The sequence below is a fragment of the Megalobrama amblycephala genome, linkage group LG3, assembly GCF_018812025.1.
Source record: "Megalobrama amblycephala isolate DHTTF-2021 linkage group LG3, ASM1881202v1, whole genome shotgun sequence".
In the NCBI taxonomy this organism is placed as follows: domain Eukaryota; kingdom Metazoa; phylum Chordata; class Actinopteri; order Cypriniformes; family Xenocyprididae; genus Megalobrama; species Megalobrama amblycephala.
Window position 1 is genome coordinate 49217795 of NC_063046.1, and position 72089 is coordinate 49289883.

The 72089-nt window shown below is 38.4% G+C and overlaps 3 protein-coding genes across 5 annotated transcripts in view; 2 read left to right on the forward strand and 1 right to left on the reverse strand.

Annotated features, from left to right (window-relative positions):
* Positions 1–3373, reverse strand: part of nlgn2a (neuroligin 2a) — a 239911-nt gene extending 236538 nt beyond the window's left edge. For 2 of the 3 annotated variants that reach the window (XM_048185894.1, XM_048185890.1), the window contains exon 1: positions 2486–3373. The gene's annotated coding sequence lies outside the window, so the exon portion shown is untranslated. The remainder of the gene's footprint in view (positions 1–2485) is intronic. The other variant, XM_048185892.1, reaches the window with a different exon arrangement.
* Positions 3374–35190: 31817 nt separating this feature from the next.
* Positions 35191–37629, forward strand: tmem256 (transmembrane protein 256). Its single transcript, XM_048185895.1, has 4 exons — positions 35191–35351; positions 35528–35565; positions 36089–36169; positions 37099–37629. Exons 1-4 carry the CDS (start codon positions 35270–35272, stop codon positions 37240–37242), a joined length of 345 nt encoding a protein of 114 aa, XP_048041852.1. The 5' UTR covers positions 35191–35269; the 3' UTR covers positions 37243–37629.
* Positions 37630–40435: 2806 nt separating this feature from the next.
* Positions 40436–52299, forward strand: tmem102 (transmembrane protein 102). Its single transcript, XM_048185896.1, has 3 exons — positions 40436–40886; positions 41506–41717; positions 48476–52299. The coding sequence occupies exons 2-3, from the start codon at positions 41516–41518 to the stop codon at positions 49837–49839; spliced, it is 1566 nt and encodes a 521-aa protein (XP_048041853.1). The 5' UTR covers positions 40436–40886; positions 41506–41515; the 3' UTR covers positions 49840–52299.
* The last annotated feature ends 19790 nt before the right edge of the window (positions 52300–72089 follow it).

Genomic DNA, 72089 nt, shown 5'->3' on the forward strand with positions numbered 1-72089 from the left:
CATATCAAACAATTTACAAGTGTCATTTACAGACAAAGCATTATGAAATCATTCTTGGTTTGTGATGCAGCTGCTGTCAGTTCCAATACTTCATCTTTCAACAAAAGTTTTTTGCTCTTTTGTTGTTTGTTTCCATTACACTGTGCCTCTCTTACAAAACAAAATGCTCCGAACAAACATATAATTCTCAGACACAATCTGGGACACCATTAAAATAAACCACCCACTTGTTTCTGACACTGGGATCCTTCTGAAGTCTGTAGAGCAACGCAAGTGAACTGTTTAAACTGGATGTGTCAATGCGAACGTTCTTTCACTCTTCCATTTGTCCTGTTGTCGACAGAATCGAGTGTTGAAACTGTCAGAAACTGACTTGGCGCATCTGTATAGTGTATGCAGTGTAGACAGCATCAGTGATTAGAATGAGTTCTATATTTGGTTTTGATGTGAAGCTCACATCCAGTGTTGGCAAATGTCAGCTGTTATACTGAACGCCACTGGTTATGGTGCGATATAATTATTCGTGAGCCACTTTGTGAAAATACTGTTTCCATAACAACTCTCTAAAAACAAGTTTTAACATGTTGGTTTTGTTAAATGTTGATATGTTTACATTAATATATAATGTTTAAATATTTGGTTCAATTGGTTGGCACCACAAAAAGTATAACACCGCTAAAAATATTTGCTTAAATTTTGGTGAACTAAAATGTTATATTTGTAGACTAAAAATTAGATGCCATTTGGGTGCATAAAATTAGTAAAACTGACTGAAAATAATGATTACGAATACAACAAAATTTTGACTAAAGTTAAAGGACATTTTGGTTAAAATGAACACCGCTGGCCTGCGTGAAGCCCAAACTTAAACCCCTATTGAAGACCTTTAGGATGAATCGGAATCCTTGCCCAATATCAGTGCTTCACTGAGGCTAAGAATGGGAGCAAATCTTCAGATGCATTTTCCAACATCTAGAGGAAAAATCTTACAAAAAAGTTATAGCAACAATGTAATAGTTATGACATTATATCAATGAACACAAATAGGTGGTGTTCAGTGTAAGCTACACACTACGGTTTTGCAGCAAGTGGAAAAATGAACATCTACAGTAACCAATCAGCCCAACACAAGGACAGTCACACAGTTGCTTCCATCTATTACGCTGCTCCCAAATGACACAGTGAGCTCCATATCTGCTATTTGGGCCAGAGAGAGAGAGAGCTCAGCATTCCCTGCTCACAGAACAGAGCGCTTCTGTCTCTTCTCAATTCTGCTATCCACTAGGTTTGGAATGGCTATACTAGGTTAGCATATAAATGTGGCCCATTCTTTCAGACTATGTGTGTGTGGTAACTGCTGCTCTTGCTTCGACCTCTCCTCCCATCAGATGTTCGGCACATCAGTGAACCCCCGATTACTTGTCTTTGATATACGGTGATAGGTTTATGTTCCTTTGTGTGTGTGTGTGTGTGTGTAAGTGTGCTTGTTTCAAGAGGACAGAGAAGGATGCTGGGGGCCAGAGCGATTCTTTGATAATCTCATTTTCATGCTTTTTGACGTCAAAGCACTTTCATATATAAGAAATGAGACAATACATTGATATTTCAAATATGTGTTGGGGAGAAGGGGCATGGGATGACATCACTATACATGATCACACCTTCCCTATAGGGAAAATATATATATGTATAAAAATATATATATGTATATATAAAAGAATTGTAACACTTCTAATGTACTTTACTGGACCCATAAAGATGATACTGTCTGGTATGTTTTTAGATTCATCTTATATGTTTTATACTTTTCTGAATTTGTTTCTAATTACAGCTTGCTCTTTTGAATCTGATGATGGCATACAAATTAATAGGCTATATATGTACATAAACGGTATATCTGACCACAATAAATTCATGGCCAAAATTTAAAAGTCCATGTTTTCTATTGGTGTTGCAACTCAGTGGGATTGGTACCCTTTGCAGATGACATTCGCTTCTAAGCTAGTTTAAGTTTAGCAATATTAGCCTATCAAAGTTTGAGACAAAAAAAAGGGAAAAAAAGAAATGTGTGACAACAGAACTGGGGGTTTGGGGGTTGGGTCATATAAATGAATCTGAATTGGCCATTAAGGAAAGAAAACATTAAACCGTGTTTAATGCGTAGTATTAAAATGGGTCAATATGCACATTTATATCCAGACACACACAATCATGCACGCGACAGCACCATCCGCGCGTGCCCGTTATGCCCCAATTGAAACGCGCGGGGATGAAGCGCCTGTCGCTCTGCATTTCGGAAAAGGATTCAGAACAGGTTGCAGCACCACACAGTTTAAACAGCAAAAAGTGGTCATATAATTTCCCTTTATACCAACAACATTTTATGTACTTTCCAACTGACCCTACTGACTATAAAACAGCCTTACAAATAGTCAGAGACTATTTGGGTTGAATTTTTAATCTATTATCCAAAGAAATAGCCTACCTTTACCTGGGAATGCGCCGCAGGCAGAAATCCGAGGTCTGTGTATATTGGAGATCTATGGGTATTTCCCTGTTTTCTCAGTCGTTGTTCAGCGCAATTCCATCAGCCTGAGCTCGGAATAAACCACAAGATTCTCCGTTGTCCGAGAACAGCAGCAAATGTTTCACGGTTTCTCCCGACAACACCCCGCCATAAGACACATTCAGAGAAAACGATTTCAAAAGTGAAGAATTGTGTTCGCGCGTCGCTCGCTCGATGTAAATGGAGTCTAGTTGGATTTGTCCGTTGAAAAGCTTGTTTGGAAACGTCAGTCAGCTTCTCCCATCATAGCGGATATGGAGGAAAAAAATTAATAAACACGAATTCACTTCTATGACCTGTTTTCCCCTCTATGTGTCTAATTAAGATTCTCTTTCCGTTTAGACGTGATATTTGACGGTTTTCCGGCAACAAACGCCGATTTAACGCGCTGACTTTGGCAGCGAAGTCTCGAGTTTAATCTATCAGCATCTTGAGCGTTTGATTCCAGCTACTTACTGAAGGCGGTCATGGTGCTCACCGGCTCCTCTGTCGTTTTCCCGTGATTCCGGGAGCTAGAGCAATGGGAGAGATGCTATGAGGTTTTTGATTGCCCGGCTCTCTCGCACTCTCTCTCTCTCTTGTGCGCGTTCACGCTTTCTGTGACGCTCTGTATCCAAGCTGCTCTGTCGCTGTGACAACGCGCGCATTCCACACATCGGCCTCTCAGCATCCCCGCATTCCTATGTGATACAGATCTGCTGGACACACCATTAACAGACCCTGGCGTATGATGACGGCCGTGGTGCTGCCAAAAACCAAGGCTGAATATTATATATTATATGATACGTTTGATTCCTCTCCCTCCTCGCGCACGAGGTCATCCTCAGCTCTGCATCAGAATGACGTCAGGTCATATTAAAGTGGCAGAACCCCCTCTTGTTCAGCATCACCCGATGTCAACCGCTGGATGATGGGGGATCTTCTATTATATCCTTGTTGGGCTATAAGCCTTATTGGTTTGTCATTAGTATGGAGACGTGCATCTTTGGTAAACGGATTTTTTTTATATTTTTAATATTATATAATTAGAAAAAAAAAAAATAGGGTTTGAAATAATGGTAAAATGTTATATCACAACACATAGGGTGAATTCAGGTTGATTGGGACACCATTTCCAAGTCATCCCAATGGCAAAAAGTGTCCCAATTGCTCTGAATTCATCCTATATTTGCTGTGATATTCTATTTTATTTTATACTTTAAACAATATTTTTTAGTTAAATATATTAAAAAACAAAACAAAAGGAAATTCATTTAGATAAAAACAAAACAGGGAAGAATTTATTCTAATAATCCATTAAAAATGCAATAGTGACGAATGGGGACATGCAAAGTGGCTGATATTATGGTTAAGAGCAAATTCAAATTATAATTAGAATAAGAAAGCAGCAATTTGATATTATTGATTTAATAACTATAAATCACTGATATTGCTCCAGTTGCACAAAATGCAGTACTATAATCTCTACCCTCATAAGCAAAAGCCAGAAATAAGCAAAAATCACAGCACCCTTGTGGGAATAACCATTTCTGCTCTACAGAATGATGTGATTGGACCATGGGCTTCAGTGAGACGCAGCTGAAACATCCAGTTAGTTATACAGAAATAGATCTCATTCTAACCAGTCTCCAGACAAAACTGAGGAGCTTCAGGAGATCTTAAACTGATGCAGACTGGTCTCTCCTTAATTTGAACTGAAGCTGAAAGCAGCAGGTGTGTCTAAATCTGTTAAAGCAGCGGAAACATCTGCTCTGGACAGAGGAAGGATTCATTCCTACTGCCTCTCACAGTAGGAGGGAGACACTTTACTGGCCTGGCTTGCCACAGTATCCCACCTTACAAGGCCATACACACTAGAAAACAACAGAGGCAGATCCCCAAATGTTCCACAGACAATTATTTATCTACAGTCTCAGAGCCAGAGTCAGCATGGCTTTACTGTATAAAACTATAACACTGGCAAATTATTTAAAGGGTTATTTCACCCAAAAACAAAATTTCTGTCAGTAAATACTCATCCTCATGTCGTTCCAAAACCCGCAAGACCTTCATTCAACTTCAGAACATAAATTGAGTTTTTTTTTTTATCTCCCATAGAAAGCAATGAAATGACCACATTCAAGGTCCAGAAAAGTAGTAAAGACATTGTTAAAATAGTCGTTAATAATAATAACGTGACTACAGTGGTTTAACCTTAACATCTTGAAGCGATGAGAATACTTTTTGTGCACAAAAACAAAACAAAAATAACAACTTTATTGAACAATTTTTCATCTTCCCTGTTGACGCTCTCCTGTTCACGTGAGCAGCACAATGTATGTGTGTGATGCTGACGCAGGAACTGGCCAATACTGAGCCGGCGCTCTGGAAGCTCTGCACTGTGTTCACTGCGTCAACTGTGTAGGAGACTGACAGGGAAGAGGAAAAATTGTTGAATAAAGTCGTTATTTTTGTTTTGTTTTTGTGCACAAAAAGCATTCTTGTCACTTGTTGAACCACTGTAGTCACATGGACTATTTTAATGTCTTAAAGTGCATATTGCAGGTTTAACATTGTTTTCGAGATGAATATATAACCTTGTACAAAAATACCATATAAAAAGGTACTGCAGGGTTTAAAAATGTTTTGCGAGACATAAGGGCATTAATTTAGTAGATAAAGTGACGGTCTCTGTAAAAACCGCTTTTTTTTCAGCGTCGCATCATTTTACGTCACTACAGGGAGATGTTCGCAGAGCTCTGTGTTGATTCAGTGCAGAATATATTGGTATTTAGCAACAGCGGCCGTGAATCAGTGTGTTTTCGGTAGTTTTTGTATTCTATTTATCGTCGTAATGGTAAATTATTGTGTTTGTGGAGGTTGCACAAACTTCAGCCTGTCAGGACATCGAGTACAGAGGTTTACTAACAAGAAAAACTACGCTGCTATCTTCTGTGCCGGGGTTTGTTTTGTGCAGGTGAAGAGACGGGACTTCACTTCTGCATCTGCGTCGAAAAACGCGTTCATTTTAGACTGGAGGACTATCATCCTGGCGATATGATGGAGTTCAACATTGTAATACTTCTGTAAATGATTATATTAAATGAATAAACGTACACATGCTATGCTTCTTCACCGTTTTTACTTGAATCAATTTCAACACTGATGAATACAAATTATGTACACATGCATACAGTCTCACACTCACACAAAACAGTTTTGAATGATGTGCTGGTAATGTAAATACTCCAATTTCATGCATGCCATGTATGTAAACTTATATATACATTCAAGTTCACACAACTACATAATCACGGCGTCATACATCCTCACACAATCAGTGAATGGGCACGGAATAAACTCATAACACAGAATTAATGAATAAAGGATAACATGAAATACATACAGTAACACTATATGTTTGGCCGCCGGCGGGAGACATGATCACGGATCCGTCAGAGATGCAGCTCGATGAAGACTAACGGTGCACATTTTAAGTTGTGTGTTTGATTATTACATTTGCTAACTACCAAATCAGTCGTGATGAGAAACGTATATCACGTAACGTTAGTGTGGACGGATATTAACGCGTGTGACATACGCTTGATCAAAGTTTATTAGTTTCTGTTATTAGTAATCAGTTAGGCCTACTCCTAGATGACCAATAGCTTTGCTATTGCCTGATTCATGATAATAATCTGTACAATATTGTGATCTGAGCACATGTCGTTAACGTTATATCTATAAGCTAACACCGGTCTCTGTCCTGTTCTCCACTGCTTCTCCTCACACAACAGCTCAATTTGTCTCTTTTGACCGTTATTCTGTCTAATTCTGGCCTGTCCCTGGTCTCTTGACCACATAGCAGGCTAATTGTATGGCTGTGATTAGTTATACGAGTATAAATAAGCATTTACAATTTCCTCAGCATCCGAACTGTCATTGCGATCCATTGTTTTCCTATAGTTTATATTGATCGCGTTCCCTTCAGTGACGTCACGTCCGATTTGGCATTTTTCAGATGCGGAAGTAAAATTCTCTCACAAAAAACAACTCCAGAAGCCTATGTAGCGTATTTATGCGTGTTTTTTCAAGAAAATCTATTTCATACATTATTTTTCTACACATTGAATCACTAAAGCTCTAACCTGCAATATGCCCTTTAACTACTCTGGACCTTGAATGGTAATTTCATTGCTTTCTATGGGAGATTAAAAAAAAAACCTCTCAAATTTCATCAAAATATCTTAATTTGTGTTCTGAAGATGAACGAAGGTCTTGCGGGTGTGGAACCACATGAGAGTGAGTTACGAATGACTGATATCATGTTTACTGGCGTGAGGGTTGGACAACCTTGTCATTCACATGAGATCCACCAATAGCAAACCACAACCATCCAAACATCCAATCAATTCCAAAAATGGACAAAATCAAGTCCTGACCTACATTTTTCTTATTAGAGAAGCCACACTGGGGAACAAAAGGCTACTTTTATTCCATGCCCATTTTAAAGGAACAACAGCATTTTTGGCACAATGCTAATTAGAACAAAAACATTATTACCACTTATCCCTCATTTTGGAACTGAATGGGGCCAATCCATAAACTTCAAAATACCAACTGTTTCATACTATAACCACAAGACGTAAACAATATTCTTTAACATGATTTCAGTTTGAAAAAATACCTGCTTACTACCCTGCGTAAAGTTATATTCTGCGTACAACTTTGTCTATATGACAACTTAACACCATAATCCCAAAAACAACTGCAATATTATTTAAACAGCTTTACAGCTTAAATAATACATGTTTTAACAGATAAATTAATGTAAGTGTTTCTACAAAATTACAAGTTTACATTTCTGCTAAATCCTCCAAATTCATCCTCATTTCCCTTTATGTAAGCGCCTAAATTTTTCCTTTTTTTAAAGAAAACAGATGAGCAAAAAAAAAAAAAAAAAAAAAAAAACAGTGATATGAACATTTACTCCCAAAGCTCTTTCTCCCAACAACAGCTATACTTTGAGAGTTTTTTTTTCCTCAGAAGCTTGAATAACTTGGAGAAATGGTGTTTTAACAGTTCTAAAAACCATCAGTCTCATATGGTCCTTTTTTTGGTCGCATTTCTGTAATGACTGATATGGCATTTTGCCAAAGTGTCTTTTAACAGTCATGCTGGCAGATTATCAATGATGAAGACAAGGGAAAACATGGAAGACAAGGGAAAAAAAAAAGAGGACGGTGTTACATGGATGTAAGGGGGTGAATAGAAAAGAGCAATTAAGTTGGGGAGGGGGAGGTGGACTATGATTGACGATACTACTCAAGATGGTGACAAGGAAGATACTGTCCGAGACAGAAAGACATCCCTGAGACATATTACATTTATTTCACATGTCCACTGCACTAAACCAAAGACTGAGAGTTCAGAGCTGGGGATGCTTGGCAATTCTCAGTGGATAAGAATCAGCCATCAAAGGTAATGGTCCACACCAGAGAAGACTGACATCTGTGCAGAGCCAGAGTTAATGTAGCCACACAACCTCTTTGATGCACACGTCGCGCACACGTACACACTGTTTGCCCGTTGGGGGTCATCTGCAACAGAAGAGGAAACCCTGGGGAGTTGCACATTCCATAAAGTAATCTTCTGCAATGCTCTCTCTCTCTCTCTCTCTCTCTCTCTCTCTCTCATTTCTGAGTGACGTTTGATCTGTCTTATTCTCAGTAAGTGACCAGTGAGAAGAATCTTTGAAGTGTCTTATAAGATGCTCTCCTGCTGTCAAACCCCCAGAGGCTGAGGGCGCTTTGTTTCACAAAGATGCTTCAAACATACATGCACACATTCTTACAGATTGCACACCTTCAACAGTTCATCCACACTCACGCTCACACTGTAATCTAATAGTATAGTTCTTATAACAATCATCATTGCTCAATGGTAATGTACTGTAATAAGCTACATTTAATTTATAGACAAATAGGGCAGGATCTTTTGGATGCTTCAAGTCATCATGATCTTTCAGGCTCCATATTTGTCAAAATATCATTTGCAACACAACCCGATGAGGCTGTTAACAAACTTTCTGATTGCTAAATAACTAAATTGTATATACATTGTTTACAACATTCAGGAAATCTCCACAATACAAAATATTTTCTAAATGTGTGAATCTTTCAAGAACGTTCTGTCATATTTTACCCCTAAACCAAAAGACCATTAGAATCGGCATGAAACAGAAGCGATAGTCATACCATTGAAGTCTAATTTTCACGGATTTTCATGACATCATGTCGCACTTCAGTTTCTCATCAAATCTTCTGTCCAATCAAATGCTCTCTAGAATCTGAAGTCCTACTCCTACACTATAAACAGACGCTGAAGCTACAGCTGAAATCGGTCACTTGTTCACACATTTACTAGTTTCTACGTGGTGAATGGCACATAGTGCACTATATAGAGAATAGGAAACGATTCAGACAGTGTATATATGCTTTCCATTGATGCAAATGAAGTCCGTTTTCGCGTTAGTGTCACGTGAACTGTGCAGCGCGAGCACAGTCTGCTCTGGCCCAGGGACACGAGAACACAAAGCAGTTCATATCCGCAAATCGGCTCAGACCATGAAAGGTATCGGACCCATTTAAATTCTGCACAGAACGCTATTTTAAAGTAATATATAGGAGATTAGGAGGATAAATGGTTAGAGATTAGAAGGAAACAGCGGTTTTACTTAGTTTAACGGCTCTGGTCGAGCTATGATTTAAACGAAACACTATTGGCTATTTTAAGAAAGGGGCGGGGCTGTTTGATATATATATCGCCCTGTCTTCCTGTTTCAGTTGAAATTACGTCAACACATTGAATAATGCTGCGCATTCCAAGACACTTCAGTGGGCCTTTAAAAGATAAATGCAGACATTTAGGCCGCATGTCCACCAAAGCATTTTTAGCCAGCTGAAAATACTAGGCTCTGCTGTGAGCGCTTGAGAGTGTTTTGGCAGCGAAACATTTTTTTTCAGTTGAGGTGCTTTGCTTGCTATGATACGGAATAGCCGCGGAAGTGTAACTAGTATCTCATTTCACAGATAGTTTGTTTCTGTATTGTTTCTGTATAAAAATGTCAATACAATGTAAAGTATTTGCTCTGGATCGCTTTCTGTACTGCTTGTTGTTGCCATCTGTTGACGTTGTACAAGCAGAATGTGGCAGTTGGTCAGTGTTATTTGTCCCACCCCTCCTCCACTCTGATTGGACAGCTGGGTAAAAAATGACAGTGATGAGCGTTGCGTTTTACCCAAAGTTGAACATTCTTCTATTCTCGGCGGCCGGTAAAAAACAGCGAAGCTCGGCACCTCGTTACGCTCCTTGCGTTTTAAAAACACGGCGCTCCCATTGAAAACAATTGAAAAATTTAAGCTATCAGTGGGGAAAAAAACACTTTGGTGGACACATGGCCTTATGGCTGCAGGCCATTAAAGGTTTAGTCCACTTTCAAATAAAATTTTCCTGATAATTTACTCATCCCCATGTCATCCAAGATGTCCATGTCTTTCTTTCTTCAGTCGAAAAGAAATTAAGGTTTTTGATGAAAACATTCCAGGATTATTCTCCTTATAGTGGACTTCAATGGCCTCCAAACGGTTGAAGGTCAAAATTATAGTTTCAGTGCAGCTTCAAAGGGCTTTAAATGATACCAGACGAGGAATAAGGGTCTTATCTAGAGAAACAAATGGTCATTTTCGAAAAAAATGTAAATGTATATGCTTTATATAAACAAATGATCGCCTTCTAAGTTCGACTTCAAATGTTCGACTTCTAATGTTCGCCAAAACCGCACTTTCGTATTCTTCAAAAAGCTTACGCTGTATGTCCTACGCCTTCTCTATTCTACTTACGGAAAAAATGGAACTGGCGCTGAATTAATTCCGTAAGTAGAATATGGAAGGCGTAGGACATACAGCGTAAGCTTTTTGAATAATGCACGTGCAAGGCGATATTTTGTGTTTATAAAGCATATACAGTTGTATTTTCTTCCGAAAATGACAGATCGTTTCACTAGATAAGACCCTTATTCCTCGTCTGGTATCATTTAAAGCCCTTTGAAGCTGCACTGAAACTGTAATTTTGCCCTTCAACCGTCTGGAGGCCATTGAAGTCCACTATAAGGAGAATAATCCTGGAATGTTTTCATCAAAAACCTTAATTTCTTTTCGACTGACGAAAGAAAGACATGAACATCTTGGATGACATGGGGGTGAGTAAATTATCAGGAAAATTTTATTTAAAAGTGGACTAATCCTTTAATATTCACACATGCAGCTCATAGAGGACATGATGTTAGCCCTTCAGTATGAAATAATATTTAAACCTGTACTATTTTACATGGGTAACATTTAAACCTATAACATTTTTATATCACAATTTTGATAGTTTATATCTCCCAAGTCAGACTTTATAACTCGCAATTGCGAGTTTATATCAGTCAGAATTGTGTGTTAATTGTGTTAATTATGAGGTAAAAAAGACAGAATAATAAGAGTAAGAGTTAATAATAAGAGTTTATATCTCACAATTTTGAATTTTCTTCTCAGAATTGTGAAATATAAACTGACCTTTTTTATCCTTTTATTTCGTGGCTTCCATAGACTGCTTAATACAGAAATGTCATTTTCTGCCACCAGGTAGGCTCCGCCCAAAAAAAACGTCATCACTGTTTGCAAACACCTGAATGGTCTATTGCTGTGATCTCATGTGAGTGACAGGTTGTCCCGCCCTCAAGTCATTAAACACATAATCAGAGGAGAGTTGTCATTGCAAGAGGGAAGTTATTTTGATAAAACCTTATGAGGGCACATTATTATTATTATTATTATTATTATTATTATTATTATTATTTTAAATAAACACTGCAATATTCCATAAAAAATAAGAATTGTCCATTTTGATTTCATGGTGACTTTTGTGGTGTTGTTGGCATTATTATTTTTATTATTACTGATTTTTCCCTGCAATGCAAATAAAATGACATTAAATGTCATTACAATAAAAATATAATAAATAATAACAATAATAATAACAACAACAACATAAAACAGGCTTAATTTTCCTAACGCAAAATATTATAATGCATTTTTTTGTTGTGTGAAATTCACCCATACTGTATACATAATATTTTCAATAATTTAGACTGACATTTTGAATGTTGTATTGGTAATGAAATCACTGATGCAATTATCATGCTGCTGGGAGAGAGAGAGAGAGAGAGAGAGAGAGGGGTCAGAGTACAGGGTCAGCTACAGTTCACAACCCCTGGAGATGAGGTCAAGAAGCATCAATTGCACAATGAGTTCAGGGTTTAAGAGAGATTAAATGCCAGGCCCATTCGGGTGTCTGGGGCCAGGATTTCTAACCACTTAGTCACTGTCATCCGCATTATCTGCCATCCAATATGTTTACCAAATACAAAATGTGTGTACTGTTGCAGCAGTGAGATCCTGTGAAAGCAGTCAGCTCTCCTACACACGGGGGAATTGTTTTTCTTTCTTTCAGTTTTAACAAGCAATGGCTCCCTGAAACAACACTCTCACCCCCGTGTCTATGTTCACCAGTCACGCTTCAAATGCCTCACAAATGTAACTAAGTCAAAACGTATGCGAGGAGGTGCTGCCGTATCACACATACGCACACATAAAGATCACACACCCAGACTTGCATGTGTTCAAAATGTGTGAGCATCACACTTTCCCATCAACACGTGGGACTAAATTCTTCTTTACACCCCGGTGGTGGTGACACATCACAGAACGGTGGCGGTGGAAAATGTAATCTATCTTTAAACATTAACTTCATGAGGCTTTCATTACCTTGCTGATGGCAAATTTGTTTTAGACAGACAATCTGACAGGTGTACGGTGGGGTGACACCTGTCAAAACTCAGAGCGTCTGATAAGTATAGCAGCATCTGTCAAGACGCATTCGAGGCTGCGTGTGATGTGCTCAATGGAATTGCATGTTTAATGAATGTAAATTGTCCAGCGACTGATAAAATTATGAAGATGGCATGACATTAATATGACATAAATACAGTAGCTTATGTCATAGCATTTGAGACACAAGTTAATGAAGACTGGATTCGTACTGAGAGTAAGACCGATGCTATAATTAACCAGAATGTTTAAAAAATGTAACACCTTTGTCAATGTTTACTAATTACATTACATGTACATTTATATTACTTGAGCTAGATTTTACATGGTGCTTGCCTGTGCAAACCTCATTGTCAAAGCTAGAGTGTACAACCATCAATAGCCCTGCTATGTGATTGTGATGGTTTTCCGAGCGGTTGTTTAAGGGAAACCAAAGTGATCCTATTGGCAGAAAGAACATTACTTTACTCTATTCAGTGCCTGAATAAAAATCCTACAAAATAACTTTATGATGCATGTCAAGAGTCATTAATGTCTTTTAAAATGTTAATCATTAATGTCTTAATGACTAATGTTACATATAATAATAAATGCATGGTTATAGTCGAATTAAACTCAAAGGTCAAACTGACTTATTCATGACACTGGATTGCGCATTGGCAGAATGTAAATGGTATGTATCTCTGCTTAAGTATGTGAAACAGAGATAAATGAAAGTTTGTAGTTAAGAGTTTTTGTGATCATTGTTTTGTGAGAGTGAGTTAGAAATTCTGAGTAAGAAACTCTTTGGTATTTTGACTTCATTGCCTGTTTACCGACACTGATTTAGGTTTGCCCTCTTAAAGGTTTAGTTCACTTTCAAATGAAAATTATCCCAAGCTTTACTCACCATCCTAGGTGTATATGACTTTCTTCTTTCTGATGAACACAATCGGAGATATATTAATAAATATCCTGACACATCCGAGATTTATAATGGCTGTGAGCGAGTATGACGAGTATGAGCTGAAGAAAGTGCTTTCATCCACATCCATCCATCATTAACATATTCCACACAGCTCCAGGGGTTTAATAAAGGCCTTCTAAAGCGAAACAATCCGTTTGTGTAAAAAAAAAAAAAATCCATATTTAACAATGTTATGAAGTAAAATATCTAGCTTCCGCCAGACCGCTTTACGTATTCAAGTTACAAAGAAAGTTTAAACTGGTATCGCGTCAGTTACACTTTTTCCGTAGGTTGAATATGAACTGCTAATATTCTTCGTATGTAGAATACAGAAGGCGGCTTGTGCGGAAGCTATTAAACTTGTTAAATATGGATATTTTTCAAACACTTTATTCTTTATTAACCTCCCGGAGCTTTGTGGAATATGTTTATGATGGATGGATGTGGATGGAGGCACTTTCTTCAGCTTATATTCGTTTAGCAACGCTGACTGCCATTATAAAGCTTAGATGCGTCAGTATATTTTTTTTAATTTCTCCGATTGTTTTTTAATCAGAAAAAAGAAAGTCATATACACCTAGGATGGCTTGAGGGTGAGTAAAGTTTTCATTTGAACATAATTTTCATTTGAAAGTGAAATAATCCTTTAAATGGATACATTTTGTGCCCAGTGTTTTACTTAATCTTTCCAAACTGGAAACCATGTGCACACACTCTGAAAACACAATTATGATCTGAAAAGACCAACAAAAATGTAAATTAGAGTTTAGCGATCTGCATTGCCATATTCTGCTCAAATGAAAATGTAATACAGCCAATCTGTGTTTCTTACGAGGCCATTTGTGCTGTTTGCTGCAATTTTTGTTATTGTGGTTGATGAATAAATGCACTTAGGTGACTCTTTGCTACAGTGAACGTCTTTTCTGTTGTTGTGGTTTTAATGGAAAAAAAATATAACAATTTGGAATTAATACTTGGAATCACTGCTTTAGCTTTTGAGAGAAGTTTCTTGTTTTACCAGTTTTCATAATGTAGAGAGTGTGTTTATTTAAATAAGTATAATGAAACAGGAAACTAGATGAGGTAAAATAAACCATGCATATGAATTTACATTCTCTTGATTTGTGCTTAAAGCTGCAGTTCGTAACTTTTTCTGGTTAAAAATGATCCAAAATAAATTTTTGAGCAAGTACATAACCAGCCAGTGTTCAAAACTATCTCATTATCTTAGCTCGATTCACAACAGTAAGCTTGTAATAATGTTTTATAATAAGAGATACATGGTGGATTTCCGCGGGAAATTCGAGCATGCAGCCATTCGTCTGTGCGTCATTATGTCACGTCCGTAAACAGAAAGGAAGGAGTCCAGGCTAGTCGGTTTTATCACGTGAGGATGCTGATAGCGGATCATGTATAGCCTTTTCTCACAGCAGCTGAAATGATTAAACTTGCGGATGGCGGATTGTAATCCAGAAAGGTCCAAATGACAATCATCAGTGACAACTGGAGATTCACCCGTAGTCAAAAAGCAAAAGACTTTGGACTGTGGAGTGGATACAGAAATTGAAATCTACAGGTAACGCTAATACACACTAAATACACAGTCACGCAATGCTGATGTTGTTAACATTAACAATTTGAGACCAAAGTATAACAGTAATAATAATTTGCACGGTTTAGCATGATCCGAGCTAAGCGATCGTTTTCGATTTAATCATCATTGGCAGCGCAATTTATTGTAGGCTTAATGCTTTTTTCCTCAGTTGGTCAGAACAAAAGTGGCAGACATGTTACTTACTTGTTCAGATGATATTTTCCAGTCAAAATTCTTATATTGGTCATACTGTCAAGACGTAGAATCTGTGATTCTGAAGTACAGTATCCACACCGGTGCGGTGACTGACAGCAAACATTAGATTGATCCGCGCTGACGAGCTGTGCCGATGCACAACGCACGTACAGATAACTGTTCCGCATATGACTGCAATTGCAGGTTTCAAACAAGAGATGGCGACAAAGAGGAGAAATTGCGGACTGCAGCTTTAAGTGAACAAAAATTCTGATGAAAAGTAAAAATGAATTTCTCAAATGACAACAATGGCTGCGATTATAATTTTGAGCAAAATAATCTTTATCATCAAATGAACCACTATGCAATATGACTATGCTTTCATTGACTAAAACTAGACTAAAATTCCCAGACGCTTAGTCGACTAAAACTTGACTAAAAACAACAACAACAACAAGATAAGGTTGACTAAATATGTTAAAAACTAACAAGTATATGACACAGGACTAAAAGACTAAATTAAAACATAGCTGACGAAATGAACACTATTTCCCACCCTTATGCCATCCCACTATATATCCTTCTTTCTTTCGTGGAACACAAATATAGAATTTTTTGAAAAATTTTCTCTGTGAGTAAAGTGGGTCACAGAGCCACACAAAACAAACATGACGGTAATCCATACGTGAATCAATGTCTTCTGAAGCAAAATAATAGGTGTGTGTGAGAGACAATCACTAATATTTTAAAATTTTTAAACAATAAACCATCGCTTCTGTCTGACTTTCACATAAGCGTTTGCTCGAAACCTGTGTGCAAACTAATGTGGAACCACAGAGCACCGCCACTTCACGCACGAGATTCACAACATGCTTACATCGCACTTCACAATGTGCTGATGTTTATCCCTTTAAGAAAAAAGTTAGTTTCTTTGCTGCAATGTTGTTCCTGGACCAACAAAAAGTCCAGGAACACTTCGTACTTGGCAACGTTGCGGTCATCAATCTCTAGCCGGGTGAACACATGTCTCCTCTCTGTCCTTCCTAAATCTTAGCTACATATCTCTGAGGGCTGTCAGTCTGAGGCCAGTTCCACTAGCTTCAAACAAGCAGCCATCAGGTGTCCGTGAGTCAGTACCACCTGGCAGGGTCACAGGGCAGTCACCACAGGCAAGAAAACTGGCATCCCACTGTCCCCGTCTCTCTCCTGCCAATCTCTTTTTGTTCCTCTTTCTCAGCTTGCATGACAAGAAACAGATTAATATAGCAGCACTAACAGGAAAAGGTGGGACACGGTTCTGCAGTGCATGTGTGCAAGCGTCTTGCACTTTCCTGGCATCTGTTCATAACTGAAGCCCATATGAGATCTGGCATGTGGAAAATAGACAGAGTTAAAAAGGGAGAAATGGATACCGGATACATCCACCTGCCCTCAATATACACTCATGGGGGGAAAAGAAAAGGATGGAAGGGGAAAGAGAGAAGGGGATAGAGAGAAAATGAAGAAATGTAGAGACGCACAGAGGAAATGAAAGAACAGGAGCAGGCAGAGAGATGCGGTAAATAGGGAGAAAGACAGGAAAGCAAGAGAGGAAAAACAAATAGAAGAAAATCCTTTTTCATGGTCATTTTTCATACTGAATATGCATATTTGTGAGACAGCGGGGTGTACGGCAGTTGTGATTTGTGAGTACTGGCGTTCTACATATGAGCGATGTTTTGGTTTCTCAGAGTTCTTCCTGCACAAATGGCTTTAAGAAAATTAGAATCTTAAAATAAGTCTCTGAAATATGGGAGTCATTTCCACCTCAAAGTAAATAAATAAAGCAGATAATTATAAGATAAACAACAAAAAAGTCACGTTGAGATATAAAATCACAAATATTACAAGAAATAAAGTTGCAATTGTGAGACACAAGGTCACAATCTCAAAAAATAAAGTGCAATTATGAGAAATATTGATACAATTGTTAGATATATATTCGAAAATGTGAGAAACAAAGTTGCAAAGTCTGTGAAGTATTTAAGCTGCAGTCTGTAAGTTTTGCCTCTTTGTCGCCATCTCTGTGTGACACCTGCAATTGCAGTTATTTGCGGTATTATCATCTTTACGTGGGTTGTGCATTGGCACGGCTCCTCAGCGTGGATGAATCTAATGTTTTGAGAGGAATGTGTGACTGTCGGTCACCGCACCGGTGGATACTGTACTGTACTTCAGAATTACAGATTGTAGTCTTGGAAGTATAACCAAAATAAGAATTTTCACTGGAAAATGTCATCTGAACAAGCAAGTAACAAATCTGCCGCTTTTGTTCTGACCAACTGAGAAAAAAAAAAGCATTACAATAAATCGCGCTGCCAAGGGTGATTAAATCTAACGATCGGTTAGCTCATATCACATCAAACCGTACAAAATAATAATTATTATTATTATACTTTGTTCTCAAATTGTTAATGTTAACAACATCAGCATTGCATGACTATGTGTATAGTGTGTATTAGCATTACCTGTAGATTTCAATTTCTGCACAGTCTAATCCCTAGTGTTAATTTGTCATACCATACAATCTGCCATCAAAATGATAAGTTTAATTATAGCAGCTGTGAGAAAAGGCTATAAATGATGAGTCACCTGTAGTAGGACTGTATACAACAGATCCTCACATGCCGTATAGCCTACTAGCTGGGACTCGTTCTATATGTAAACAGACGTCACACAATGACGCAAAGACGAACGGCTGTGGAAAGCTACCCGTACCACTCAAATTAGAAAACATTATTACAAGCTTACTGTTGTAAATCGGGCTAAGGTAAGGAGATAATTTTTAACACTGGCTGGTTATGTACTTGCTCAGAAATTGATTTTGAATATTTGTTAACCAAAAAGTTACAGACTGCAGCTTTAAGTTGCAATTGTGAGAAATAAAGTTGCACTTGTGAGTCAAAATTGTGAGATATAAAGTTGCAATTATGAGAAATTAAATCATAATAATCAATGTAAGATATAGTGTCAAATTTATGATTCAGTGGGTACGGAAAGTATTCAGACCCCCTTAAGTTTTTCACTCTTTGTTATATTGCAGCCATTTGCTAAAATCATTTAAGTTCATTTTTTTCCTCATTAATGTACACACAGCAACCCATATTGACAGAAAAACACAGAATTGTTGACATTTTTGCAGATTTATTAAAAAAGAAAAACTGAAATATCACATAGTCCTAAGTATTCAGACCCTTTGCTGTGACACTCATATATTTAACTCAGGTGCTGTCCATTTCTTCTGATTATCCTTGAGATGGTTCTACACCTTCATTTGAGTCCAGCTGTGTTTGATTATACTGATTGGACTTGATCAGAAAAGCCACACACCTGTCTATATAAGACCTTACAGCTCACAGTGCATGTCAGAGCAAATGAGAATCATGAGGTCAAAGTAACTGCCTGAAGAGCTCAGAGACAGAATTGTGGCAAGGCACAGATCTGGCCAAGGTTACAAAAAAAATTCTGCTGCACTTAAGGTTCCTAAGAGCACAGTGGCCTCCATAATCCTTAAATGGAAGATGTTTGGGACGACCAGAACCCTTCCTAGAGCTGGCCATCCGGCCAAACTGAGCTATCGGGGGGGAAGAGCCTTGGTGAGAGAGGTAAAGAAGAACCCAAAGATCACTGTGGCTGAGCTCCAAAGATGCAGTCGGGAGATCGGAGAAAGTTGTAGAAAGTCAACCATCACTGCAGCCCTCCACCAGTCGGGGATTTATGGCAGAGTGGCCTGACGGAAGCCTCTCCTCAGTGCAAGATGTTATAACAGAGACACCGGAGGCAGAGATAAAAGCAGTAATGGTGGTTTATTGTTGAAATCAGCAGAGCAACAGGTAAGTGAATGATGAGAAGAGGAAGAGAGGTAATACTGTCCTTTTTGTTGTGTTGCAGGTGAAGATGGAAGTAGATGCTGGAGACGGATGACAGGGACACTCACACACACAGGCAGGTAGGAACACGAGGAACACGAGGAACACTGGAGACGATGGAGACGAAGGAGACGATGGAGACGATGGAGACGATGGAGACGATGGAGACGATGGAGACGATGGAGACGATGGAGACGATGGAGACGATGGAGACGATGGAGACGATGGAGACGATGGAGACGATGGAGACGATGGAGACAGGTAAGTATAGCATTTGGAGTCCTTGAGGTAAGCATACAATAGGCTGTAGTGCAAACGAGACCGGACAGTGAGTGTGTGTGAGTGTGGAGCTTAAGTGCTGGTGGTAATGATGGTGCTGATGATCTTCAGGTGGCGGTGATTAGTAAGCTGGTGATTGAGTGCGTGGGTAAGGGAGTGAGGTGGAACCTGACGTGTCTGTGACACAAGACACACGAAAGCCTGTATGGAGTTTGCTAAAAAACACCTGAAGGACTTCAAGATGGTGAGAAATAAGATTCTCTGGTCTGATGAGACCAAGATAGAACTTTTTGGCCTTAATTCTAAGCGGTATGTGTGGAGAAAACCAGGCACTGCTCATCACCTGTCCAATACAGTCCCAACAGTGAAGCATGGTGGTGGCAGCATCATGCTGTTGGGGGTGTTTTTCAGCTTATATTTTGAATAAATCCTGTTCTTTTTAACCTTTTATGCATCAGTCCTGAAAAAGTATCACAGGTTCCAAAAAATATTAAGCAGCACAACTGTTTTCAACATTGATAAAAACTGAGTATCAAATCAGCATATTACAATGATTTCTGAAGGATCATGTGACACTGAAGACTGGAGTAATGATGCTGAAAATTCAGCTTTGCATCACAGGAATAAATTACATTTTAGAATATATTAAAATAGAAAACCATAATTTTAAATTGTAATAATATTTCACAATATTATTGTTTTTTCTGTATTTATTATGAAATAAATGCAGCCTTAATGAGCATAAGAGACTTCATTCAAAAACATTAAAAATGGTAATGTTTCCAAACTTTTGACCTTACGAGATATAAAATTGTAATTTATAAAAAAAAGTTACAATTACCTTTTAATTCTTTTACTCTGAGGGAGATATGGGCTTCCATACTTAATTTTTAAAATTTTGTTTCTCATCTTCCATCTTCTTCTATATTGTTTTGGGATTGGTTAGATATGTTTCCTGAAATACAAAACAAAGAGATACTAATAAAGAATCAGATTTATTGCAGTGTGTAAGCACACACAGAGTGTGAGTGTGCATTCCCAAATGCACTTAACCTTCTGCGTGAACAAGTGTGTGTGGTGTGTGTGCACGTATGTGTGTCCATGCACCTATGTTCCGCATGTTCACACCCTTACGCGTACATTCCCCTGCTGGGGAAGAATCCCTGGGTCAATGAATTATTCATCATACATATCTTGTTAAAGGAAAAAAAATCAAGGCAGGACGAATATATGGTTGTTTGATATTGCCATGAAGGGAATTCTCTCCATATTAGTTCTCCGAAGAAACAGGAAGCAAGAGTTTGAACACACCAGCAGTTTGAATGTAGGCCACCATGATGTTCCTACATACTGATTGATGCTAATCATCGTGACTGGTCTTGTCTACTGCTTTCGTTTCAGTAAATGGATGCTGTACATTGTATTAGTGTTTCTGTCTTTGGTGTGTGTGCGGATGTTCACACAGCTCCTCTTTAAATAGTGCACAATTTCACAGGTTATTAAGTCAGCTCATCCTGCTCTTTACATAGAGCTGATTCCCGTAATTATCCATAATCATTTATTTATTTGTTTATATAGTTAGTTATTTCAGCCAGTGCATTTGTAAGTCAGATGCATTCGCAGAATATTAAAGAGGCAAATGAGAATCCAGAGTAGGCTAAATAATGAAGCAACGGCCTAAAATAAATCATGACATGATTTCAACGCGGCGTTCATTTAAATAGACAAAAAAGCAAAGGGATCCTTGCATAGAGGGATGAAAGGAAATGTGGATGATCTGAAGGGAAGGGAGACAAAAAAATATACAGGACAAACTAAAAGACAGATGAGGTAAGATTAGTTCAAACCGAGATATCATTGGGCACCATAAACAATCATCTCCTATAAGCACTGAGACAACTCTTAACCCTCACACTTATCGCTGTGTCCTCTAAGATGTCAATATTTCTTTAGACAGAGACCCAATCCCACTGACTTTGCTCACCAGTTTCAGATATTTATCAAGTAACAGATATTACGGTTATCTTCAAGGGTACTCTGCTGTGAATGCCAAATAGGATAACCTGCATGTTGCACGACGGGATAATGTTATCACACGCTGCAATATGTAATGTTATTTAAAGATACACACTTTAAGCTGATTTAGGAGAAGTGTGTAATGCATGTAATAATAATGACTGTCCAACCAGGTAGTCCCACCTACCAATCTCATGCCATTGGTTGAGCCAGAAGTGTAAAATCACTAAAAAGTTGTGGCACTTTTTTATGTTAAATGTCCAATTAATTTACCGGCTAATCCAGACAAAATAGGTGTTATCTGTGGTGGTATAGCACAGTGACATGCTTATTTAAATTGAGGCATTGTCATTCTTTTCAGCTCATATAATTTCTATTTAAATTAGAATCATTATGGATTGTGTCTTCTTCACAAATGTCAGCGCCATTTGTCTGCCGCAATTAACAATATTAGTGTTTGCATAAAGGTAATGGAATTTCTTTAAAAGAGATGCATCTGTACATTTTCTATTGATCATGGCAGCATTAATTCATCAAATATATGATTAAATCACAATCTAACCTTGTAAATTCAAATTTATTTGGCTTATAATTTGACTAATAAACTAGAATTGTGATACTGATTCTTTAATTAAAAATGGTCATTTTTAAATGATTTCTTTTGTTTTAAATTACACCCTTCTCCATTAAAGATCTTTATCAGAGCTTCAACATTTTGAATCTACCTAGCTGTACTTTTACAATGATGTTTAATTGGCTAAAATTATTACAATTAAAGTAAAAGAAGAATGCTTATGCTTTAAAGGGTTAGTTCACCCCAAAATGAAAGTTCTGTCATTTATTACTCACCCTCATGTCGTTCCACACTAGTAAGACCTTCGTTCATCTTCAGAACACAAATTAAGATATTTTTGATAAAATCCAATGGCTCAGTGAGACCTCCATTGACAGCAACACTTTCAAACACCCAGAAAGCTACTAAAAACATATTTAAAACAGTTCATGTGACTACAGTGGTTCAACCTTAATATTATGAAGCGCCAAAAAACAAACAATAACGACTTTATTCAACAATATCTAGTGATGGGCGATTTCAAAACACTGCTTCATGAAGCTTCGCAGCTTTACAAATCTTTTGTTTCGAATCAGTGGTTCAGAGCGTGTATCAAACTGCCAAAGTCACGTGAACCATTGAAATTTCGAAACACTGTTTTTTTTTGCCGCACAAAAAGTATTCTCGTCGCTTCATAACATTAAGGTGGAACCACTGTAGTCACATGATCTGTTTTAAATACAGCTTTAGTAGCTTTCTGGGCATTGAAAGTGTAAATTAACTTGCTGGCAATGCAGGCCTCACTGAGCCATCGTATTTCATCAAAAATATCTTCATTTGTGTTCTGAAGATGAACAAAGATCTTACGGGTGAGGAACGACATGAGGGTGAGTAATTAATGATAGAAATTTCATTTTTGGGAGAACTAATCCTTTAAGGGTGTGGAAGTGTTAAAGCACCCCATTATGGTTTTTCAAATGCTACCTTTTATACAGTGTATAACCCTCTACTGCACACATGTTGATGGCACATGAAAAAATAAATATTCCACATCATTTTTTGGCTCATTTGGGAACATTTTATTGATAAAAAAAAAAAAAATTGGCGACAATGGTACAGAGTCATAGAGAACATTATCATCAAAATCAAAAAAAAAAAAAAATTCAAGAAATCATTAAGTAAAAAGGGGAAAACACTTGGAAGACACTGATATATTGAATTTGATACATGCATAGGTCTGTATCATGTAGTGTGCTATGCAATATAATGTACTTCATGTAATAAGATTTCATTCCGTACGAAACTTCAAAAAGCAGTTGTTCTCTGCTGTGACATAGTGGTGTATGTTAAAATTTTTGCACATCACTTTGGGTGTTCCTGCACACCCAGGAACCCTGCATCTTCCCTTCTTATAATACATTGTTGCCAATGTGAGGTATTGTCCAAAACATCCTCGAAAAGTACCCCTTATTGCACCATGTTGCCCTGAGGCAACAAAAAGAGAAACTGAATTTCTTAACATGCAAAATAAAAATAAAAACTTCATAAGACCTGACAAAAGGCTTCTCTACACCTTCTTACACACACACATATTTTGTATGTACAGTTCATGTAGTTTGAAATAAGATTACTAAAGCAAATAATCTTGCCTTCTTCTCACACCATGTGCTCCTGTGACCATGTGTCAGAACAGGATGTCCCACATTTAAATGGTGCTTGATAGTGACTCCAACACCTTACTGGACTGTTCTTTGATACATTCTCGACCTTTCTAATTGGTTGTAATCATTTAAAGAAAAATTTACTAAACATAGGGCTTAAGAAATCTTTCCGTTGCCTGAGGGCAACGCAGTGCTGTAGAGGGATAATATAACTGTTTGTGAATGTAAAAGGTCTACAAAGATTTAAAAATCAAAGTGCATGACAAATAAAGTTATTGTCTCCTAGAATAAATGATTCTGCCTGAAACGAGTCGTCAGTAATTCCAGTTTCACTTCCTGTTACGTAACAATGTAACAAATTTGCATAATGCCGGTTCTTTATGGCAAGCTTTATGTGTGCATTTGAGTGCTATGTAGCCTATGTTACGTAAACGCTCATTATTATGGTTTATTCTCTCCAGTATTTAAGAAATTAAATTAATATCAATGTGATTAGTAAAAAACTTTTCAGGTCCCATGGCTAAGAGAGAGACTACTCGGATGAAAACCGGGTCAGTGAGCTATATATAGTTATAGTAACGCGGCATTTTTTTTGTCAGTAACGGTAATGTCGTTGTAACGGGAGAAAAAGTAATTTGTTTGATTACTCGTTACTGAAAAAAGTAACGCCATTAGTAACGCAAGCAGATAAATATCAAATTTTCATTTTTGGGTGAACTATCCCTTTAATCTTCGGAACACAAATTAAGATATTTTAGTTGAAATCCGATGGCTCTGTGAGGCCTCCATAGGAAGCAATATCATTTCCTCTCTCAAGATCCATTAATGTACTAAAAACATATTTAAATCGGTTCATGTGAGTACAGTGGTTCAATATTAATATTATAAAGCGACGAGAATATTTTTGGAGTGCCAAAAATAACAAAATAACGACTTATTTAGTGATGGCCGATTTCAAAACACTGCTTCAGGAAGCTTCAGAGCACAAATGAATCAGTGTATCGAATCTTCTGTTCGGAGCGCCAAAGTCACGTGATTTCAGCCGTTGGCAGTTTGAAACGCGATCTGAATCATGATTCGACACACACAGATTCATTTGTGCTCTGAAGCTTCCTGAAGCAGTGTTTTGAAATCGGCCATCACTAAATAAGTCGTTATTTTGTTATTTTTGGCGCATAAAAAATATTCTCGTCGCTTTATAATATTAATATTGAACCACTGTACTCACATGAACCGATTTAAATATGTTTTTAGTACCTTTATGGATCTTGAGAGAGGAAATGTCATTGCTCCCTATGGAGGCCTCACGGAGCCATTGGATTTCAACTAAAATATCTTAATTTGTGTTCCGAAGATTAACGAAGGTCTTACGGGTGTGGAACGGCATGAGGGTAAGTAATAAATTACAGAATTTTCATTTTTGGGTGAACTAACCCTTTAACAACACACAAAATATACAATATAATCTCAGAAAGTACAGAAATACAATATATGAGTTAATGTACAATACTGTATACCTGCAGGGTGCAGTGAAGTGTACAGCTCTACAGAGCAGAATAAATAGAGCGGACAGAGTCTAGCAGCAGGATCCAGTGCATCAAAACAAGCATCAGTGATCATGAAGGTGCAAAATATACTCTCAAATATCACTTCATGCGGGAGTGAATCTATCCATCCATCAGATGAATATTTACAGAAACAGAAGTTCTGTCTGAGTTTTGTGGTGCTCTCATGAAACCAGCTTAACAAGGCAAGGACGAACAGCAGTGGGAATCTCCCCTGAAGGGGGCTCAGTGAAAATCAGCGGAACTTGTTCTTCTCCCTTTTTTTCGTCTCTTTATCAGAATAAACAAGGTGTTGATTGTTGCCCAGCAGTGCTGCTAAAGTCTATCTCCAAATCCGTGAGTGTCCCCCTGGGTGTTTGTGTGTAGTAATACGATATAGGGTGGGTGGTTAGGTGGTTGTGTGCATGTCTATAAACATGTATGGATGCTTAAATGGATGCATATGAATGTGGACGTCTCATGGACAATATTAGCTACATCCTCATGACAGAGATCTGCCCACTGCCCCAGGAAACAATTCAACCTCTCTCTCCTCTTTTAATTAACCTTGTTAATGATAGTCAATGTTTGGATGAAAGGGACTGAGAGGCGGTTCTCATTTTTCAAATGAATATAATGTCTTGCTTGAGAGGCTGCATCTGAACTTCAAGAGGTTCTCCTAAGACCCTCATAGCCCATCAATCATCTCTGAAAAATCAATTCAGATTCTGCTGGAATTTATCCTAGAGATGGTGAGAACTCAACAGGGGCATCATTATTTCTGTGTGCAGCACAGAGTCTGGTCAGATGATGTAAATGATAACCTCCTGCAAACAGCCTCTTAAAAAGAAGATGAATCAGTCTGTTTTCAAATCCCAGCTCTGCGATATGTTACTGGCAACCATCCAAATATCCATAGGACCACAATATGAAATTGTTACCATGGAAAAACAGCTGTCTGACTGCTGTATCACCAGCCTAGTAAGATGTGCTAATTTGGACCTTTATTGATGAACACAATTTGCAGTTTCTTTTTTTTTTTTTTTTTACAGAAATTAATCCTGAAAATTTTTTAGCACTGTTTCCATGAAGATTTTAAGAAGCATAACTGCTTTCAACATTGATAATAATAAGAAATGTTACTCGAGCACCAAAACAAAGCATATTAATTATTATAAATTATTTCTGAAGGATCATGTGACACTGAAGACTGGAGTCATGGTGCTGAAAATTCAGCTTTGCCATCACAGAAATAAATTACATTTTAAAACATAATAAAATAGAAAACAGTTATTTTAAATTGCAATATTTTTTTTCTGTTTTTACTGTAATTGTCATCAAATATAGCAGCCTTGGCGTTAATAATAAGAGAGTTCTTTCAAAAAACAAAAAACAAATATTAAGAAATCGACTTGTATTAAAGGGGTGGTAAAGTGTTTTTTTTTTTTTTTTCAAGGCTTGATTGTGTTCTTGAGGCACATTTTAACATGTCTTAGTGCTTCGTTTTTTTGAAAATGCTTTATTTTTCATATATTTTACCTTTATTCTACACCTCTGTTGCCACTGTCATATGAACGGCTCGTTTGACTTCCTGCTTCTATGAAGCCACTCCCTCCAAATTACGCAATGTGCTCAGATTGATCAGCAGATTGGTAGCTGGCCCAGTGTATCGTGATTCGCTAAAGCGTCCGGAAACGACACGCCCCTTACCATCCGTTGCTTCAGTCAAGAGGTAAATAATGGCGTCTATATTGCTGTATCAAATTGAGCCCGAATTAGACCCAGATGAAGAGGGTCAATCGCAATCGCGGCTTTTAAAGGACGTTTATGAATGGTATTTCATTTAGTATTTGTGTCAAAGTGTTTAGATATGCTGTCACTACTGTTTGTTAGCTTTTAATATACAGTTTTATCCTGATTAAAGCTTTACTGTAGCCGAATACATGACTGAGTAGTCGCATTTTTGTAAAGGTAGCTTTTAATTTATAGCATGAACAACTGTTTGTCTATGAACATAGAAGTTTGTTGGTGTTTGTAGAATTTAGCTAACTGGCTAGCGAAGCAAAAACGAGTTGCTCTATTATGTTCTTGATGCAACCAAAAATAGCAACAGGACTATAGGTTTAAAAGACATGTACAAACAACAAAATGTACTTACAGTTTGAAGCTAATAAACAGCAGCTTCTGCTTTTAAAGTGGGAACTGCTTCATCTTTCAGTAATAGCCATCCAGCATTTAACTCGTGTAGATTCTGGAAGCTGTCTTCAGCACTGCATCCAGTGTAGAAAATATCACAGATTATAATGGGTTCAATTATCTTTTGACGTATGGCGTCGCTCGCGTCCGGTGTACACAACTCTTCCGCTTCCACATGCTGCGCCACATAGCCCCGCCCACTTTGTTGCGTGTTCCCGGGGGCGTGTTTTGCAGGGTTTATGATGTCACCAACCCCTTGTAGTCCAAAACGGGTCGTGTTTGTAGGCATTAAACTTAAAAAGACAATATCTCCGTTTGCATTGATCTTTCAGCGCTGTAACTTTGCAGATACCGTTTATGCTCAAGCAGCAACATTACACACTAACTAAAGTTAAAAAAAGTGAAATCGCATTTAACCACCCCTTTAAGACTATAACATATTTACATATTTGCTTAGTGGTTCTATATTAAAGCTGCTCAATCGACTAGTTTGAAAAGATCCTAATGTTTTGGATGAAACAGGGAAACTTAATTACAAACATTCCTAAGCAGGTAAGAGCTACAAGCCTGTTCATCACTGAACTTTTCAAAATGGAGCTGGTGGATAAATCCTGTCAATTTGCATGAGTTGCCTTTGAAGCAGGATGGAGATGAGCCTAATGAGCTTTGCTAATTACTGTGCTGATCACTGTCCCTATCTTTTTCTTGCTGTCTCTAACATCTTTCTATTTCACACTTTGACTACTGCATACTTTGTGCAAACGGTGCATTTCAGTGCTTAGATCAGAGTATATTATTGGAATCTCCAATGCACTCAGTGTGCATTGCCTTAATCTCCAGCATAATTTAAATGGTTGTCAAGGCCAAGTTTTACAGGGAAGGTTCTGGAGATTTAATTTTTAAAAAACAAATTTCCATAAACCGTCTAATTCTTCCAAACCTATCTTCTTACAAAGCCTCTGAGCGAAGGTTAAGGTTGTTCGCTTCCAATAAGATATCCAATACGTTTATAAGGCTTCCATTATTGATTACAGTAAACATGATTTTCTGTTGTTTCTACAAGTTGAGGGATGAGTCAAAATGATTTTCTGTGGTAATTAAGGGTCTAGGTTTGGCTAGTGCACATTAGCTCCTGCTGGAATCAATGCAGGTCCAGACTGATTAGTCACATGGCATTTATAACTGGGGTGATTGGCTCAAAAACTTCTGTGGTTCCCATAAGCAAAAATGGCAGATTTCAAATCTGCAGCATCTGAGCAACTGCCATTGAGATGAATAGGAATGCCAATGGAAAACTGCCTCCAGGGACTTTCTTGGTGGAAATTGACAGCGTGGCTCAGATGATGGCAATAGATATTAAAGGGTTTGTTCACCTAAAAATGAAAGTTCTGGTTATTTTTTCTTCTGTGGAACACAAAAGAAGACATTCATTCAGACTCAAAAAAAGAAAAAAGAAAAGAAAAAAAAATCGGTCCCACAAAAGAAAGTATGTCATGAAGTTTGAATGACATGAGGGTGAGTAAATTATGACAAAATTCATTTTGCGGTGAATTAGTTGAACTTAGCAGTGCAAATGTTAGCAGTGAGCAAGATGTGGCAATATACCATCATATATACAGCCAAGAAGCTACTATCCATGGAGACAGTCTATGGATTCATCAGTTTTGTTTCCCACCACTGAAGTTAAGAAACAGAAGTTTGTGTGGTATTAAGCTTAAAGCCCAGAGAGTCAGAAAGACAGCCAAGTATCTATCAACAGCTTGATCCCTGCTGATAACCGGTATCTTCTCTTGCTCTGACACTCCCTGACTTGGCAAAAGTAAGAGTTAGAGAAAGTCACAGTGCATCCCCAAGCCCTCGATTCCCACATAAGATTAACCCGAAAAAGCTGATCTCAGACCAAATGTACGCCAATCATACACCGTGTGCTAAAACAATCCACTGATTCGGAATCAGCAATTGGCACCATGTTGTTTCTGCTGCAGAACTCATGTGGTGCTCTCTCTCAGACCTGCTGTTACTGGAGGTCAGGGTTTTCTCCTGAACTCTGCAAGGGCTCTTTATAATTTAACGGCATACAGGGGGCTGCATCCACACACCTGCTGCACTCGCACACAAAGCGAGAGTGAGCGAGAGCCTCATTTTTGATCTATTATTGAAGCTCTGTATTTGAGAAAGCTGTCTATGTTCAAGGATGAAGATTTATGCATGCATCGTGGAATTCACAATGCTGAGGCTGTCTTACAAAGGCTGAATATATTGCATGTTGCACATGACAGTAACCACTTGTTAACACAGAATTCATGCATCACACCCTTAGACAAAAAGGTTCTATATAGAACCTTAAATGTTAACCTTCTGTTAGGCGCTTCATATATAGAACTTTTTAGAGGTTCTCATCATTGGACCATTTTATGGATTTATTAAAGGTGCAATGTGTAAAATTTAGGAGGATCTATTGACAGAATATATACATAACTAAGTTTTCAGTTTAAAGACCTTACATAATGAACCGTTATGTTTTTATTACCTTAGAATGAGCCATTTCTATCTCATACTATCTCCCTTACATGTCAAGTCGCCATTATGCACCGGCATGTTTCTACAGCAGCCCTAAACGGACAAACTGCGCTACAGAATGTGTTTCGTCTCTATGTTCGTTGGTGTTTTCAGAGGCAGCTTGCATCGTCACTATGTTGAATACGCACAAAGAAGAAGTAGTAGTAGTATTCTTCTGGTTTATTAGAAGCAGAGACCGTTCTTTGTTAGAAGTAAGAAGAAACCTCATTGCTTGCCTGGCTATCTGCTGTCTCAGACAGCGGCATCTTTGTCAGCCACAGTAGCTTCTCTAAAAGTGCTTCGAAAGGGAGGGGTGAGCACGCTGCTGAGCCGTTTGTTGCAATTCACAACCTTAACGCTAGATGCCGCTAAAATTTACACACTGCACCTTTAATTTTTAATTAATTCATTTTGTTTTAATTCATCTTTTTATTTTGATTACAACAACAAAAAAAAAAAACATGTAAACAAACTTTAAATTGAAAATTAAAAGTTTAAATTAACATACAATCATTTAAGACATTTCTCCTTATAGAACCTTTTTGGCATAAAGGGTTCTTTAAAGGGGTCCTTGATTATGATTTCACTTATTTTTAAACTTTAGTTAGTGTGTAATTTTGCTGTTAGAGCATAACGCTCAAAGTTCAATGCAAAGGGAGATATTTTCTTTTGCAGGAATCGCTTTTTAAGGACTACGACAAACGGCTGGTAGGGACTACAACAAGCTTCTTACATTGTTCGAACATTCACAACAATGGAACATTCGAACAATGTAAGGCTGAACACTGTTACTGACAATCGTCATTTTGGCTGGGTGAGATTCTCCAGCTTTGTTGATGTTAAGCAACCGAAGCTCGGCCTGTTAAAGCTCCGTCCTCTTCTGGGTCGGGAGCAGCAGCTCATTTGCATTTAAAGGGACACACAAAAACAGGTTGTTTTTGCTCACACCCAAAAAAGGGCAAATTTGACCAGCTATAATAAATGATCTGTGGGGTATTTTGAGCTGAAACTTCACAGACACATTCTGGGGACATCTGAGACTTATATTAAAGGTGCCATCGAATTGAAAATTGAATTTACCTTGGCATAGTTGAATAACAAGAGTTCAGTACATGGAAATGACATACAGTGAGTCTCGAACACCATTGTTTCCTCCTTCTTATATAAATCTCATTTGTTTAAAAGACCTCCGAAGAACAGGCGAATCTCAACATGACACCGACTGTTACGTAATATGTACGGCCCCAATATTTGCATATGCCAGTTCATGTTCAAGGCATTAGACAAGGGATCTGGATCTGTGCACAGCTGAATCATCAGACTAGGTAAGCAAGCAAGGACAATAGTGAAAAATGGCAGATGGAGTGATAATAACTGACATGATCCATGATAACATGATATTTTTAGTGATATTTGTGAATTGTCTTTCTAAATGTTTCGTTAGCATGTTGCTAATGTACTGTTAAATGTGGTTAAAGTTACCATCGTTTCTTACTGTATTCACGGAGACAAGAGCCGTCGCTATTTTCATTTTTAAACACTTGCAGTCTGTATAATGCATAAACACAACTTCATTCTTTATAAATCTCTCCAACAGTGTAGCATTAGCTGTTAGTCACAGAGCATAGCCTCAAACTCATTCAGAATCAAATGTAAACATCCAAATAAATACCATACTTACGCGATTAGACATGCTGCATTACGAACATCTTGTAAAGATCAATTTTGAGGGTTATATTAGCTGTGTGAACTTTGTTTATGCAATGAATCGAGAGCTCGGGAGGGGGCGGAGAGCGCAAGCAATTAAAGGGGCCGCAGCCTGAATCGATGCATAGTTAATGATGCCTCAAAATAGGCAGTTAAAAAAATTAATTTAAAAAATCTATGGGGTATTTTGAGCTGCAACTTCACAGACACATTCAGGGGACACCTTATACTTATATTACATCTTGTAAAAAAACGTTCGATGGCACCTTTAAATCTTGTGAAAAGGGGCATAATAGGTCCCCTTTAAATTTGAGCCAAGAACCCTAGGGTTCTATATAGAACCCCATTCAACTTTTTTTTTCTAAGAGTGAGTGTCGAATCAAAGTTACAGTATAGAATAGAATAGAATAGAATAGAATAGAATACGTTATTCACTCTTTTTCTTTCTTCTGTGCAACACAAAGGGAGGTGTTTTGAAGAATGTTGGTAATCAAACAGCTTTGGTTACCACTGACTTCTATTGTATGGACAAAAACACAGACATTTCTCGAAATATATTCTTTTCGGTTCCACAGAAGTCATACAGATTTGAAATGACATAAACAAAACAAAGATTACTGTAGTACATTTTACAAGCAGATTCTAAATGAAATGAAACAACATTTCACCCCCCCCCCACCCCCCCAGTGTGAGTTTGGGTAAACTATAAAGGATATTCATAAAACTTGTGGTACTCTGTTGTTATTATGATTAGAATAGGATGACAGCATAAAAAAAGCTGATTTGGAATACTGAACATCTGTGGCTTGTTCTAAGTTTGCTTTTGCATTGGTTTTGTTGGTGAGCATCCAAACAGATTCTGAGTTTTTAACAAACTGAAATGACCTTGTCAGACGAGGATTCCGATGAAACCTGGCAAACACAGAGACAGACTGCAGGAGGAATTGCTTCAATGAAAACTGGTGTTTGGTTTAGAAAGCCTTGACAGAGACAGCCACAGTGCATCAAGTACATGCGGTTTTAATACGAGAATGTTTCATGGTTATGCTTGTCATTTTGTCTACTGTAAGTGGCTAAACAGAGCTAGTGAGAAAACAAAAGCCATTTTGCTGGAACAGACTGTCAGTTGTAGTCTTTTAATGTACTCTGAAACACTGTACAACACTCTGCATCTGCCTGACTGCCTCGCTCCCACACACGCACAAAGAATATTATGCAGCCTATTAAGAGAACTGTACATGACAGTGCAGGATTTGGAAGAGTACATGCAAACTAGTACATAGATAAAGCAGAAACAAGCACACAAATATCATCCTATATACCAGCACTGTCAAAGAGGTTCATCTACGAGTGGGTTTGCCTACATTTTGGGGACCAAATCTCCCCACTATGACATTAAAATATGGAGAACAGTCAACAGCCCTCACGAGGACAATGCCTTACAAAACATACTGTAAAATTGTAAAAACGGTTTGTGTGAGTGTTATGTTTAGGTGATAGCTAGCTACAGTAAGTATAAATGCTCAGTAGGCCTGTCAAGATAGACGGCATACTGAATGTAACGCGGATGAAAACGAGCCAGTGGGGTGTAGACTTACAGTCTTTACAGTGGCATGCACTGCATAAATGTCATAGATCATGAAATTTTCACTCAACCAAATTTTAAAACAGTTTTTTTTGAAAGATGTTTTTTCAGTTATAATTGAGGGTACATTTCACAACAGCAAAATGTAGAAAATCAGTTAACACATAGTTGGCAATGACAGTAACATAGTTGACAAGTAACAGTTGACAGGTAACGTAGTTGACAATTTGACCATTTTCAATGGCAGGCCTTGTCAAATGTTATTTTCTTGATCATGTTAACCTCACATTTTAATATTTATTTGTAATAAAATTATAAGAAAATATTGCAGACCATAACAATGTATCCAACATAGTTGACAGGAAATGAATATGATCCTTGACATTAAGATATTGGAGATAAAATAAAATATTTAAAAAAAAAATGAGGATATTTATAATAATGTGTTCAAAATATCTGCCACAGAACAAAATAACATCACATGATGCCAGGCAAATGATTTTGGGATAAACCATTTTTTAATTTTTGAGGGGGTGAGAGAATTTTTGCGGACATTAATTAAATGAAATATTTTCATATTTAAAAGAATATTTAATTTAAACTCAATCTGTTTTTCCAAAGTGTTTAGATTGTAGAAATAGATTTAATAATAGATTTAATATAGATAATCTTGACTTTTTATCTATTATTTTAACCCTGAAAAACTGTAATTTAAGGGACATAAAGGCAATTAAAACAACAACAACAACAACAACAAAAAGGATGCATAAAATATTGGTGTGATATTATAGTATGCATTTTCTTAATTGATAAAATATGACATTTATGAATTGTTAGAAAAAAATATAATTATCATTCATGGACATGAAATGTATACCTTAAATTATATTTGCAATAAAAACAAATAGCCTACCTAAGGCAATGATTTTAAACAAATGAAAAAGTACCCAAAGGCAATGATTTCGTATTTTTAACCCTCACACAAAAATGTGTGCATGAAGTATGGAACTTACAGAAATTATGTAAATGGTTTAATTGACTGCAGTCAGAATGTCTACATCCTACTTTACCTCAAGACAATAAATTTAGGGCCTAATACTAATGTGTTTTTTTTTAAATTAGTTTGAGTTCATTACAAAGTTGGACCAAAACTTTTTACTAAAGGACAGGATTTTAAAAATGTAATTTTCTACATATTAAGGGCTTATTTTGTACACTCACAGACTCACAGTTTTGAAAGCCAACAGTCAAAGTAAAACAGCGCCCCTCACTGGACACTAAAAGACGACGTGTCGGATTCAGTACACTGAAAACTAAGAAATTGTACAGAAACTTTAAAAAATGGTCTTTAATCCCCAAACAGGTGCACAAAAATAAATAAATAATATAAAATCGTGTTATACTAAAAGTATAATTGGTTTCATAGCTTTAGAATTAGAATTGCACTAGTCTGCGTTTTTTGTAAAATATAGATGTGCACAAACCTATAAGCCAGGAGAATTAGATTTAATAACCTTTTTGAAGTGAAATGGCGGATTATTAATAATTCATATGAACCACAATATGCAGGGCGGTTGGTTGCTGTCGGCGGTCAAGGTAGGGAACTTGTTTGATGAAGCAGTGAATGGGGGTAAAGGCATTCGCATGTTGGGGATTCAAAATCTGGGGTTGCATACCTAAGAGGAAAAATTACATATATAAAAAATGTTTATTAAGGCCTAATTAGTTGTTTCTGTGACCTTGACTGAAAAAAATAATACATTAGCGCAGTGTAATATTTTACACAAACTCATTATAATTCCATGCTAATTGTTATACTTACAATATTATATAATGTGTTTGATCTTGACTTGATCACTGTCCTCAGTGAACTTGACTGAGTGATAAGCGTAATCGAATGGCTCACGTGATGTGCAACTGTGCTATTGGACGCCATCTTGGCTCAACGATCGTAATTCCGAGTAGATAGCGTCGTTCTTCCTGTTAGATCCGTAATGACATCAGTTTCCTGCATATCTTTTCAGTTGCTCCCTGGTTATTTCAGGAGTCATGAACGCTGCTTCGCTGGTCCAGAGGTTAGCAGGGATATCTGGAGCTCTTGCAGTCTCAGCAGGTGCTTATGGAGCTCACGGTAAGTGTCCTTTCTGGTCGATTGTGTTTTGTTTGGCTAATGATATTACCGCTTTAAGAAGACTGAACATATTGCAACACATTTGGGCAACGTGACCGAGCGCACGCCAGTGAATATTACCTCAAAGTTTGAAGCTTTTCTGCAACTCTTTTGTGTGTTTGTTTCTTTTTGGACAGGTTTCCGACACAGTGAAGCGAGTGATTACCAGAGAGAGGTGAGTGTATTTGGCTATTTATATTCTGTGTGTTTGTCACTTGTTCATCTTGTCAAAATTATCCTACAAAAAAGACTTTGGTATAGAATCCTATTTCCGCCACACAAGAAAAAAAAAATCATGCTTTGTTAAATCATAATTATGACATAAAAAGTCGACATTATGACAGACAATTTTGACGCAAGTCAAAACTGTGAGAAAATTATTGCCCTAATTATAACAAACATTTTTGACTCATAATAGTATATCATGATTTTGGTATTTTATTTCAGTTATGCCTTAGTATTATAATTTCAAGTATATAATTTCATCTTTATAACGTTATCTATCTCATAACTATTACTTTTTATCTCGTAAGTATGACTCTTATAATTTCAACTTTTTATGACATGCTTTTTGTTGTGCTGGAAATAGTGGGGCCGGGGTAATAATGCACAAATAAAGTAGATTTTTTGCAACTACATTATTAACAGCTAAGCCAGAGGCAGCATTATGACTGTTTCTGTTCTTTTTGTGTCTTCAGTTGTACGAGACAGCAAACAAGTACCACTTCTACCACAGCCTGGCGTTGTTAGGAGCCGCTCGCTGTGGGAAACCAGCTCTGGTAATCACACCTCTCATCATAATTCTTACTATATAAACAGTTTAAGCTCTAAACTAAAATTGTAGTTATGATAACTACTGATACCATGAAAATTGAGTCACCTAGCTGTCTACAAGTGTCCCAAATTTATCTGAATTCATCTTGTATATTATACCCCTTATGTCTTTCATGTCAAAGATGTGGCTCTTTGGAATATTTGATTGTGATTTTTTTTTTTTTTTTTTTTTTGATGAAATATTATCTAATGATTCATTCAAAACTGCATTATTGACAGTTGTCCCAGGAAACCGATTTCCTAATGGAGGTTTCATCCCTCTTCTGTCTCTTGTTTCTCACATTATTAAATAGTAGATAACTCAAATAAATATGTTATGTCCATTTATTCGATTATATGGTAAGCAGCCTTGTAAAAAGTCATTATTATAACATAAATCCCTTTAGATGATACAAGTCCCCTGCACTTTATACATTGTTATTCTGTCATAATAAATAAATAAAAATCATAACTCGCCCTCCTTTCTGTGAAACAATAGATGAATAATTTCATCAGATTTCATGGCTACTTTTAAATGGCCATAAATAAAGATGTTTTATTTTCCTCATAATAATATGAAATCTGACACCTGGCATCATATTTAATTTGTGACCATCTATCCTGTTGAAAACATTAAGTTTAAGTTAAAAATTCTCACAATAAACTCATTCTTCCTTTGGTAATTTTTGTTAAATATTATTCCAACGAGTAACAGAAGAGCGATACTCATTATGCTCTACTTTACTTGACGACCTCTGTGGGAACAGGATGTCTGTTGGTTTGGATGATTTGAAATGAATTGAATGAAGCAGCGCAGCTTAAGCAGAGACTGTATTGAGAATTGAATGAACGTAAGGAAACAATCACATAAATTAACACACTTTTTTTCCTTAAGGCGGGTGCAATCCTCCTCACTGGCATGGGCTGCTTCTGTGGTCCCCTCTACCACCAGGCCTTAACCAATGACCCCAGCTTCAGCAAGCTGGCACCAATTGGAGGCTCTCTGCTCATCGTTGGCTGGGCTGCAATGGCTCTTTGAACTTTGACTCCATTTACAGACCTCAACCCTGTGATTTTAGCATTCTCAAAGATGATGTTCTGTTTTGTTATGTAAACGAAACGAGGAGATATGGCTGTGGAGAAACGGGTGGAGAATTTCACATCTTATCTAAACCCTTTTCAGTCACATCTGGAAAGTGATGATAAGGCCTTGGGATCAAACAAAATTCTTCTCCCCCCCCCCCCCCCCTCCACACTGTCACAGGCATTTTATTTTGACAGCATGAAGAAAAAAAAATCTTTTGAGAAGCTTTCCTTTGTGGCTTATTACCGAGAATGAGTCACACTCTGGGTTTGTTCATGTCTTGAAAGTGTATGCACATACGTTTCCTTTGTTTGAAAAAAATAAAGCTGTCTGAGAAGTTGATTGCCAGTCTGACCTTCTGATATTGGTGGAAATGTCTCCCTGAACATCTCTCTCCCAGGTCAGCGATCTCAATAGCCTTCAGGCTTTGATCGTGTAAGAAGTTCATTACCGGCGACCTCGCTTTTAGGGCTTCCAGTGTCCAAACTTATCTTTATTCAAATGAAAAGTGAAATCCAATGAGGTTCTAATTCCAGGGCCTGTGACTGTCAGCACATAGCTGGGTTGGGGACCTTTGAAAATTGCTTTATAAATCCTCAGGTCAATTTGCAAGGGCAGCTTCATAAGCCAACTCTATTGCGGAGAGAGGCTTCTATTGATGCCGCACGTCCCAATAAAGTGATCACACCACTCGTAAAACCCTCATTAACTCGGGCTATTAGAAGAGCCGTGCAAATCAGGGCAAGGCAATCAAACTACTTTAGTCCCCTCTTCACTGTGAAAATTCTCTGAGTTTGCAGATAGATAGACATGCTTATACTTGAAGGACTGAACAATATAAAGGCATTTTCAGCTATATGCATGTATAATTAGCATCTTTCTACGGCTCTAAATTGAAGCCTGTTTCGAAAAGTTTTTTCGTTGTTTCCTCTCCCTCCTCCCTGACATTTCAATAGCTCTGGGAATTCCACCAGTCGCTCATTACAGAAGTCTCCTTGTTAAAATCCATAAAGGCGTATATATATATATATATTGCGCTCTGCTTCACGAGGCTGTGTTAAGTGTCTCCTCTCTGGCTCTGTCTGGATAGATGCAGCCAGTAAAAATCAATGTTTAAAGCAACCAATACATTGCAGTGGCCCTGCGGTCATTCGGTCGTTAAATTCTCAACGCGCTTGAATGATCTTTCTGTGTTTGAACCAGCATCTAAGGGGCAAACAACTTTTAACTTGGTTTCACTACAGTTCGGTAAGAAGCGGTCAGCGGCAGTGAGGTAGGTATTGTTAATTGCGACCCACGGGAGTTGAAGTCTCTCTCTTTCGGTATTCATGTGGCTTCACTTCCTCCCCTGAACACCAACTGACATTTTGCACTTACCCTCGCTTGTGTGGGCAGCGCCAATTCAATTCCCAATCTGATTTGGCGTGACCTCGGTTGTCGAAAGAGACGTCGTCTGAAGGTGTGGGAGGTTAGGATTTTTCGGCTTTGAATGAAATGCCCACACACGCTGATATGATTACCCAAACTCTCTCTTCTTCCCGCTCCCTTTTCTAGGCGTCAATCATACCTGCACATCCCACAGAAGAGTGTTAATACAATTTCACTTCAACATGTCGGTCTCCTTTCAACCTCTGCATCCCCATTAAAAGATCATAATTCTTTCTGATGTGCTGCTTTCATAAGCTGTCACTACATTTTTCAATGTTAAAATCTCATTCGCCAGTCTTTTTTGTGCTATAAACATAGCCACTGCTGTTTTGTGTGAAAGGCAAGTGGATTGTGTCAGTACAAAAGCTTGATTAAGGAACTGAATACAGATGAGATTTGTATTATAAATGAATATATAATTATATGTGCATTAGATTACAGGGTTCAGTTGTTAATTAGATGGCGTAGAGCTGCTGGGGATGGTGCAGACTCTGCAGAGAGAATGAAGCTGAAGAAGTGAAGAATTAAAAGCACCTCGCTGTCTTTGGCCTCTGCCGTTTCTTCCACGGCATCAATTATCTGCGCTGTCAGCCTCTCAGATGCTGCTTCAAAGGGGAGGTATTTCAAGGTGACACCACAGTAGAGGGGGTCGGAATGGGACGGGGAGAGCTGGCGAGGGTTTTTGAAAATCTTTTGATCACTCTTCACCTCCTGGAAAAAAAGTCTTAGAGCCGAGGAGAGGAGGAGTTTAAAAGCTGTCAGGGGAGCATTTGACTGGAGTCCACGGTGTCTGCCTTTTAAAATTGTTCCATCGCTTTAAAGGGCAGAGTTGTGCTTCTCAAACTTTTTTCAGGGGGGTTGCAGACCAGATCAGCAAAACAGACAAGATACTGTAGGCTTATAGTGGGTAGTAAAGAATACACTCAATTAAATACAAAGCATTTTCCAGATAGTATTTTGTTTTGGCCTTTCATTGGGTATCATCATAATATAAAGGGTTAGTTCACCCAAAAAATGAAAATTCTGTCATTTATTACTCACCCTCATGCTGTTCCACACCCGTAAGTCCTTCGTTGATCCTCGGAACACAAATTAAGATATTTTTGTTGAAATCCGATGGCTCAGTGAGGCCTCCATAGCCAGCAATGATATTTCCTCTCTCAAGATCCATTAATGTACTAAAAACATATTTAAATCAGTTCATGTGAGTACAGTGGTTAATATTATAAAGCAACAAGAATATTTTTGGTGCGCCAAAAAAAACAAAATAACGACTTATTTAGTGATGGCCGATTTCAAAACACTGCTTCATGAAGCTTCTGAGCGTTATGAATCAGCGTGTTTAATCATGATTCGCGTGTCAAACCGCCAAACTGCTGAAATCACGTGACTTTGGCGCTCTGAACTGCTGATTCGAAACGCTGATTCATAACGCTCCGAAGCTTCATGAAGCAGTGTTTTGAAATCGGCCATCACTAAATAAGTCGTTATTTTGTTTTTTTGGCGCACCAAAAATATTCTTGTTGCTTTATAATATTAACCACTGTACTCACATGAACTGATTTAAATATGTTTTTAGTACATTTATGGATCTTCAAAGAGGAAATGTCATTGCTCCCTATGAAGGCCTCACTGAGCCGTCGGAATTTCAACTAAAATATCTTAATTTGTGTTCCGAAGATCAGTGAAGGTCGTACGGGTGTGGAACGGCATGAGGGTGAGTAATAAATGACAGAATTTTCATTTTTTGGTGAACTAACCCTTTAATTGCTCACATTTTGTCCTTATAATTAATTTAGGAGTGGGATTCCACTTAACACTGATCTTAGCATTAACATAAAAATATATACTGTATAATATAGATGAGATGTAAAATTTAACAAATTAATTATTCTAATTATTGTTGTGAGACATAAATCAGTGCAAGTAGTTTACTATCCTGTATAACTGCACCTAAAAATCATGGATAGATTTGTGTCCCTTTTAAAGTACTACTAATCCCAAGATTCTCGGAGGAGGTCCATGATTTCCGGGAATAGTGTTGCCAGTGGGAAGGTGCGCGCAGAGGGACCTGTTGGAAATGACGGGAGCTGAAATCCTGTTTCACACAAGAAATCACAACAAACAAGCCGGGGTCTAAGGCAGAGAGCACCGAGCCAGCGGAAAACAGGGTGTGTGTGAACTATAAAGAGCAAATGTCATCGCTGAATCTTGAGGTGTTTAGCTGGTTAGCACGTTAGCTCGCTCCACACCTGCTAGTCGGCTCATTTGGGCTGTTTGATTTACACGCATCTCAGTGGACACATGCTCGTTTATCACATGAAACATATTTATTCCCCCTCATACAGCACATGTCATGGGGAATTCTTGTTTAGATGATATATTTCAGAGGTCTCGCCATGTTTATTATAATAAACTGTAAAGTTGTGGTTCAGTTGTTTGGCTATAGAGAGACATTAGCTGGCTAATTAGCTGATTAATCTGCCCACTGACCTACATTCCACTACAGTCGCTATGAATAACTAATCTGCGTTTAACTATTTAGGTGTTATTAAAAAATAATAAATAGCTTGAGTTGGGTAGTTATTGGTAATGAATAGGACTTCAGTGTAAATACGTTTTTTTCCCCTTTATCAGCGGTTTAGTGTTTATTAATGTCGAGAAATGTTTAAGTAATACATCATTTAAAAACAATTAAAATGAATACATTTAATGAGAATCGTTGATATTCGTATTGATAAGTGTGATGGTTTTGGGACAGTTTGGTAATATTGTTATGGTTTCTCACAGGTAATGCTCAATGGAGACACTCATGAGTGCCGTGGCCCCGCGTGCACCGGCGACGGTGAAGCGGGTGTCCGAGGTGGACTTCCGCTCGGGCACGACGCTGGAGCAGCTGTCAGCGCAGGTGCAGGAGCTCGTGCAGCTGGAGCAGGAAGAGTTCGGTGACCAGACCGCGCTTGAAGTGCACACGGCCAAAGACTTCATCTTTAATATGCTGGGTGAGGATGTCATAGTGAACGCACGTACATAAATATACACATACTATTAAAGTACTATTACTATTTGATTTGTTTACGTGCGTTTTCATGAACCCTGTGTAGAGTTACCTTTCTCTGTAAATTCTGTCCAGACATCATCATATTACTGCTGAAGCTGATTGGGTAAAATGAGCACAGTAAAAACCACATCATGATGAAGATGAAAGTTTGAGTTATATATATAACATGTGAAAACTGCCATTTAATCCATTTATGGGATATTTGTATTGGACTGATGAGCTTTATTTATCCAGGTCTCTGACCCAAGTGAAGCTGTTTGTCCAGCAGGTGTCTCTAGTTCTCCTTGTTTTTTTTCAGTAGTTCACACCAGATCTTTCACAACACCCATTTCTAATCCCTTGCTCTCCCGTCACCATGTACACACACAAACTAAATGTCATCCATTTTTGTATGACATAAGTGAGGGTGAGACAGATTTGCAGAACTGTATTGTTCTCTGAAATTATCACTGGAGCTGTTTCACATAATCCTGTCAAATGCTGGATTTGGTGACAGTTTCTCTTTTTCTCTCTCATTCTATTTTTTTCCTCCCTTGCCTGCTGTTTTTTTTTTTTTTTTTTTTAAGCCATAGCCTGTTCTCTCCGCAGTAGGAAACCTTTTTAGCCTGTAGCTCTCTTCTGTTTTTGTTTCACATGTTACATTGTTTCCTGTGAATCATTCAGTACTTGGTTTGTTTGTCGTTTACTTGAGGACCTTTGTTTACTGATGTGGATGGATGGATTTTTTTTCTGCTATCCTGCCAGTGCAATGTTTGTTTCTTTTTGCCTGCCTCCTGTTGCTTTCATTTGTTACATCTCCCTTTTTACTCTCGTCTTTAACCCCTTGATGATCAGCCAGAAGCTTCCTACTTATTTTTTCCAGTTAGCTGTTTCCATCGCTCATTCTCTAAAATATGCAGACATTTTCAAAGCAACATCCATCACACACCTACTGAGAGTGATGGGTAGACGGCTTTTTATTTTTATGCTAGGTAGGGTGCTCCTTAGCATTCATTTGGAATATTCTGCCTCGCTATGTATGATTGGAAAAACTGATGATCCACTTTTGATGACCCTTATCTGTCCATGAGAGTTTAATGTTAAGTTGCTTCAGAAGACCAGAAAAGAATAGATTAATGTAAATCAAGTTCCTTGATTTAAATTGGCATTGAGCATTTTAATTATGATGATTTCTGTTTCCGCACCTCCATGACCTGTGAACATTAACATACCATCTGCATGCCAGCTTCTAGACTCGCTACAATCCTGCAAACCTATTTCTCCCAGAGGAGCTAATTAAACTGAAATGGTGTTAAAAATGTAAAGGGCAAAAGGGATCATTGTTATTGTAGAAAAACAAAAACCACTCTGCTTCGATGTCCTGGTGTGAAGGTCACTGGGTCCCTGAAATAAATACTGTAAACAATTTTAAATTGCAAAGACGCATATTGTTCTTTTCGTGTAGTCATATCGGCTTTTGCTGCCTTTTTATTTTTTTATTTTATATTCCTTAATCAAATAAAATAAGAATCTGATTAATGGACTATATCAAAGACTGGTGTTTTTTTTTTTCTCAGAATTGCAAGTTTATATCTCACAATTCTGACTTTATAACTTACAATTGCATATGAAGTCAGAATTCTGAGAGATAAACTCACAATTATGAGAAAAGACAGAACTGTGAGATATAAACTGAGAAAAAAATTCAGAATTGAATTTATATCTTTCAGAATTGAGTTTATATTTCACAATTCTGACTTTACCATTCGCAATTGCGAATTTATATAATTCAATTCTGACTTTATAACTCACAATTGTGAGTTTATATCTCGCAATTCTGAGAAAAACGTTAGAATTGTGTGATAAATTCGCAATTGTGAGAAGCCATCTCATGGGTGTTTGAATCAAGATTGCAATCTTTTAACAATGCAACTCTAATAAGCATTTAAATAGTGGTTGTCAAAAACTTGACGGATTTATCTAGACATCAAATTTTGAAAAGCAGTAAAAAAAAAAAAAATATTATGAATATGTAATACAGTGCATATATTTATTAAAATGCTCCTCTTGTTATTTTTTTATGGTCATTGAATGGCTTTTCTGAGGTATAAGTAAGGTAAAATGTTTTATTGTCGTCTTTTCCGCGGTTGAAACACTGAGCAATTACATGACAAATCATTCATTTTAGTAAGTTGTACTGTATCTTTCAACATACCTTCAGATGTTCATTCATGTTTATTTTGTGCTGTAACTAGTAGTACACTCTAAAAAATGCTGGGTTAAAAACAACCCAAGTTGGGTTGAAAATGGACAAACCCAGCGATTGGGTTGTTTTAACCCAGCGGTTTGGTTAAATGTTTGCCCAACCTGCTGGGTAGTTTTATTTAAACCAACTATTGTTTAAAAATTGCTATATGGCTAGCTTAAAATGAACCCAAAATAGTTGGGAAATTAAAAACCAGATGCAATTAGAGGCAACAATAATAGACAAAAGGTGAATGTTTATTAATAAGCTTTAATATTTTATTAATATAAATTTAATAGTTTAATAGTTTATTCATATACATTTATTAATAAGCAATTTAATAAATGTTTATTGTTTAATAATTATTCATTGAACTTTAATAAATGTTCATTTCCAACATACTTTGGGTTAATTTTAATTAAGCAATACAGTAATTTTTAAACAATAGTTGAGTTAAATAAAACTACCCAGCAGGTTGGGCAAACATTTAACCCTACCGCTGGGTTAAAACAACCCAATTGCTGGGTTTGTCCATTTTCAACCCAACTTGGGTTGTTTTTAACCCAGCATTTTTTAGAGTGTAAATTGGAAGAGATGATCGGTTCACATACCATCATCTGAAAAAAGCATAGACTAAAAGATCAATATCAGCTCATCAAAATGATAACTGATTAAAATATAGATAGTTATTTTTACCCAGCCCTAGTCAGACTAACAGACCTAGATATAATTGAAGCTCTGCTTCATCCAGCATATATACACATGAATCGGACACTGATCATGTATGCGTCTGTTATGTATTTCTTGGACAGACAGATTATGTAGCATCATTATAACTGTACATTAAAAACATGCCTCTTGTTATTTAAACCCACAATGTTACAGTTATTCAACTTGGAAACATCACAGAATGCAGTAAATGTCCTATAGAGGTGACCGATTCCAAACTCCAATAGGCCTACATTATGTGTAACTCATTCTTTGACAGCAGTGCATGTTGGGCTCTGATATATGACTTGTAAGTGCATATGCTGACCAGCTTCCCTTTGGCATCTGTCATGGAGAGTGATGTTTTGTATTGCTATTATTATTCTGTTTTTGTTTTAAAGTGGTCAATAATGGTGACTGTATGAGGAAGTGATGAGTGAAATGCACCTGGTGTTGATGGTTTCTGCCTGTAGGGACTGATAAACATAATGAATGGATTAATTAATTTGCAAGAACAAATTGGTAATTAGTAAAGCTGTTGCTACTTGTGTTGGACAACATGATTTTAACACCCCTAGCAAGACACCAATTCTTTTCCTTATTTTCCTAGTGAAGGATCGTCTTTAGATTATGGGTCATTAAAGCGCTATTAAGTAACACATACATATGGCAGCTATACTTAGAGTATTCAGTAATTGTCCTCTTCTCAAAGCATCTTTATAGTTTGTGGATTGAATTTAAATGAATTGAGTGTCTGATAAATAATTCTAAAGAAATGTGTGTTGACCAGTTTCTACCTTCATAAAATATTAAAAAGCAAGATGCCCGTTTTCATTAAAAAGATTCCACTGGAGATTAAATGTTCATTTTAAAGAATTTAAGGAGCTGAGCCACATTTGAAAATGAGAGCAATGGCTTGAATTGCAAAACAGAGTTGAGGGAGACTATCAAGTTATATCTTTTATTCTGAGTGAGCAGAAATTATTTGACTTAGACTGAGAAGAGGTTTAGGGAGATTTCTGTCATCTTAGGAAAAGCATCATCTTCCTCGGTTTCCCTCCCTTTATCTGCTTTTATCCCTCACTCACTTCAGAAACCAATTATTTAAATAATACTGCAATTTTTGAGTTGTATTTCGAGATTGTAGTCTTAGAGGTGTGTTTCTGGTAATATGGTTTATGACATTGCCAACTGCTTTTACTGGATAATCCACTGTCATAGTGCAAGAAAGATCACTCTTGCACTATGACAGTGGCTCATCCAGTACAAGCATTTGGCGAGGGGTTCTGCAAAAGGGATTTCTCACATCTGTTCTAAAGCCCTATATTCTTACATTATTTAAATTTTGGTTTCTGAGAAACACTGTAGATATTTGAAATCGACACCCAAACAAACCCCTCCCTTCATTGCTCTGCCCCCAAAATAGCAATAAAAGAGGTCAGGAATTGGATACTTGTTATAAAATAAAAATTTATATTCCACTTATTGATTCCTGTGTGCACATTTTAATGTGGTTTTAAACCAAGCACAAGAAGACGCAAAAGAGAACTCAATTCAGCAAGTGTGCGCTGTTTTCTGTGCTGGGGATATCCAGAAAGCCTAAAAGCTGCCTCTCATAGTGCACAAATACTGAATTGTAGGGGTGTGACGAGACAGGTATCTCACGAGACGAGACGAGACTGAGACGAGACTCGAGATTGAGTTCACGAGACGAGACGAGACAAGATTTTTACACACTATTTTTAAGAAATCCTCAATGGCGAAATACATGACTAGAAAAAATATTCTGCAGGTGTCTATAAAATGTTTAACTAATCATCTCGTAATGAATGTCATTTCAGTTCTACTTTCCGAGACTGAATTATCATATGCAGTAAAAGACAACAATACTCAAGTACTGTAAAAGGTTTTGCCACAAACTCAACTGACTGACTTCTCTTCTGTGTGATTTCAGTCTCTTCAGACCTTACTGTACATGATTGACGAGCTTCTACAACTTTTGACCTCCTAACTGAACTCCTTTCCACAAACTGATCATAAAAACAGTATAAATAAAAATGGTAACACTTTACAAATAAGGCCTCATTTATTAACATTAATTAACCAACATCTACTAACAATGAGCAATATATGTGCTACAGTATTTATTAATCTTTGTTTATGTTAGTTAATAGTCATTCATTGTTAGTTCATGATAGTTCACAGTGCATTAACTAATGTTAACAAATGAAACCTTACTGTTTGTGCTTAATAGGATTAAGAGAAAACTGTACAGTTATTCATTTTTTATGGTAACACTTTACAATAAGTGCCACCAAAGTGCAAATAAGACCAGTTTTTTCTTTGATACAGAGCTAAGAGATGGTTACAACTACACTGCCCAGACTAAAATAGCTTTCATATTGAGAGATATCTGTATTCATCAGGGAGCAGCTTTCAAAATGCGGGTATTGACCGCGTTTGAATGCGCGCTCGCGTTTACTTTCACTTTTAGCGATCGCACGTAACTCTGTAAATATGGAGCGGTGGCAACCGTTATCCAACTGAATTAAATGTTTTTTATTTAAATACAAAGCAAAATGACAGTGGATGTGTAATGTAAACGAAGCGATGGCATATTCTTTCCTAATCATCCTAACACTCTGTCATGGCAACAACACGAGACTACTTCCTCGACGAGAAATCTCGTCACATATTAGTCTCGCGAGATCTCGTGCCACCCCTACTGAATTGAGTTCTCTTTTGCATCATCTTGCGCTTGAATGGACAAATACACACACAGTAATGTCAAAATATCTTTGTAAATACAGTGGGTTATGTCTTATTTGAATGTAAACAGTTGAAAGAAAATGCATGTGTAACAATAAATTGGATCCATGCATTAGGTCTTAAAGTGACAGCAGGCTAATAAACCTGCTGCCGTCTGTGTCATTACTGTTAATTAAAGAAAAAAAAGAAAATCACTCGCTGATCTTGACTATAACTATTGTAGCAACATTTGATTTCAGCCTAACTAATTTATATTAGTCTTGTTTATCTATTAGTTGTTCTTTAGGCTGAAGATTTTTGTTCATGGTATTCAGCTGTAACAGAATGTCTTGCAAAAAGACAGAATAAATATGTTTGATATCTACATGTTTGACCTTTTTTTTTTTTTTTTTTTTTCATATTGGAATCAAAACTGGGAATAGATAAGAATCAGAATCAATAGCAGAATCTGAATTGGAATCGAAATCGCTAAAATTTAAATGATGCCCAAACCTAGTGATCACGCTATGCAACACAGGCAACCACTAACAGCTGGTGCATCAGATGGCTCGCGCAAGTATGGATGAATAACCATATATATGTTGTTGATTCAACAACACCACATTCAACAGCATATCTTGAACATCAAAAACCAATTTTATTCACACATCAAGCAGAAACGGAGAAACCTCTGCGTCTGTTTTCAGGCCTTCCCACTCTCTAACATCTCTCCAGCGCTAGAAAGCTTTTCCAATATTAACACGTGTCCTAGCTCTTGCCTGATTGTAACACCACTACTTCCAATTATATTCCTCTGACCTTTTCCTCTTGGTAATGTTTCAGCCATCTCTCTTTCTACAGTTTTACACTTGCTTTCAGCATTTTGAGCTTAAATTGTTTAGACCTGTGATAACGTTGCCCTCTCCTCTCACTCCTCTCTACCCACCCCCCCTGTCTCTTTGAAGACTGGTGATATTATATTATATTATTTTTGTCATGAATCTTCTTCCTCTTCACAGGCCTGGTGCAGAAGGTAGACAAGCGACTACCAGTTGCCAATGAATACCTGCTGCTGTCAGGTGGGGCCAGGGAAGGTGTTCTTGACCTTAACCCAGAGTACCTAGGTGACTACGCCAAAGGTGTTGACTTTGATTTGGACTTCACTCTACTGGTGCCTGCTCTTAAACTGCATGACCGCAATCAGCCTGTGACACTGGACATGAGGCATTCCCCGCCATGCCATTCATGGCTGAGCCTGCGCCTCTGCGATCCTGCGATGCTGACACGTTGGCGTATCTGCTGTCAAGATGAGATAAATACAGAGAATAAAGATGTGGAAGATGAGGAGGAAGAAACTGGTGCAGTACAAGGCTCAATCCCATCCCTGCAGCATCCTCAGTCATTAGATGGGTGCTACTTCTCTCCGTTGTTGGTTGCCGATTGGTTCTGGAGTGTAGTTGGGACAGCGGTGGAAGACTTGCGGCAGAATCCTCAAAGAGGGATTCCGGTTCCGGATCGTGTGGAGCGGAATGGTCCTCTAACAACGCTGATTCTCACTGCAGGAACTAGCCGTATTCTCTACGACTTGCTTCCAGTGGTGTCGTTTCGTGGCTGGCCGGCTGTCGCACAGGGCTGGCTCACGACCAACCATTTCTGGGACGGTAAAATAACGGAGGAGGAGGCCATCAGTGGGTTCTACTTGCTTCCGTGTTATTCACCTGCTGCCAGCCCCTCAACCAGACCTGACCGCGAGTGGAGACTTGCTTTCTCCCGGAGTGAGGTTCAGCTAAAGAAATGCGTGCCCTACCCAATGGCACAAGCCTTCCAAGCGGCTAAAGCTGTATTGTCAAGACTGTTAGCTCGCCCTCGCACCGGCCTTAGCCTCTACCACCTACGTACCTTGATGTTTTGGGCATGCGATCGCTTGCCTACCAGCTTCCTTAGCTGTCCAGATCATGACACACCTGCACGGCTCTTCCTTGGTCTTCTTGATGACTTGGCTCACTGCGTTCTGGGCAAAAACTGTCCCAATTACTTCCTCCCCCAGTGCAACATGCTAGAGCACCTCACGGACAGTGCCGCCCTGTTAGTTGCGCGGAAACTTGCTCATTTACGTTCTGATCCTGCAGAGCACTTAAGAGCAGCTTTGGAGCAAGCACAACAGGCATGCCAGCTCAAACGAGAGGCCGCTGGAGCTGGGAGCAATGGGCATGGGATATCATCTCCTAGCCATGGATATGGTGCAGGATCACCACAGGATGACCGGCTAGCACAGCGACTACAGCAGCTGGTGACAGAAAACCCTGGCAAATCTATTTCAGTCTTCCTCAACCCAGATGACGTTACACGCCCTCATTTCCGCATTGACGACAAGTTTTACTGAGTGGACTGAGCTGGTTTACACACTGCCCAGTGTACAGAAACCCTTTATGACTGAACTTAAAGAGGACATAGTCATGTCACTGTATTAAACCAAATTGTAAAATTATCTCCACAGAGGTTTTTTCCCTTTGTCTCACTCAACAAGGCTGACTACAATCAAAGCAGCTGCTTGATGCTCCAATGATGGTTTCACAGGTGTCACAAATGTCAGGGAGAACAAAAGTAATAGGGGGAAGGATAGATTTTATTTATGTGACTCAAATCAAAATTCAATCGTATCCTGAGGAAATCCCCATTGACGGACTGAACATCAAGTAGATTCAATCCAATTATAAAATTCTGTTGAGTTTTGAGAGTTGTCTTTTTTTTTCTTTACCCACTACTCTGTACTACTGAGATTAGAAACTACTACTATTTTCTGCTGTATGAGGGCAGTAGAACTGGAAAACCAACTAGGCCAAGGTACATTATGATGAAACCGAACGTAATGTTTTGTGTGTGTGGAGAAGTTTGTGATTATTGATCACATACTTTTCTTTCTTTAGTTGGTCAGTTACCCTGCTTGCTCCCTTTCTCAGGTACTTTTTATTTCTTTCTTTTAACTCTTGAGTTTTGAGCTGTTCTACAGTCTAAAACAACTGAAAGAGAGAAAAAGACAAGGAGTAACTCGCAAATCCGGGCCTTGTCCGTTATGTATAAGAAGCTGTTGTACAGCCCGTAGAAACAATCTTTTTGAGAGAAAAAAAAAATACTGTGCGAAGATATTTTTAGATTTAGTTAGATGCCGATGATGGTATTTCAAGGTTCAGAGACTGTTTTAGATGATATATAGTGATAGGTTGTACTAACGACACTGATGCTGATTGTGTATCCTCTTGGTTCCTCATTGAACTCTAATCTACACATAAACAGTGTGTGTTGTAGTGTAAGGGCTTTTCTTTGTCAGTCATTATTACATATGTTTGAATAAAATGGTCTTTGAAAGTTAGATGTTTTCAAAAAGGTTTTGTGTTAAAGGTTTGCTGACACTGTTTGAACTGTAATAATAGAAAGAGTAGAGTGGGCAACAGAGGTTCAGAGAAAGGATAGAAGGAACGTGAAAAGAGACAGAGGAGTGCATCTAAGCGTTTTGTTTTTTGTGAAGAAGTCCTACAGTATCTCACTCTTGCAGATTTGCATTGGTAGCTGTGGGAGGCAGAGATGGATGGAGAAAGTCAAACATGACGTCCACTGGATAGATTAGGCTGAACCAGTGGGACTCCCGGGACCGCAGACATCTGCTCTCCCTCACTCATTGTCGCTTTCTGTTTCCTTCCTAAATCCTTCCCTCTTCATCAGCCTCCATCTCTGGCTGTTCTTTATCCATCTCTACCTCTTTGACTATGCTCAAGGATTAAAAAAACAATGCTACATGTGTATTCAGCATAAATCGCATTAGCACCCTGTGGGACTTGGCAGACTATTCATGTGCGCTGCTGACATGGCTGCTGCGCATTTACAGAGCAATCAGAAACAGTGTTGCTTTTGAATGAAGGCAAAATGGCGAGGAATAGGCTTTTTCTAGTGGATTTCTCATTCCAATATGTGAGACATGCTACTGAAAAGAGTTTGTGTAGTGTTGCACATGGTTCAGGTAGGCTACTTTACAAATGTCTGCTGTATGTCAAGGAAAAGACACCAAAGAGAGTTTATAGGACCGTTTGTTTAGATTAAATGTCACACGGCATGAAAGAAAAGCTGATTTATGTGTTGTGTAAGTCAGGGTTTGACACTGTATACCTTAAAAGGCCTATTTAGTGGGTTTAAATATTGTGAAATGCTTGAATCAATATTTATAATGCTATTTTCAGTGTTTTTCTGCTTATATTATGACCATTGTTTAGCACAATGCCTGATATCAAATGAACAGTGGTACTATGCAAGATTTCAAAATCATCTCTATGAATGAGATATTAAGGCCTACTATGCCTGTGATAATTACCAAGAGCGTTTTATACAGTAATTTCATTGGGGGAAAAAAAATTATGTTCTTGCCTCAGGGCATGATGAAATGTTCCGGACGCATTTCAGGTGAATATCTGAAGGAAGCCAAAGCACATTCATTTTCCTTCCCAGCTTTTTAATGACTTGTTTCTTTATTTGATAGCATAGTCCCTCGGGTCATGCTGTTGTGTACAAAAGTTTTTTGTTTTTTTTTTGCCCTCGAGCAATGAATGTAAACAACATGTTTTACCTCTTGAATTAATCTAGTCATCTACTTAAATTCCCTGAATGGAAACAGAACGTTGCATATTTAAATGGTACCAAATATTTATACATTTCATATAATTTCTTTATTGTGCCTCAGAAGGCTTTTTCTTTCTTTTTCTTTTTTTTTTTTGTTGTTGTTGGGGGGGACTGCCTGCTATTCTATGTGATGATGCTGGTCATAGCATGAAATAAATCATTACATCTACATGAAGATTTGTACTGTTTTTATTTGATATCTATGAATGTTGCTCATCTCAAACCTTTGATAAGTCATTACCTGTACTCCAAAGACCAATTCCAGAGACAGTCAGGTGGTTAAATGTATTTCTACATTATATAATGTGTGGTTTTTTTTGTGTGTGTTTTTTTTTTTTTTGTAGTAACAAATAAGTTTTTATGTGCCTTTTGTGATGTGCTGGCTTGACGTGATGATCCAAAATAAGATGCTTGACGAAGAAGAATGATGAACTTGCATTTAATAAACAACTGGAACCATCAGAGACAAACATGAAACTTAATCACAAGACAGTGAACAGAAGATAACTGAGGGTTTACATCACATACACATGAGGACAAGGGGCTAATGAGGGACAAATTTATATAGAATAAAAAAAAAAATGCTGAATAATCCTACAAATAAGGCCAGATTACACCAAGAATAACTATAGCGATAAAGATATAGTTCTAAAGTCGTTCTAAATGTAAAAGAACAGCAGAGTCCCCACTACAACTATAACGATAAATTCACAGAACGATGTCGTTGGAATCATTTTAAGAATTATTTAAAGGGTTAGTTCACCCAAAAATGAAAATTCTGTCATTTATTACTCACCCTCATGCCGTTCCACACCCGTAAGACCTTTGTGAATCTTCGGAACACAAATTAAGATATTTTTGTTGAAATCCGATGGCTCCGTGAGGCCTGCATAGGGAGCAATGACATTTCCTCTCTCAAGATCCATAAAGGTATTAGATCAACGAATGTCTTACGGGTGTGGAACGGCATGAGGGTGAGTAATTAATGACAGAATTTTCATTTTTGGGTGAACTAACCCTTTAAAATCATTGACAGCCAATCAGAATCCATCCTGCTTTAAAGAGTTTGAGCATTTAAAGTGGCAGAAGACAAATTGCAGCACGTGCTTGGAATAAACAATGTTTATAACTATATATATATATATATATATATATATATATATATATATATATATATATATATATATATATGTTATTGTTCTTTGTGTGAATGGACCTTTAGTCTTGAAGTCTCAGATTTAGTGGCCTCTCTATGTGCAATACAGTGTTTGTGCAACAGAGGACGCTGTTTGACTACAAAGTGTGAGCATGATCCACAACCATCCATTCTGTACCAATTCTCACTCGGGAGCTGTAGATCATAAGACCCCATAACTGCTATATCTCTCCCAACACATTATTCATATGAACATAGATAGAAATGTATGATACACAGTGGAGTCCAAAAAGTGCAAGTTGAAAATATGGGGCATAAGCTTGGAAATAAATTCAAGGTTTTAAATGACTAAAAGAAAGATAAGTTATGATTTAAAATGCATAAGAAATTTATGAGATTCTGCACAATGTCTGTCATTAATCAGATGTGGTTCATGATTTCATGATTTACCTTGTTAACTCTGGAATAAGGCTGGGATAACATGGATTTTCAGGATTTGCATTAACTTGTGGAGTCCATGCCAGCTTGAGTGCTGCTGTTTTAAAACAAAATGGAGATGTACTACTAAGACATTCAATTCATCTTTCCTTCAAATATTATAAATTATAAAATATTTTTGACATTTCATATCCTCTGAGAGAGCAAAATCTGCTCACACACTTTCAGCTGACTCACCCTTCTGTTATCTAACATGTATGTCAAGAGGTGTGTGTTTGAGGTTGATTATGGTGAGATTGACTACACATGCATGATCATTATGTTGCAATACAAATTAAATACAAATTAATTTATTGGCTAATAAATACTTGGCTATATATGCTGTCTAGTGTTTAATAATGTGTAGGTCGTAAGAATAGCAGCGGCTGAAGGGCACTTCGGTTGTATTTGATGGATTGATGAATGAGTGATGTTAAGCCAATGCTGAAGAGCTTCAGACACTTCTGAGAAAGATGAAGTTGCAGTCTCATATTTTCCCACATACTGGACACACACACACACACACACACACACACACACACACACACACACACACAGTCTCGCTGATACTTCAGCAGTCTGTCCTGTTTCATAAAGAGGATTACACATCAGGCACGAGGGGATTTCCTGGAATGGGACACTCACATCCTGTCTGTCAATCATTCAGTTGTTGCTTTGGTAACATTGTTATTGCTGGACATTTCTTCACTGCAACCACCAACTTGATTCATCCCCCTCAAGGTTAAGCAGGGGACAGATGTGAGATTTGATCTTCCAGGGTCACTAAGGGGAGGGGCATCTCTCTGTTTTTGTCATCCTGCTTGTGTAATTTGTTTCAGTATTCTTGGCATGATGCGTTACTAGCGTGATCCTAATGGAATTAATATAAATGACAGTGATCTCTTTCCCCTCCTTCCCTTGATGTAGTGTAATTAAACAGAAATTGAAGGCTTGTGGGGGCCAAATCAGTTCTAATTCTGTTGATGACAAAAAATATGAACCTGACAAAAATATTACAACTATTTTGCATGATGAAAACAGTGATTGTAAATTATCTACGTAGAGACTATCGGTTTCAGTGGTTTCTACGATTTGTTTCTTACATTCATATTTGCACTGGAGGAACAATGTTCCAAACTCAGTTCTCACAGTCATTAAGAAACATTTTTATACACAACTTTTCCTCAAGCACTTGAGTCACAGTTATCTTTTTTTTTTTCTGTACTCCTTTGTGAAACTGACTGAGCCTTAATGTCTGTTCATAGTTGGATCTCTGCACTAGCTTGTTCCCTTCTGGCCAATTTTGTATTGCAGTAAGGCTAATGTTATTATTTCCTTTTGATTAATAGTTTTTGTTGTATTCTTCCTCACTTGCAAGTCACTTTGAAGAAAAGCATCTGCTACATAAAATCTGAGTATTTAAAATGCAGGTCATTTTAGAGATGGGGTATTACTATATTACTGGAACATCATTATTTTTATTAAAGGTGCTAAAGAGGATGTTTTGTTTTATACATTTTTGCAATATTACTTGAAACTGTCTTTACTAACTGATAAAAGACTATTTATTAGGTGCACTGAAAGTAATAATATCAATATACATCATCTGTGCATGAGGTAGGGCCTTAAAAACATCAGCCAATCGTTTACGCGATCATCGCGTAAGCGATTGGCCCTCTGGCTTGTCAATCACTGCCATGACGTTCCTTGTGAGAGACGAGCGCGGCTGCGCGCTCCAGTAACTTTCCACACTCCACAGGCGCCGCATGCAATGTTTTTGTCAGGAGACAGGAATAACAACTGCAGATTATGAGTTACCTGCGGTGAGTCCAACATAATGAATCCAAAAAACACGACACAGCGAATGCCGGTGGTAAACACTCGTGTTCCAATACGAGTGTTTACGAGTTTTGGGAGGCGTTCCTTTGAAATGTGTTGTGAAGGAGGGGGGCTGTTCTTACGCATGCGCTCATTTCAAAAACTCAGTAACAGTCTTTGGATTCTCAGTCGACGAAAAAATCCTCTCTATCACCTTTAATAACTTAACAAAAACATTAATGGGGACCTGTTATGCCCCTTTTTACAAGATGTAAAATAAGTCTCTGATGTCCCCAGAGTGTGTGTGTGAAGTTTTAGTTCAAAATACCCTACAGATAATTTTTTTATAGCATGTTAAAATTGCCATTTTGAGCAAAAACATGCTGTTTTTGTGTGTCCCTTTAAATGTAAATGAGCTAGTGCTCCCGGTCCCCTTTCAGGAAGAGGGTGGAGCTTCAAGTGCTCATGCTCCAGCATACCGGTGTTGTGCCAAATTCTGACCCCCACCAAATTATTACCCCCTAGTATTAGTAGGTTTAGCATTAGGTTAGGATTAGGCAGCCAGGTAGTGACATTAATAAGGGGGGTAATAATTTGGCAGGGAGTCGAAATTCAGCACAATTCCAGCAACAACAAAACAATCTCTTGCAATGAAAATGTCAGAAACTCAGTAACGGTGAGTTACCTTATCTGTCATCTGTATGGTGGGATAAAAATAACGATATAGTGGTCTGCCTGCCTTCACGGGCTAACAAAAATGTCATACCACTTCTGAAGTCGGGATTACGAGCTCATCTCATTCAAGTGGGCGACTTCAAGGTAAGTTTATGTACATTTTTTTACTAGAAAACGTATTTATTATAATTCTGATAGCACGTTAGGGCAGCTTCAGTGAAAACAGGCAGAGACAATAGCCGCTTTTCCACTGTCGGGCCAGTGCGAGCCAGGGCTAACAGGTGTGCCGGGCTGGGCCTATGGCCACAGACCTTAGGCACCGAGGCCAAAATCAAGTTGCGTTTCCACTGTCGGTCCGCTAGCTCCGCAGCGCTGATCTAAAAACCGCCCTTAAACACACCTTCCTTGATCAAACGTCACACAACCCATTTCAGTGTGTAGACCATCACCTGAACCACTACGATTAGCTCCGCCTTTCACCTCGACAGTGCCTCAAGCCCCAGCTCTCCCGCTTTGGACCAAGGTTTTCGGCGGGCCGAAAAACCCGTGCCTTTGGCACCGAGGAAGCACTGAAGAGGCACGATCAAGCCCCGGAAGTGACAGTGGAAATGCGACCGGCCCTGGCACGCACTAGCACGCCCACCTTTGGCCCGGCAGTGGAAACGCGGCTAATGGTAGCTTTAGCAACATTGCCAACAAACTCTTTCAGAAAGCCAATTTGGAAAGACTCACAACATATGACCTGTGATACTTACTTTGTCTGGATCTAAAGTTTGCGCACAAAGCATTGGTATTGACCCATCTTTCAGAATCAACTTTTTGAAAATCCAGCATTGAAAAGATCCTCCACTGGTAAGCAGTCTGACACAAACATATAAGACTCTAGCAATTTTCTTCAGGACTTTTCCTTTGAAAATGAAATTTAACCACAGTGTCCTCAGTGACTCAGATGGCGGGAGTCTATGGAGACTCTTATGTGCATTGGTACATCCCAAAACACAATACTTGTAATGCATTTTTGGTTGCAGACATTGTACGACTCCATCTGCTACAACGTGGATACAGAAATGGTGGACTGTGCTTCTCACTCAATGCCTATGATAATGGAGCAGATCGTCACCGGCTGTGGGCGGGGTTTCTCCCTACAATGGCGTCATTGTAGGGGGTAATCTGGGGAATCAGTGCTTGAAGAGATTTTTACCATTCTAGGCTGGTTGTTCTCTCACACTTACAGGCACAATGTTCAAACAATGTTCGATGTTTAAACACCTTATAAAAGTGAATTTTGCATAATAGGTTTCCTTTAAAATCTAAAGTAGGAACTCGCAAAATCGGTTGTATGTGCAACATCACTTTATCGGTTATTTCATTCGGCATCACATATGAAAACTTTCTGTGAAGGTTTTAATTAGTCAAATTTGGCTTGCAGTTTTATCCAAAGTGACTTTGCATTCTAGGTATACATCAATTCATGCATTCTAGTGTCATTCTCTAATGTTTAAGGGAACGTTTACACAACAATGATGTATTAAAAATGGGAACGTTTTTTCTTAGTCAGATGACAATCAAAAAGATCGCCGTTCACACGGATCTCTGAAAATGACTAAAAACGTTGTATCGTGCACGCCAGGCCAGTAGTTAGTAGGCCAATGTCACTTTGTAAAGAAAGCCAGTGCACATACACTGTAAAAAATTATTTCCATGATTTGTTAACACAACATATTTTCTTTTGTCAAATCAACTTCAATAATTAATGTGGTTCAGATAACATAATTTTTTTAGTTTATGTTGATTAAACCAATCGCCTTCATTGTAGTAACTCAAATTTGTAATTTCAATGAACTCTCAGTTTTAAGGCAACCAGGTAACTTACTTTTTTAAGTTAAACCAACAATTCTTTTTCTACAGTGTATGCATTCTTTTACAGAGTGCTCGCGACAAACACGCTTGCCTATCCTAAACACGTAATGCGCATGTGCATGCCGTCACCTTTTTCACAGATTCGCGTTTTTGTAGTTTACACGGAGATAATAATGGTATCGTTTTCAAAAACTTGCACTTACCCGTTTTGAAAAGTTTGTATTTTCAGGCCTCCAAAACGCCATTGTCGTGTAAATGAATGGACAAAACGCAAAAAAGTTTTAAATGTATATTTCTTTTTTCAAAACTTGTTAACATTGTTATGTGGGAACTGATGGAAGGCCAAACAAATTTGCAAAATTCTGAATAAAAGATGTCTCTGGCATTTCATTAGCTATGTTTCCATCCAAAGTTGCAAATTTAACCTAGGTGTAAAATTGGAATATCGAATAAAACTTTGTTTCCATTCCAAACAATTTGATCAAGAGAGCAAAATCGTCACTTCGGAAATTGGCGAAATTGGAAATATCAGTAAGTTGCTGCAATCTAGTTAGCCACTTTGGCTCTTTTATCCTCCATCATATGACTTGCATCTCAGAGCTCACAGACTAAAAGCGATAAATGTTGTCATGTTATCTTGCATTCGGATGCTGGTGTTTTAATCCAAATCATTCCGATGACAGACATTGGTTCATGTATTTCAGAATGACCAAACCACATTTGAGAGGCTGTGCGATGTGATTGGTCCGCTGATTAGTCCAGTTATCCAATCACATCCACTGTTGAGGCAAAGTCACTCAAGTTTTTTTGTTGCGCATGGAAGGATTTATTCTGTAATGTGTTTCCATCGTAGTTTATCTGCATGTCTTCTAATCAGATAAAAAAAGATGTATCCATCTCAATTGAGTGCACAAGTTCTTCTTGGTCTTAACAGAGGCTATGAAATGTTATAAAAGGAGAATTTCAGCATTATCTATCGCTAAACATCACACTAAACACAAAAACTGGTTGATCCTCTATGATCGGTCAGACAGCTCCTTGATGTATGACTGGGCTTGTATTGCAGATAAGTATTTTCAAAACATCACTAAACTAGTTTGAATTTGAAAGATATGAAGCTTGTAAAATTGACTGTCAGCCTGCAGGCTAATCATTGCAATCAAAATTGCCAGCCATGATAATATCTCTGCACCAATAACTGTGAATAAAGAGGCTACTGATTATTAAACAGCACGTTGACCAGTTCACCGAAAGCCCTGAGGTTGATCAGGTATATAAGGTTAATGAACAACCAACCGGTGCTTATCGCTAATAGGATATATATAATGATTATAACTAGAAATTCATGTCGGTTTCTTAGCACAGAGTCAACCAACACTGTCTGAGGTCTCTAACAATCTGAGATTGAATGTTGGGAAAATGCAGCGCTGTGGTTTACCAGCTAATGCAGCATGAAGCTCTTATTTGTAAACACAGCAAGTGTATTTGATGCCCGTAGGGAGCTAGTGTGGTTCGTATTAACGTAAGCGTATTGATTGTAACATTATCACATTTAGTCCATTAGCCACTGCTGGTGCGGCTGGACTTGCTGGGTCTCACAGGGCATTCACCAGTGTGCATGAGTGTTCAAAAAGATTGGACTATTGAGGTAAAGTCATCAGCCCATGAGCATTTTTATATAGCATGCACACACTCACAGGGCTGTAGCTAATGAAGTGAATGGTGGGAATTATTCTGAAGAGGCCCACAACAATTCCAGTAGGTCAGTACAACTAACTGAAAATATTTTACTAACTGAAAAAAGAAAAGGAAAAAATTAACCACAAACATGTGCTCTATGTAATGCAGGTAGGCTATCGATTCTCCAGAAAAGTCTGATCCTCTGCTCTGCTGTGCATTCTGAAACTGAATAGACAAGAGTTTTCATGCGGAGACCGAGTCATGTTGACAGGAAAGAAATGAAAATCTTTCACCCTACAAGAAATGAAAGGAAGGAGAAAGGAGGCCGGAAACCATGTAAGGGTTTATCAAACAAGTCATTTTTAATAGTAACAGACAAGTTCTGTTCCCACACAGGTCAGATAAAAGATGGCTGGGTTTACCACTCTGCCAGATGTTTGTTTCTCATGCATTCATCCAGAAAATTTGAAAAAAGACTTGTATTGTTTAACACTTTACAATAAGGTATCATAAACTAGAAATGAACAATACTTTTACAGCATTTATTAATATAGGTTCATTCATTTCTACATGCACATTTTTAACATGGCAAGCTGTATAAATTAACATGAATGTATTATGAACAATCAAGCTCATATGCTTCTACATAAGCAATTTTGCATTAAAGGTGCAGTAAGTGATTTCTGAGAAACGCTGTTGAAAGTAGATCAGACCGAGCACCACAACACACTTGCAGCCAATCAGCAGAAGGGGGTGTGTCCACTCATGATGGGGGAGGAGAGAGAGTGAGCAAGAGGGAGATTTGAAGAAAGACATTACAAAAAGAAAAGGTCAGAGGTGTATCACTGGAAAAAGAAGGTTTATGATCAGGCAAGAGCTTTAGGACCCACATTAATATTAGAAAAGCTTTGGAGAGACCTAAGTGGGAAGGCCTGAAAATGGACGCCAAGGTTGCGTTATTTCATATAACATTGATAACATTATTTGTTTTTCAATCGGATTGGAAGGGGTGGTTTATTCCTTTTCTAATCCGATCCAACAGCAAAAAATGACCATGTAAATGGTTGAATACGACTACGTTCTCAGTCATATTCAGAAATCTCTGGGGCACATGCGCAGCGCAATATCACACAAGAAGCAACGTGCAACTTTGCTGATGCAACTTTGCGCAAGAGTTATGCCGGTGAAAAACCTCAACCTCGGTCAGTATTCACTACAGAAATTGAAAGTAAAAAGTGACGGAGCTGTCTGACGCTGCATTAACGGAGCATATTCTCTCAGAGACGAATTTCAACATAATATGCTGATAACGGTATATAACTGTCTTAATTTATTCCATTATTTCTTTTGTGGCCGTACATATAGGCTAGTGAAACAAATGAGAATAATAGTATTTCATGTTAAACAGGTTGTTTTTTTTAAAGTCGGTGCTTGAAGTAAAGCTGCTCATAATTTTCATTGATGACTGCGGTGTTAGGAAATATTATAGCCTACACTCTTAATAATTTTAATTATAGGCATATAATTCATTGTATAATAGACCTAAAAAAATGTTTAAAACATTTTTAAAGATAGCTAATAGCCTAACCTTTTATTATCCTCATAGCACGTATAATATTAATTTAATAATAAAAGAAGCCGAACCTAATAGAAACAATAATAGACTAGAAGAATGTAACAGGCCTACATTAATTGGAAATACCAAATCCTCTTAATATTACCAAGATTTGATGCTTTTGACAATATCTCTGGCTATCTTCGATACATGATCATTGTCTGTGATGCAACCCGGGTTACCGCAAGTGTGACTGATATGACGTCACAAACGCAGAGTGCGTGCACAAACGTTTTAATCGGAATGTATATAAAGCACATATAAATGGATATTTCAATCAGATTACAACGTTTAGAGTACATGTAAACAGATCTGCAATCGGATTCAATTTATTTGGATTGACCATGTAAACGTAGCCATTGGTTTTGCTCTGTTTCACAGAACCAAGATATGCTGTTGTTGTAATGTTAGCTATAGTAACAGGACAGTTTTGAGTGTCATTGTTTGTTTGGAGCTGCTGTGCTGCTGTTGGTGACTAACAACATCTCTTGCTTGTATACATTCTTTTGTACTGTACGTTCATTGTTTGTTCTTCCTTGTCATCTGTTTTTGTCGCCTTCGCATTATTTTTGGCGAAGCATTATTTTGCTTCACTTCAGCTATGATAAAGAGAGATCCGTTTTTTTGCGTGGTTGTGCATTTGGAGGGATGTGTTTGAGATGATTTCATATATCAACAGTGGTTCTCCAAAATATCTTACTGCACCTTTAAAAATGTCTCAGAAACAAAGAGTAATTAAAACTTCAACTTAACACCAATAGAGACAAGATGAGACCATATTCACTGAAGTGTCTGTCACAGTATTCGCTGGAGTTTCTCAGAACTTAATACAAACAAAAAGTGTGTATGTGTTTGTGGTGGGTGGGAATAGTATTCCCTTGTCTTCATCTAGACAGCATAAGGCAAATGGTGTGTGCGTGTGGTGCGTGAGTATTCTCTACGGTACGTCTGCTGTGACTCAGGCGATGGGAGCAACAGAAGGCAGAGGCTGACGCTTCATGTCTCAGCACCCTCTCCTTTGGAGGATAATGAAGTTTTAAACTCACACTCAAGCAAGCAGGAACTAATGAGCAGTACAGAGACACAGCCCTCATCAGCCCTAAACTTTACATTCAAATCATACTGTTGAAATCTCACCCTAACATCTGTAAAGAAATGAGTACCATAATTTGTATTGTTTAATAAAATCCACAATTTTCATCACATTCTAAACGTTTTATTTATTTTATTTTTATTTTCTGAAGAAAATTCTGGATGGGAGCATAGGTTGTTCTAGAACTTGGATATACCTTTCAGCATTGAGGGTGCCTTTCCAGATGTGTAAGCTGCCCATGCCACACGCACTCATGCAACCCCATACCATCAGAGATGCAGGCTTCTGAACTGAGCGCTGATAACAACTTGGGTTGTCCTTGTCCTCTTTAGTCCGGATGACATGGCGTCCCAGTTTTCCAAAAAGAGCTTCAAATTTTGATTCGTCTGACCACAGAACAGTTTTCCACTTTGCCATAGTCCATTTTAAATGAACCCTGGCCCAGAGAAAACGCCTGCACTTCTGGATCATGTTTAGATATGGCTTCTTTTTTGACCTATAGAGTTTTAGCCGGCAACGGCGAATGGCACGGTGGATTGTGTTCACGACAATGTTTTCTGGAAGTATTCCTGAGCCCATGTTGTGATTTCCATTACGGTAGCATTCTTGTATGTGATGCAGTGCCGTCTAAGGGCCCGAAGATCACGGGCATCCAGTATGGTTTTCCGACCTTGACCCTTACACACAGAGATTGTTCCAGATTCTCTGAATCTTTGGATGATATTATGCACTGTAGATGATGATGACTTCAAACTCTTTGCAATTTTTCTCTGAGAAACTCCTTTCTGGTATTTCTCTATTTTTCGCCACAGCATTGGGGGAATTGGTGATCCTCTGCCCATCTTGACTTCTGAGAGACACTCTGAGAGGCTCTTTTTATACCCAATCATGTTGCCAATTGACCTAATAAGTTGCAAATTGGTCCTCCAGCTGTTCCTTGTATGTACATTTAACTTTTCTCTTATTGCTACCTGTCCCAACTTTTTTGGAATGTGTAGCTCTCATGAAATCCAAAATGAGCCAATATTTGGCATGACATTTCAAAATGTCTCACTTTCAACATTTGTTATGTTATCTATATTCTATTGTGAATAAAATATAAGTTTATGAGATTTGTAAATTATTGCATTCCTTTTTATTCACAATTTGTACAGTGTCCCAACTTTTGGAATCGGGTTTGTATATTTAAATCACATACAATCACATGAGATTAAGATGTCATATTAGACTGATGATAATTATGGAGCAGGTCACCTTAATGGGGACTGACATGTTGAGATTACATGACCAGCCAAATACTAGTAAACGGGACCTTTTTTCACACTTGTTTCTGAACTCCCTGAAACGCCTCCATTGTAGTCTTGAGTTTCCTTCTGGGAACGAACACATCATGATATTCCACATTTAAATAATTCCTGCCCAAGGCATACGCAAAATAAAGGGGTGAAGACTGGTTGAGTTAGTAATGTATTGAAACTTGCGGATATGGTAAGGGGCGTGACATTTCTGAAACATGTTCAAACCAATGGTTGACCAATCAAAACACACTAGTCCAGCTGGCCAATAAGAGCACATTGTGCTTTTGGGAAGGAGGGGCTTCATAGAGACAGGAACTAAACAGAGCATTACTGACAGACAGGGAGAAGAGGTGCTGCAACAATTTCAAATATGTGAAAAATAATGCATTTTTTTTGAATACATAAGCATGAAAACCTATTCAAGTAGAGCCCAAAAACAAAAACTTTAAAAAGGGCATATAGGTCCTCTTCAAATTTACTAATTTATATATACTACTTTATTGTGTTAACCCCCAATCATCTGACACTTTCACTCCTATGGCCCATTATGGACATATTTCTAAATTTGCACTGAATATTTCATGATGTTGCATCCATACCACTTCAGTGTCAGTCTAAGTCCAAGCCTGCGTAACATAAATAAAAATGACTGAGTGCACATTTAATTATTATATGGATAGCCTGAATAAATGAAGCACTATGAAATGACAAAGCTATATTAATGGTGACTCACACATTGACTATAATGGAAAATGCTGGAGGAAATGCTGTAGAGATGCATCAGTCAGTGCTGGCGAGATACAGATAAGACAAGGTATGAGTTTATCCAGCAACTGGCTAAATGAACTTAGTAACTACAGATGGGCTGACAGTGATAATGATCGAAATGGCCAGGCAGTAGAAAAACAGAGGAAATGTAATTCAAATAAGTCTTTTGTCCCCAAGGAAAACAATGGGAAGAGATGAGACTGCCAAAAGCAAGCAATCACAAAGAGAGAGAGAAAGTAACCTACAGCAGCACATCTCAGGACAGGAAAGATGGGGCAACATCCCGATCAATAAACTTTAATTGCATTCAGTGGAAGAAATGATCCACGTCACTTTGCTCATCACTAATGCCTTCCATCCTTTTTCTTATCTTATCTCCATCACATGACCTCTGACCACCAATCAGGGCCCACAGCAGCTGGGTTAATGTAACAGGATTATACAAGATAGTCAAGTGGTTGTCAAATTGTAAACACGCATACATAGAAGAGGCTCTTTTTCATAACCCAGTGAGGTACATCATTGCCCACTGCCATAGGCATTTTATAAGTGAATGAACACTCAACAACCACTCCATGTACATAAATAATGCTCTTCACACACAGTGCACTCTTATAAGCATACATTTTGGGTTAGAGTTTTTTTATTTATTTATTTATTTAAATATTTTAAATGTCAATATTCAGTATCCTTATTGAATCAATTATACGACTACCAAGTATTTTTATAATATTTATAGGTTACACTTTATTTTGATGGTCCGTGCACTTTAGAAATTCTAACTAAGTAACGTTGCAACTACTTGACAACTACCACTCATTAGAATTAGAACTGTAAACTTTTAGTAGACTGTTGGGTAAGGTGTTAGGGGTTGGGTTAGCAGAATAAGTTGACATGTAGTTGCTTACGTATTGTCAGTAGAATGTCTGTTGTGGGAGCATCAAAATAAAGTGATAGCAGATATTAAGCAGACAGTCTATTACTCTAATAACTGCTAGTTGACAGTCACAAAGTTAGTTATAGTTAGTAGAATGTTGCTTTTCTATTGCTTCTGAGAATTCAAATTTTCAATCACAGGAATAAAGTACATTGTAAAAGACTTCTTTGCCATTTTTCTCCAACGAGCTCATTGCAGTGCGTTATGGGATTGTTTTCTCTATAAAGGATAAATGTGACACTGTAGCTGCCTCCGAAATTGCATACTGCTGATTTAAATTTAAACGTACTTCCCGACTGTTAAAAAAGAACGTTCTATATAGTATGAATATGGGTAGTATGAATGGAATTCAAATGTACTACATTCACCATGTTGATGTCATGCATCGTCACAACAGCACGAAAACCGCCGCTTTCTGCCATTTTCGAATCCTCTCCTGTGGCCTCATGGGATAATAAAGTGTCCATTGTATGCCTACTACAGAATTCAGCAGAAGCAGTAGGTTATCCGGGTACTTCTCGCCTACTGTTTTTCGAATACTATGAATTCGGACATACTACTCGCCTTGCATACTGTTTTTCGCATACTATATAATAGGTAAGTATGCAACTTTGGACACAGCGTGTGTCCCAAATGATGCACTATACACCATGCACTTATACACTATATACTTTTGCTCTACGTACTCAACCGTGTAGTATATAATCTTTATACGTTATAGTGGTCATTCATAAGTTATAATTTATAATGTCATTCAACATCTGAGTCTGTTAGCCATTTCTGTCATTTATTACTCACCCTTATGTCGTTCTACACCCGTAAGACCTTCGTTCATCTTCGGAACACAGTTTAAGATATTAAGAATACTTTTTGTGTGCCAAAAAAAAAAAGTGGTTCAGTTGATTCAGTGGTTCTATCTTAATAATATAAAGCAACAAACACTTTTTGTGCGGCAAAAAAACAAAATAACGACCTTTCAACAATATCTATATGGGCTGATTTCAAAACACTGCTTCATTAAGCTTCTGAGATTTATGAATCTTTTGTTTCGAATTAGTGATTCGGATCTCCTATCAAACGGCTAAACTGCTGAAATCACTTGACTTTGGCGCTCCGAACCACTGATTCGATTCGTAAAGCTCCGAAGCAGTGTTTTGAAATCGGCCCATATAGATGTTGTTGAAAGGTCGTTATTTAGTTTTTTTGGCAAACAAAAAGTGTTTGTTGCTTTATAATATTAAGATAGAACCACTGAACTCACATGAACTGTTTCAAATATGTCTTTAGTACCTTTATGGACCTTGAGAGTTTCAACGGCTTTGCTCTCAATAGAGGCTTCACTCAGTCATCAGATTTCATCAACAATATCTTAATTTTTGTTCCGGAGATGAACGAAGGTCTTACACCTGTAGAACGACATGAGGGTGAGTAATAAATGACATTATTTTCATTTTTGGGTGAACTAACCTTTTAAAGCTGCGACAGTTGAGTGCATGAAGTGTCCAACATTACACACTTTGGGGTTTTTTTGGTTAAGTGCATCATCTGGGTATTTAAAGTGTACTGTTTTATTTGGAATTTTCAGTGTGAACACACTACTCACACTATTTATACTACCAAAGGGCACAGTGCATAAGTATGCAAATTGGAACGCACCTACTGCCTTAAAGTGGCTGAGTTTTAGAAGGCAGCATAATTAAGATGGCTACCTTCTGGAACAGTGCCTATGATAGCTTTAATGTTCATTATGGTTTTGGAACAGCAAAAATATGACTGTGAAACACATGCATAAAAATAATACCAGCACAATATTCCTCAGGGAATAACTGAAGTACAGTGATTAAAATCACCTACAACCTTCCTTGAAAGGGGGAAAAAAACACCTGTCCCAAAAAATCTAATGACAACTGTGAGATAATGATAAACTCAAGCAAAGAACCACTGATATCACTGAGAGAGAGAGTAAGAGAGGTGAGACAGAGCTAAATAAGGTTACCAGGGGAAAATAAGACATGATTATAGTAGTCACAGCCTGACTATGTCTTTCCTCTTGATAGTAAACACGGAGAGAGTAAAAGAGAGCGATGAGCGATTTCTCTCCCCCTCAGACCCTCACTATTAATACATATGCATCTCTAATGGAGATAGATGTAGACCAGTAAAAGAGCAGGGGGGTAAAACTGAAAAAGAGACATGAGGGGGAGGAGGATAGAGAAGGATGAAAGATAAATGGAAGGAATTAGTTGTTGAGGGAGTGAAAGAGATGAACATTGCTGTGGAGGTGGAAAAACACAAGTAAGTATCTCCATCTAACATGATGACAGAAAAATGACAAAACAGCATGTGAAAGATGTTTGACCTGGGCTGAAGTGGCACATATACAATTGTATATGATTAAACTTACCTATATCTCTATAGGTAATCATTTTTTTTCTTTTCTTTTTTTCTAGCAAACATTGATGGAAGCATTAATAGCCTAATTAAAAATTCTTAAAGAAACTAGAATTCTGGATTAAATTGTTTACTTTGCACTATGATATAGCAATAATGGGATTAAGCCCCTCCTCATCTCATCTCATTAAAAGTACAGCTCACAAATAATATAGATATTTGTCCAGTCCACATTAAACAAATCCCAAAATGGCACGTCCTACACGTCCACAGGAACTAAATAATTTGTAATCTTAGAATAGTAGTTATAGAATTAGATGGAAACTATTCAAGTACAAATAGAGCACAGGAAAATGAACTAGACTAATATTGGCCGGGCAGTTTGAACTCTGTGAGCTGAGGTAAGGTTACACAGTGGCCTAATTACTCAGAATGCCCAGGGCTCAGTTCTGGCCCAGTCCCCTTTACCTGTAACAGGTATCAAAGCTGGCACTCTGTGGCTAGACATAAAACACACACACACACACACACACACACACACACACACACACACACACACACACACACACAATAATGGCCAAAGCAAAGGCAGGCCTAGATAATGTACCTGAATTGCAAGAAATAATTTTAAGGAAAATCACGGCAGTCATTGAAGAGTTCATTTGCAAAAACTGATAAACGCCATGTTTAAAAAAATGAACTTACTGCTGCTTGTTATTGTCCACATAGCACGTTCTGAACCCTAAATACATTTTGTCAAAAAAGCCAGTATTGTCCACTGTCAAGGCATTGCGAGTTCACGTTTAACAGCAGAAACCTATTTTTTTCAGCAGAAACCGACAAACAACCTTGTTGTTTGGGTACACAACCTGATAAGTTCGTATTAGCGAATCAGCGCGCAGTATTCAGGTCAGGTGACAAGACTGATAGTCGCCTTAAAAAGATGCGCTAGCTGAGGGGAGTTTTGTCTGCTTTTGCCAAAAAACGACTATTGGAGTTATCTGCTTTTGCTAAAAAACAAACTTTTAATATATATAAAAAACATACTTTCAATGAACTTTAATTTTGTAAGTTACCTGTATTATTATTATTATTATTTTTAGTTGTTATTACTTAATCAAAACAACTCAACTGCAGTTTGATTGATATTACTTGGAATCCACAATAAAAAACATGATTTATGAGAATTAATTAAAACGTTTTTGCAAATGAATTCTTTGTATGTAGTCCAAGAAAGCTGCTCAGGATGAGGTTTGCAAGAAGCTTGCACATTATACTCATCCATTTCATCCTGTTAGTGCATTTTGGGAAATTTAATAAAAAACGCAAGATAGAAATGCCAAGATGTGTGTAAATTCTAAAACGAGTATCAGTATAAGGGGCTGAGAGATGATTTCTAAAATTCTTGAAATAGAAGTCAAGTTCACAGATGTTGTTAGATTACATTGTGTCTAGTTCCTTTAAAAGGAACTAGACACAATCTCATGCTTTAATTTTATGTAACATGCTGTTTTTATTTTTGGCCCGATACCATGGCATTGTTTGTGCTTTCACTCTTCCTTTTTTATTCTATCCTTCATCATTTTTTTCTGCACTCTCTTTGTTCCATCTCTGTGTGGTTGAAGGGGAACATGACTAATTCTGGATCGTTGCTGTATTTATTATTGCACTTAGGATAATAGGGCTGTGTTTCAAAAGAGGGAGAGAAAGAGAAAGAGGGAGAGAGATGATGGGATATTACTTATTTTTGTCCAACCCTCCTTCCTATTTTCAATCCCTCTTGTCTAAACGAGTAAGCATGCTCCACCCACCAATCGCACTCCTTTCCCTGCCACCTCACTCCCACTGGAAGAATTGATTCTGCGCAGGGAAAGTCATTGAGAAGAAATGAAATAGCACTAAATTTATGTGCATATACACATACACACACAAAGTGGATACAGTCTTTTGTGTACGCACACTCATGCACAAAAACACACGGTTCATTAGGGCACACAAAAACCACAATACACACTCGCACGCACACGGAAACAAACATGCACATGGAAATTGAAATGAGATTCTTGTCTTTAGAAAATGGGTTCTGTAATGGGGCGGCCAAACCCTGAGCCATGTTACGGAAGACAGAGCCATCACCGGTGGCCCTGCCGTCACTGACATTGAGCAGGGGAGAGAGGACAAGGAGAGAGGGATAGAAAAAAGGAAGGAAAGAGGAATGGCCAGAGAGATTGGCTGGAGAATTGATGTGTTAGAGCAGCATCTATGGGAATTTAAGGCCGATCTATTGTTTGTTTGTTTGTTCGATCTATCGTTCATTCGATCTATTGTTTGTTTGTTTGATCTATCGCTCGTTCAATCTATTGTTTGTTTGTTCGTTTGATCTATTGTTTGTTCGATTGTTCATTCTATCGTTCAATCTATTGTTTGTTCGTTCCATCTATCATTTCTTCATTCGTTCGATCTAACGTTTGTTCTATCATCCATTCATTTATGTTCTTTCTTTCGTTCTATTGTTTCTTTGTTAGTTCGATCTAACATTCGTTCTATCATTCGTTCGTTTGATCTATCGTTCGTTCAATCTATTGTTCATTTAATCTATCATTTTGTTCGTTTGTGTCACGGGTGCACAAGGACAAGATGTAAAAGATCCAAGTGCAGCATAAGTATTTATTGGGGAGTCCAGAAACGTAAATCCAAGGCAGGCAAGAGGTCAAAATCCAGGTAATCAGTCCACAAAACAACAAGCCAGAGATATAAAACAGTGCACGTAACAAATACAACAAACCACAACTGAGGACAGAAACAACTGAGATTAAATAGACAGACACTAATGATGAAACACAAAACAGCTGAGTGCAATGAGTGTAATAATGAGTCCAGGGGTGAATATGGGAATTGTAGTCCAAGGGGTGAAAACAAGAGTCCAAGATGGAGTGCCCTCTAGTGGCTGATGGGCACTCTCACAGGTGATCGTGACATTACCCCCCTCAAAGGAGCGGCTACCAGACGCTCCACCAGAAAACAAACAAAAACACAAAAAACTCAGGAGGGAGGTGGACAGGAGGAGGATCAGGGGAGGGATGGTGGGCCAGATCCAGGGTGCCCAACTGATAGCCAGGGCGGTGCTGGAGGAACTGACCAGGCTGGTTCCAGTGGTTCTGGAGTCCTGGCTGATTGCCAGGGTGGCGCTGGAGGAACTGACCAAGCTGGTTCCAGCGGGTCTGGAATCCTGGCTGATTGCCAGGGTGGTGCCGGAGGAACTGACCAGGCTGGTTCCAACGGTTCAGACGGCCTGGGCAGTGGCGGCAGGGCAGAAAGCCTGGGCGGCGGCGGCGGCAGGGCAGAAGGCTTGGATGATGGCGGCAGGACAGAAGATCTGGGCGGTGGCGACAGGGCTGGCCAAGGTGCTTCGTGGCCGTATCAGGGAGAACGAGCAGCTCGGTGACGGCCTCCGTGGCCGTATCAGGGAGAGCGGACAGCTCGGTGACGGCCTCCGTGGCCGTATCAGGGAGAGCGGAGGACTCAGGGACGGCAGCGGGCTCAGACTGGAACTGCTCTGGGACGGCAACGTGTTCGGACTGGATCTGCTCAGGGACGGCAACGTGTTCAGGCTGGAGCTGCTCTGGGACGGCAGCGTGCTCAGGCTGGGGCTGCTCTGGACGGCAGCGTGCTCAGGCTGTGCTTGGGACGGCAGCGTGCTCAGGCTGGGGCTGCTCTGGGACGGCAGCGTGCTCTGGGGCTGCTCTGCTGGCAGCGGCTCCGGCTGCTCTGGCGACGCCGGCAGGGCAAGGCGCTTCGTTGGCGCCGGCAGGGCAAGGCGCTTCGTTGGCGCCGGCAGGGCAAGGCGCTTCGTTGGCGCCGGCAGGGCAAGGCGCTTCGTTGGCGCCGGCAGGGCAAGGCGCTTCGTTGGCGCCGGCAGGGCAAGGCGCTTCGTTGGCGCCGGCAGGGCAAGGCGCTTCGTTGGCGCCGGCAGGGCAAGGCGCTTCGTTGGCGCCGGCAGGGCAAGGCGCTTCGTTGGCGCCGGCAGGGCAAGGCGCTTCGTTGGCGCCGGCAGGGCAAGGCGCTTCGTTGGCGCCGGCAGGGCAAGGCGCTTCGTTGGCGCCGGCAGGGCAAGGCGCTTCGTTGGCGCCGGCAGGGCAAGGCGCTTGGATGACAACCTCTAGAGTGGTCTCCAGGCCTTGTCGGACGGAGGAAGCC

What these genes read in the sequence shown, in the direction of transcription:
- tmem256 (XM_048185895.1), top strand. Translation starts at nt 35,270, where the DNA reads ATGAACGCTGCTTCGCTGGTCCAGAGGTTAGCAGGGATATCTGGAGCT. An exon ending in AGGTGCTTATGGAGCTCACG is followed by an intron (nt 35,352 to 35,527) that starts GTAAGTGTCCTT and finishes CTTTTTGGACAG; the next exon opens with GTTTCCGACACAGTGAAGCG. An exon ending in CGAGTGATTACCAGAGAGAG is followed by an intron (nt 35,566 to 36,088) that starts GTGAGTGTATTT and finishes TTGTGTCTTCAG; the next exon opens with TTGTACGAGACAGCAAACAA.
- tmem102 (XM_048185896.1), top strand. Translation starts at nt 41,516, where the DNA reads ATGGAGACACTCATGAGTGCCGTGGCCCCGCGTGCACCGGCGACGGTG. An exon ending in CTTCATCTTTAATATGCTGG is followed by an intron (nt 41,718 to 48,475) that starts GTGAGGATGTCA and finishes TCCTCTTCACAG; the next exon opens with GCCTGGTGCAGAAGGTAGAC.